The sequence below is a fragment of the Chenopodium album genome, chromosome 9, assembly GCF_948465745.1.
Source record: "Chenopodium album chromosome 9, dcCheAlbu1.1, whole genome shotgun sequence".
Lineage (NCBI taxonomy): Eukaryota > Viridiplantae > Streptophyta > Magnoliopsida > Caryophyllales > Amaranthaceae > Chenopodium > Chenopodium album.
The window spans coordinates 3,202,418-3,273,904 of record NC_137842.1 but is presented as its reverse complement, the minus strand read 5'-3'; the positions used below and the strand labels follow the sequence as shown (position 1 = coordinate 3,273,904).

At 35.0% G+C, this 71,487-nt stretch overlaps 6 protein-coding genes and 1 long non-coding RNA gene across 11 annotated transcripts; 3 read left to right on the top strand and 4 right to left on the bottom strand.

The window, feature by feature from the left end:
* Positions 1–3,661: 3,661 nt before the first annotated feature.
* On the bottom strand, positions 3,662–5,628 carry LOC145558257 (1-aminocyclopropane-1-carboxylate oxidase 4-like). Its single transcript, XM_081619443.1, has 4 exons — positions 5,418–5,628; positions 4,932–5,158; positions 4,408–4,741; positions 3,662–4,205 (listed from the first exon to the last, which is right to left on the bottom strand). The coding sequence occupies exons 1-4, from the start codon at positions 5,520–5,522 to the stop codon at positions 3,903–3,905; spliced, it is 969 nt and encodes a 322-aa protein (XP_081475569.1). The 5' UTR covers positions 5,523–5,628; the 3' UTR covers positions 3,662–3,902.
* Positions 5,629–29,703: 24,075 nt separating this feature from the next.
* LOC145559400 (uncharacterized) lies at positions 29,704–31,091 on the top strand. The gene is made up of 2 exons (XR_014092708.1): positions 29,704–30,103; positions 30,913–31,091. It is a non-coding gene; the product is annotated as an uncharacterized LOC145559400 (long non-coding RNA).
* Positions 31,092–32,597: 1,506 nt separating this feature from the next.
* On the bottom strand, positions 32,598–41,227 carry LOC145559398 (uncharacterized). 3 transcript variants are annotated; one of them, XM_081620820.1, is made up of 11 exons: positions 41,061–41,227; positions 40,814–40,918; positions 37,252–37,313; positions 37,038–37,121; positions 36,914–36,945; positions 36,706–36,787; positions 35,225–35,453; positions 34,148–34,375; positions 33,628–33,920; positions 32,919–33,302; positions 32,598–32,827 (listed from the first exon to the last, which is right to left on the bottom strand). In XM_081620820.1, exons 1-10 carry the CDS (start codon positions 41,082–41,084, stop codon positions 32,930–32,932), a joined length of 1,512 nt encoding a protein of 503 aa, XP_081476946.1. In that variant the 5' UTR covers positions 41,085–41,227; the 3' UTR covers positions 32,598–32,827; positions 32,919–32,929. The 3 variants fall into 3 exon arrangements, with proteins under 3 accessions (XP_081476946.1, XP_081476945.1, XP_081476947.1); XM_081620819.1 differs by having other exon boundaries at positions 32,598–33,302; XM_081620821.1 differs by having other exon boundaries at positions 32,598–33,296.
* Positions 41,228–44,999: 3,772 nt separating this feature from the next.
* Positions 45,000–48,997, bottom strand: LOC145558256 (4-hydroxyphenylpyruvate dioxygenase-like). Its single transcript, XM_081619442.1, has 2 exons — positions 47,652–48,997; positions 45,000–45,375 (listed from the first exon to the last, which is right to left on the bottom strand). The coding sequence occupies exons 1-2, from the start codon at positions 48,959–48,961 to the stop codon at positions 45,189–45,191; spliced, it is 1,497 nt and encodes a 498-aa protein (XP_081475568.1). The 5' UTR covers positions 48,962–48,997; the 3' UTR covers positions 45,000–45,188.
* Positions 48,998–54,839: 5,842 nt separating this feature from the next.
* Positions 54,840–58,481, top strand: LOC145559397 (protein JASON-like). The gene is made up of 6 exons (XM_081620818.1): positions 54,840–55,231; positions 55,327–55,387; positions 55,487–55,578; positions 56,744–57,559; positions 57,641–57,723; positions 58,041–58,481. The coding sequence occupies exons 1-6, from the start codon at positions 55,040–55,042 to the stop codon at positions 58,147–58,149; spliced, it is 1,353 nt and encodes a 450-aa protein (XP_081476944.1). The 5' UTR covers positions 54,840–55,039; the 3' UTR covers positions 58,150–58,481.
* A 3,738-nt stretch (positions 58,482–62,219) lies between these two features.
* LOC145559396 (aspartyl protease family protein 2-like) lies at positions 62,220–64,718 on the top strand. 2 transcript variants are annotated; one of them, XM_081620816.1, is made up of 2 exons: positions 62,220–62,528; positions 62,710–64,718. In XM_081620816.1, the coding sequence occupies exon 2, from the start codon at positions 62,750–62,752 to the stop codon at positions 64,430–64,432; it is 1,683 nt and encodes a 560-aa protein (XP_081476942.1). In that variant the 5' UTR covers positions 62,220–62,528; positions 62,710–62,749; the 3' UTR covers positions 64,433–64,718. The 2 variants fall into 2 exon arrangements, with proteins under 2 accessions (XP_081476942.1, XP_081476943.1); XM_081620817.1 differs by having other exon boundaries at positions 62,694–64,718.
* Positions 64,719–65,872: 1,154 nt separating this feature from the next.
* LOC145558255 (putative nucleoredoxin 1) lies at positions 65,873–68,780 on the bottom strand. Of its 2 annotated transcripts, none has more exons than XM_081619440.1 (2): positions 68,530–68,780; positions 65,873–68,388 (listed from the first exon to the last, which is right to left on the bottom strand). In XM_081619440.1, exon 2 carries the CDS (start codon positions 68,315–68,317, stop codon positions 66,074–66,076), a length of 2,244 nt encoding a protein of 747 aa, XP_081475566.1. In that variant the 5' UTR covers positions 68,318–68,388; positions 68,530–68,780; the 3' UTR covers positions 65,873–66,073. The 2 variants fall into 2 exon arrangements, with proteins under 2 accessions (XP_081475566.1, XP_081475567.1); XM_081619441.1 differs by having other exon boundaries at positions 65,873–67,950; positions 68,530–68,776.
* Positions 68,781–71,487: the final 2,707 nt, after the last annotated feature.

Here is a 71,487-nt window from a genome sequence, read left to right as displayed (position 1 = left end):
AAGTTTTCAAACTTTCTTATGAATATGAGACTATCTCTCCTTATATATTGCAATTACTTTCTCTCTATATATAATGCTAATTTAATAAGTTTTGATTCAAAAAGTTTGACCAACTGTTTATAGTAATGCGATTAGGTCCAATGGTTTGCAACATATACTACCCCTGATTTTCCATCAAATCTAAGCTAGTTTTCCTCCCATTTCACAATGTGTCATCCTCAAGTATGTATTTGTATATGAAAATAATTTCATTATATTAAATCTAGAGATTATAAAGTTAATTTTACAACAAAATTCAATATGAATTAAAGCCAGGGACTATAAAGTTAATTTTACAACAAGCATATTCTTTTTAATCAAATTACTTCATAATCTGATAAAATATATGCCTATATTTATGCCCTGTCTTAGAGTGAGCATGTGTCTTATACTCCCTCCGTTTTTAAATACTTGTCCCACTTTTCTTTTTCGGTCGTTTTTAAATACTTGCTCAATTTCCTTATTCAGAAAATTTGTACAATATTTAACTAATTTCTCTCACCTAGTGGACCCACTACATATTTTCTCTCCTCCAATCCTCTCCACTACTTTTGTTTTTTACAATTTTTTATTCTTCCACTTATCCCACTACCTCCATATATTATTATTTTCTCCTAAAACTCCGCGTATGGAGAAACGGAGCAAGTATTTAAAAACGGAGGGAGTACTTAAGGAATGGAGAATATTTCATATTTTTCTTGTGTAACTGATAAAGAACAAAAAAAATAAATTAATATAAGTCATATATTAAAATATATGCGTATATTAATATATTCTAATTTTAATTTTTTTTTTTTTTGAAAGAATATTCTAATTTTAAATTAGTTACATAAGATAGCCTTTTGATAAAATTTGAGAATAAAAAATTAACGGTTAAAGCTCACTATAAAAAACAGCACGAACGTGAGAACGTCGATTATATACACGAAACATTTAGAGTACAGAGTACTCTATAAGTCTATGACTCTTGACTACTTGAGTATTGAGCTCAATCTTTGATTATAATGATGGTGAATTGTAGCTCCACTTAACGAACATAATTTCCCTACATCTAGGTAGTGGCCTCGTTGAGTGCATCTATTTTGTGCACTTATAATCATGCATATGTTTGTCATTTACATGCATGTTGTATGTCTTCAACTTATTTCCTTGCATTCATGCATGGAAGATTATGATCATCATCTCTTGTGCGTTTGTTTTTGTCTGCTGCTTTTCGATCGAGGTCTATACTGTTCTTGCGTATTGTCACCATACTCACCAATCTTTAATGGAACTCGGCACTTGCAAGGAGAAGCCCAAAATGAAACTTTTCAAAAAGGAATACGCGTCAACTAAAAAAAAAACGAAGGTAGTATAAGCTAATCACCATCGTTGATTAGTATTTGTCCCATTTGACTTTTTAACAGGTATCAGTTCATTTATTTAAATAACATTATGTAATTACACATATCGAGTACTTTAAAATTATAAAAAGTTAATATTTTGAAATCCGAAACAAAACTAACAAATAGTATACTTGTACATGTGCAAAAGAACAAAGTTGATATACAACTTGCACTATGCTATTCCATGTTGGATAATTCTAGAGCATTACTTTAATTGATAGAGTTTTTTACTAATTTAAGCTAGGGACCTCACTCACCTGAGATTTCATGATCACAAGGAAAAACTTAGCTTATCAAGAAAACTTCATATTATTAATGATTTGTAGCTCCATATCCCCAACATAAAATGGCCTACATGTATCTCATTATTCTTGCATTAAGTTAATGTTTGAAGTCTAATTCTAGACTATATCATCATATTGTCGTCTACAATGTCTTCCTTAAGCATTGTTTTATGGTAACTTGAAACTTTAGTATGTTTTTTTGTGTCTCTACTTCTCTTTTAGCTCTTAAGAGTCATAAAAAGCTATAAAGTAAAGTAAGTTATTTTGATGTCCAAAGAAGTGCTTTTTTTACTAGACTTTGGCCTTATGAGCATTGAGAGGACATACGAAGAATGTAGCTTAGAGTCATTGATGTTATATATGGTGTTAGATCCTAAATCGTGTTTAGGGTCTACCTTTTTAGCTATAGTAGCCCTAAGCTTAGATCCTACCTTTGGGAGCATGATTAGCATCCGCTTAATTATGGCCAACTCACTATAGTTACGTAAAAATTAACATGTAGGTATAATGGAAAAACATGTTCAACTTATTACATAGAAAAGTGACCTCTATGTATAATGAAAAAGAACATGTTAGTGTAATGAGTAACATGGATCTAGACTCGAGAGCATAATGTGCAACACACTCCTGAGGTTTGAGATATGTATTACCAAGCCTAGAAAAAGAGAGAAATGGTGTGAGAAAATTAATAACAAAACCTACTTACCAGTGAGAAATAAGAATAATAATTTTGGTACACAAATTTATTGTAACTACAGGTCTACAGTAGTTAATAGTGTCATATACAGTGTTATGGACTTGTGGTACGAGTTCCAAGTTAGTAGGCCCAAACTTTCCCAAAGGCCCAAACTTGTGAAGCACTAAGCATATGGTCAAGTTAATAAATAAATTATAGTGATCATAAATTCATAATGGTTTCATTTTGAACATCTAATAGGTACTAGCTTATATCCCCCCCTCTCAATTTGATACCCGATCCTTCTAAATCTATATTAGTTGAAGTCTAGTAAGCTTTGGACAGGAGATGATCAATACATCAAAACAAAAGGTTTGGTACAATGTTAGGCTGTTAGCTCAACATAAATGTTCCAATTCCTATGTTAGAGTTGGTTACAAACTTATTGTTAAAGGACCAACTCAACTAAAACATTAAGCTGATGGTTGAGCCCCAAGAATATGTTTTATATTCTATCATTTACAGCTAAATCCGGAAATTGAAATTTCAAATGGATACCTGTGTTTGCTCACCCCACTAGGCTCTCAATAGCAGCTGACCCGGCTAACTTAAACATTAAAAACAATAACGCGTGTACTTCTTAGAGTAAAACTGTAGAAGTATAAAATCCCATTCCAATATGCCAAAAATGTGGGTTCTTAGTAGTACATAATCTACTACTACGTATTAATTTAGTGAGATTTGGTTTTTAGCTAAAAAATGGACAAAATTGCAGATAAGCCTGAGAAGATGCAATTAGATTTACATGGGATTTGATTTAAGAATGTAAAATACTTGTCAGATATCAGACTGAAGATTAATTAGTTCTGAGAGGTTTTGCAGATAAATCAGATATAGTGTACTACAAAATATAAAATTCTGTCATGCCCAATTCACAAACTTTTTTTCAAAATAATATCATGTCTAATTTCTACTGCTCGTTCGTGTATATATGTAGTATATAAGTTAAGTAGTTTACCCGTCTCATTCTTGGATTCTGAAGTAATTCTGTAATCATGAAGCGTTGTACTTATTAGGGAGTAAGCATTCAACGCGTTTCATCACAGCAAAAACCAATTTTGTAACGGGTGTCTTTTATGTGATTTGAGATGGCTAATTTGTTGTATAGAATTACACCCATAAGGCCATAAGCTGTTGTATATAAGTCACATTTGTTTATATCAGAAGAGGTTGTTAGCCAAGTTGTTACATAATACAGGACAAGATCAAGATGTCTCTTATAGAAATAATGAATTTGGTCCATTACTAAGTACAGTAATCAGATTTTTTTTTTTCAATATTTAGTCTAAAACAATTTAAAGTACATTACATGTCAACTATTAAATCATTTTTACTAGTGAAAAAACATAATTGAACTTGAACACAACTTTTACATTATTATTAGCAACAATATAAAAAATTTCTTTATACTATCATATGATATGATATGATAATCTATATGTTGATTATATTGGGTTTCTAATAAGCTGCTGCAACAGGACCCAACTCCAACTTGACACCATTTTCCAATTGCTTCATAGTTTCAAACCTTGGCTCCTTAGGCTGGAATTTAAGCCCTGCATACAGCTTCATGTAGTCATCAAAGACAAATTTCGGGTATATCGGTTTTTGCTCCTCTGCATCCTTCTCCACCAACGACGGTGCAGGGTAGATCACTGCATCACTCGCAGGGTTGTAGAATGAAGCAATCGACATTCTAGTCCCGTCTGTTTGCGCTACCACTCGATGCAGCACACTCTTGTACCTCCCATTAGTGATCACCTACATAAAGTAACATAATATTGTAAGGTCTTAGTACTAAAAATATTTGTACCTGTATATAAGGGGTGACTTGTTACGTGTCTCATTTAAGACCAGTTGTTACTAAAGTGTATATGATAGAATATAAAACATATTCTTGAGTTTCAACCATCAGCTGAGTTGGTTCTTTAACGGTGTATGTACAATTTTGGTGGTGACTTACCTCGAGTTGGTCACCAAGGTTGATAACAATGGAGTGACGCATAGGTGGAACATCGATCCATTTATCGCCTTTAAGGAGTTGAAGGCCGCTAACTTTGTCATCCTGGAAGAGGAGGATGATGCCACCAGCATCGGTGTGGGCTCGGAGTCCATTGATCAAGTCGGGTTTAGGGCACGGTGGGTAGTTGCTCACCTTGGTCCCATAGTTTGGTGCACTATTTCCATAGAACACCTTCTTAAGGTAACCTTTTTCAAGGCCTAAGTTCTCACAAAGCAAGTCCAAAAGATCTTCTGCTAGTTTTTCCAACTTCAGAGCAAATTCCTTCATAACCTTCCTGTATGTTCATAAACAATTGACCCGACAATTATTTTCAAACACCAGATAATAGTATATGTGACTATTAATTACAGTATTAAAAAAAAAAAACATTTATTTTCAAACTAAAAAACATTTATTTTCAAACTTGAGATAATAATATATGTGACTATTAATGGCAGTAATGGTTTTATTGTGTCACGTCTCACCTGTATTCATCGTCGAGATCAGGGATTTCGGTGATGTTAGAAGTAGGAAGATGGCGCAGATAGAAGGTGCTTTCCCAATCCAAGTCCTTAATCTCAGTAGACACATTCTCTAGGCCTTTGCTAGCAACTAGCTCTTTGAATCTCTGTTCCATACATTTCTTGTAGTGATCTTTGCTGATCCTCTCAACAGTGTCCAAAAGATCATGTGAAATTCCATGATTCACCAGCTATATCAACAATAATAATACTCATCAATAACAAATTAATTAGCCAAAAAAATAACTTTTACATGCTTGTATGAAAAAAAAAACTATAGTGAATAAAAAAGTCGTCAATGCATTTAGTCAATTAAAGGAGTCTTTTCTCCTAGTGGCGCGGACTCACTTGTATAGTCGTGCCACTAGGTGAATCTATAAAGGTATGTTTAATTGTTTATAACATCGTGAATAATAAGAAAAACGAATTAAAAAGACGTCTAAAATTTACCTCGAAAAAACCCCAGTTTTCACAAGCATCATGGATCTTTGCCATGGTAGCTTGTCTCTCCTCACCATTAAGATTCCCCAAATTGATAACTGGGAAATTCTCCATTGCTTAAAATTAACTCTCTTTTTTTTCTTGGTATAAGCTGAGTTTTTCTCTTATAGAATATTCTTTCTTTCTTGCTTTGCTCTTTGAGTTGTGATAAATGAGCTTTGGTCTGTCCTAAGCTATTTATAGAGGGTGGGAAAATAGGATTAAGAAAAGTAAACAAATTGAGATTTAATGAAATTTATTTAATTAAAAAAAAGTGGGACCCTGTATTTGGAGAATGTTTGGGACCTACCACATGATTTTACTTGTACATGTTTCATTAGTGATGGCTTAAGTGTGGGTCTAGATTTTTGACCAAAACAGGAGAAGAAGCATAAATGTCATTTATCTTAGATTTGAGTAAGAAGTTACCTAGTATTTTCGGGTTTGGAATTAGAGTAACCATAATGTTAGTCGTGGATTCCTTTTTTTTTTTTTTTCCTAATTATTTTATTTATTTATTTTTTAATTAAATTTAGTACTCTAAATAAATTTAATGAAAAATACAATGGAGTCGTCTTAATGTGTAATTTAAAAATTACATATTAAAAAATAATAAAAAAAACTACTCCCTACGTCCCTAATATAACGATCTATTTGACTTAATTTTAGTCCAAAAATATTCATTAACATTTGAATAATATAATAGGTATTGGAAAATATTAACATTTGAATGGCTGCATTTATAATCTACCAAAAATAAATAAATAAACAAAATAAAATAAAAATAAAATGAAAGTGAAACAATTAAACAAAGGGAATAATTTTCTCACAAGAGACTTTAATTATATTGAGGCTAGCTTGACCTAGTTGTGACTTGATAACTCAAAGTTTTGACGGGTATTGTGAAGATAATCCCAACTTTTTCTCTTATATTGTTGGATATATATATGTGGTATTTTAAGATTAAATCTTACTCCGTATTACCTAGTTATTATTTTAGTTTATCTGAAATTATTAGCATTTAAACTATATTATTTAAATTTATTTGAACTTATTAACCCTTATTTATATTATTTGAATTTTTATGAGCTTATCAAACCTAAAATACATAAAAAGTAAGGTGTGGTGAACAGAGTCTCACTTTGTTCTATCCACCTTATTTTTACTTATATCAACGAAAATAAATTTACTTTTTCTTTGTTCTATTCATATCTTATCTTACTTAAAATTCCGTCAAAAAAAAAATCTTTACTTAAAACAAGTTAAGATATAATATAAGCTAGATATATAAGTTCAGAAAAATAAATAATTTAGATGAGATATACAAAGTAGAAGCCCAAGTTTTCTTCACCCTATTTTAGTTAATTAACTCAATTATTTTTACTAAACTCAAATTATTTTTGTTGAACTGAAACTAATTCTACATAATTGAAAAATCAAATGAATAGAAATACACCCTTAACTTTTAAATTAATTTTGAAACATTTTACTCAATTTATTTTTCCCTTGCTAATCTTAATTTGGTGCAAAAAAACACTCTAAGAATTACTCCTTCCGTTTTTAAATACTGGCTCCACTTTTCATTTTTGGCTGTTTTTAAATATTTGCTTTATTTTCTTATTTGAAAAGTTTTACAATAATCAATTTATTTTTCTCAATTAATGAAATCAACATAAATCATATACGAGTAGTATTTTATTAATTTTATATAATTTCTCTTTCAATTCTCTCAACTACTTTAGTTTTTTTTTACAATTTTTTATGTCTCCACCTAAAACTCCGCGCATGGGAAGTGAAGCAAGTATTTTAAAACGGAAGAAGTAGCTTTTACATTGAGGGAACAAATTAAATTGCATTCTCTTAGTCCCCTAGCTACATACTTGGTAGGTGACAAATTGTATATTTGTCGTTCTTTGTTAATCTTTCTTACATCCTTATACTAGCTAGAAGACCCCATAATATTACATTTGCTATTTGATGATACTAGATTAGTAAGAGTAGCTAGAAAGCCTAGAAGATCCCATGCATAGTAATTGGTAGGTGACAAAGTCGTACAAAATGCGCGTTACATCAACTGATATTGTTATGAAGTTGTAAGATTACCAAGCGAATCCTTAAAAAGCTCATGATTAATGTCCATGCACGTGCGATTCTGATAATACGCTTTCAATAATTAAGTGGTTTTGCCGAAAGTAAATATAAGAGTGTGGATAATATATTGATTCCTAGCCTAACCTAATTAATAAATCGGCGATTCATCATTGGTATTCTTATGGATACCTTTTCACATTATACATACAAGTATATTATACTTCCTCCGTTTTCTTTTACTTGCAACACTTCCCTAAAAAGGAAATGTCACAATACTTGCAACACATTATAAAAGGAAAGTTTCTTTAGGCAAAAACTATACTATTTCTCTTATTTAAAGCACATGGCCCACTAAATTACGTTCCTAACAACCACTCATCCCATTTTAAAGTGTATTTTATCATGTGAATCCCACATTTCTTGAGAAAAGTATGTGTTGCAGGTAAAAGAAAACGGAGGAAGTATATATTTGTAAAAATATAAATATTATTTATTCCACATTAATTAATGTGAATATAATTAGATCTAGATTATTAGTGACGTAATTACAAGCTCCATTGTTAATAATATAATGACATTAGTTATTCAGTTTGGATGGAAAGATTAACCAATCATTTATATAAATGCACACTATATGTGCGTAAATGTTTTCAAAATATGCACAAGATATATAACTCGTATTAAATGTTTTAATTTTTTTGTTATATATATATATATATATATATATATATATATATATATATATATATATATATATATATATATATATATATATATATATATATATTTGTGAAGAGAATAGAATTAAAAGGGGTGTTTAGTTAGGAGAAGTTTAGGGCAAAAAGAAAGGTTTGTGGCCAATGATGTTGGAGTTTTCCTCACTAGTAATGCAAATCGGAGTTTCATCAAGTGAGTGTGCAAAGAGTTAGAGAGGGAATGATGGAGAATGCAAGTCTAGGGGATTGATCAAAGCCGAGCTAGCAAGAGAGCTAGAGCTCGGATGCTGGGAATGCCTACGGCATGGCCGAGTTAGAGCTCGTTGCCATCAGTGGTGTCCAGCAGATCCTAGCTATAGCTCTCCTACGCGTGAGCTACTAGCTCGCTTCTTCTTTGGCTAGCTGGAGACCCGAGCTATAGCTCTCCTACGGGAGAGCTACTAGCTCGCCCCCTGTTTTCACTTGCGGCAGTCCGAGCGAAAGCTCCCTGTGAGTGAGCTATAGCTCTCTACTCGCAAGCCCAACCGAGTATATGGGCCTTGCGTGAGGCTCAAGCTGCTTGTCTTTTTTCCTTATTACTCCTATAAATACATCTCCTTGGCCTTTATTAAAAGTGACGTTAATTTCATTGTTGAAATAACCTAAACACAAAAACAAAAACCTACCCTTTGAGATCTGAACAGTTCTTGAGTAATTCCACGCTTCGGGTTCGGGTACACGAATTACGAAGGAGAGTTGCGTTAAACTTGGGGGGCGTGCGTCATCAGGAAACCTGTACCGGTGGTGCCGTATTTCGCTTCTAAGGCAGTGGATTATGTTCCACGGCGCGACTGTGAGTTTGAGATCTTCGATCAAGTTTTTTTTTTTTTTTTTTTCTTTCATCTTCTCTATTTTGTCATTGGAATCAACAGGTATTTTACCAACAATTTAGAAGCGAAATAGTATTAATTTATTATACTGTTGATTCCTGGATTATTCAATTATATAAATCGTTTGATCGGGATGGAAATTAAAATTTGGTTCGGGATCGTCGTATGAAATTCATCCGTATTATTTGCAGTTCAAGAACCCTAATTTTTTGGGGAAATTTTTTATCCGTCAGTGTGCAATATCTGTGTACATTGTTGGAAGGATAAACTCGGTAAAGTGTGTTTGATCATTGCTTAACTGCAGCCTTCTTTATTTAATTTGTGGCTCCTAGTGGACATCATGTCAGCAAGGTTAAGGAAAGTTAATTCCTAACTTTTTTGTTTGTCAAATATGGTTTCATATTGAACCATGTTATTTAAAGAATTTAGAGAAAAGAAAACCTGAAATTTCCATTGAAGAATGTCGGTGGAAGCAGTGCAATTCAGAAGTCTTTAATTTGGAATATTAATTAAAGTGGTAGATTATCAAAAGGTTGCTCCTTCTCTAGCGAAGACTCCAACAGGATTTGCAAGTAATGCAATCTGTTATGGAGTGCGAGGATCGATGGGCAGCAATGGTGTCGACTGTCGAGTTATAACTCAATAAAATCTGTCAAGCGAGTGAGCCGAGATATGCAACAATAGTTGGTCAGACCATTGCTCGTAATCAGATAAGTTATCCTTCTCAATTTATTTAAGTAATTTCTAACTCTACATAATATTTGTGTCTATTATTATGTGCCCCTGTTATATATGCATAATTTAATTATTATGAGCTATTGTTTAGAAAAGTTGGGGTGTTTTGAGTTAGATTTTTGTGACTAACTAGTAAGTTAGTTTGTACTCTTGTTGATGAGTGGTATTGAGGAGGAAGGTCTCCGAAAGTGACGTTTATCTATAGCTTTTGGCTTGTTGTTTGCAAGTAATTTATTTCTGCTAATGTATGTTTCGTCCAATGGTAATTTATTTATGTTCATGGACTTTAATGTGTTTTGTCCTAGTAGATTAGGGATAACATGTGTTCTATCTTATGATAGTGTTTTTATTGTTATTTTTCCTAATCATGGATAATGTTTTGCTGAGCACAGAGTATGTGATAAGCTTGTAAGTGTCCCTTTTTAGATTAAAAAGTGATTTAGAATTATTGTTTCTTTTAATTCTTGTGATCTTAATTAGCTTTGTTCACGAACTTGAAATGTATTTAATTTGCTAGAGGTGTAGCAATTATTTTTCATGTTGATGGTCTAGATGAGACCAAGTTGATTTCCGTGCTTATTAGCAGAACAAAAAGGCTTGACTAAGTAAAGCTAGAATGGTCGTGCAAGTTTGAAGTGTAAGTGCCCCACATGAGGTAAAGATGGGAATTAACATTATATATGTCTTTACAAACTATTAATCTTCTGTGAATGTTAGTATTGTGGGGGTTGCAGATATGTACCAGTTGTTTATTTGTTTAGTAAGTATTTCACCCAAGAATTTGGTTTATACTCCCTTATTTGCTACCTGATTCATGATTATTTTCATGTGGTATATGTGATGTGGGGGTTTCCAATAATAAAGAATTGACTTCTAGATATGCTTCACGTAAAGCATGAAGGCTTGTGGGTCTGTGGGTGATATATGTATGCTGAATATCTGCTACGTTTATTATGTACGAGCTTGATATGTTAAATCCTTGAAATGTCTCAAGTATATGTTTTCCTATGACATGACATGTTAGTTTTTGCTCGTTCATAGGATTTGTTTTTGTTTCCTAAGCTTTATTTTGCCAGTAAAGTTGATGAGTTCATCATCTAAGGTGTATTGGATTAAAGCTTAAACTGGTGTTGATATCATCTTGGTTTTACTTTCTTGATCGAAAGTTGTATGTAGATGTTTGTTGTGTGGTATATATTCATGTAGTGGTGAATGGAAAAATCCTGAACCATATGGATAAACCTGATTGACTAGTTGTGGAAAGAAGCATGTTAACGTGAGTTGTACACTCTCTTTGAGTCTGATATGTTTGAGAAGAGTATATCTTGCCTTGCTATTAGAAATCCATCTGTTGTAAGTATCTTTCAAGGTGAGTTAAAAGGTGGTTGATTGGAAATGGGCTAAAGGTAAGATACTTCGTTGTTAGGATTTATTCTGTAAGTTTGGTGTGACCAGCTCTTATGACTCACCTGGTTCGTTCTAAGCTTGTCTGATTTGCAGTAGGGTTGCTTAAGCTTCCTATCATGATTGATTGTAAATCAAGGGTGTGTATTTTAAAACGCATGCACAGGTGACAACTTAGAAGATGAGGTATTTTTTGCTCATGATGTTATATCCTTTGTGATATGTATGGTGATTGGGGGTTAGATTTGAGTACACTAACTTGTTATGTTAAGTTTTTCTTGGCATGTGATTTGAACTTCTTGATGCATGTGTGATGTTACTATGGTTCTCATTGATATAATTCATTTGCTAGAATGATCATAAGTTGCTAACTTCACATGCATGTTGTTCATTGAGATAAGGATGTATATGTGTCTCTAAGCCAAGAAACAAGTACAAGATAATGTGATAAGCAGAATGGTTCTAGGCAGTATGCCGATGAACTAATAAAGGTATGCATCAATCTCATTATTGTGATGTAGAGAATGTGGTTTGGTAAATTATATTTATCATGTCTAAGCCAGAGTTATTTTCATGATTTGGACTTGATGTTTGATTCAATGTGCTAATGTTTTGCAATCTAAATGATGAACAAACTATTCTTGACATGTAGTGGTTTTGTAGTGAACTATATTGTTCATTCTGTTTGTCAAGAGAGAATTACTCAATTATTGTTTGAGTTTCAGTTAGTACAGGGATGAAGGTTAAAGTGAGAAAGTTTCTCAAGTACCTATCCAGTAAATTATAAGAGACAATGATTGAATAAACAACGATGATTAGTTGAACCTCTCTTCAGTGTATGGTTTTTACATGATGAAGGGTGATGCTCCGTTTCGAGTGCGCTGCAAAACAAATTGTTGTACACTATCCATTATGAAGCAAAGGTTCATTAGATTGGATGACGTGGTCAAGAAGATGATTGTTGCAAGAATCAATCTCTGGAAGTTTGTCCATTGTGGGGGTAAGTTGATCCTCATGTTCTCTACATTATTTTTCACAAGTGTCTATGTATGTTGTAAGGAACTACAGATGTAGTGACAAAGTTAGACAGATCTTGTGGAGGTGATACTCATGTCAGAGTACGTGAAAGAAAAGAAGAATCAAGCAGGTCCTTATACTAGGATGAAGCACATGTAAATGCTTGATTGTCTAAGAGAATATATTTAAGATCCTGTGGGGTATTTTAAATTATTCTAGTGACGAAGTTTAAAATTGAGTCTAAGTCCTGAAGTGATCTGGCTTGATAACCCTCTAATTTATATGGTTATGAGATGCTTTGGTAGACTTGTTGCTTGATTTTGCAGGTTGAGCTTTAAGTGCTCTTAATATGTCCATAACCCAGATTGGGTGGTCAATTGAGACAGCTTACATGGACACACCGAAGTATTTTAATTTATTGAACTTTTGTTCTGAATGGGTCTAGAGACTTGTTTTGGTTGACTCATTATTGGATTTACACCATTTATGTTTATTGAATCTATAACTTTTTCAGTGGTTTGTTGATTAGGTGGATTCAATAAGGTTGAGCGTGGCTCTTAATGTCATTTGTCCAGTTATTCTTTGAGCAGGGATTGATAATGGTTCTTAAGTAGATTTAAGACCATTAGCCCAGTGGATCTTAGAGTAGGATTGAAAATGACACCGAAGGTGGAAGGTTGAGCATTGCTTGCTCTTAATACTACTAGTCCAGTTGCTTGAGAGTAGGGAACAATAGTGATCCTTAAATGAATTAGAATCACTAGCCCAGTTACTACTCGAGTAGGGAACGATGGTGGTACCGAATGACTGAGGTTGGGAGTATCCCTTAATGCATCTAGCCTAAGAGCTCGTTGAGTAGTGGATTGATAGATGCACCGATGAGTTGAAAGGGTTGAACTTTTCATTCTTAATGTTCTTATTCCATTGCACAGAAAATCTTGGGTTTGCAAGGTGCTTGAATGTGTTTTAAGCTTGCAAGGAAAGACCCTAGATGTGCTGGGAATGTGTATTTTTTTACACAAACGGAACACCTACGTGAGTACGAGGGGTGGCCTCCTTCAAGGGAAAATTGTGGTGTAGTTTTCCTGAAGTACTCATGAGATCCCAAGGTGTTGGCCAAGAGTGGCGGAGTTGCTCAAGTTCAAAAGGTGAAGTATGTGATACATGTTCCTTCTTCGCTCCTGGGAGTTCAAACCTTTGGATACTCACCAGAAGAGTGTTGAATACCTGTGTCACTAAGGCATTAGTTCAAACCTTATGGATACTAGTGCTTAAGTACCTAACCTTTCATTTTATTGTTCAGATTTCATGATCTCATGTCCGTTTTGCATTAGTGGGGGATTGTTGGAGTTTTCCTCACTAGTAATGCAAATCGGAGTTTCATCAAGTGAGTGTGCAAAGAGTTAGAGAGGGAATGATGGAGAATGCAAGTCTAGGGGATTGATCAAAGCCGAGCTAGCAAGAGAGCTAGAGCTCGTTGCCATCAGTGGTGTCCAGCAGATCCCAGCTATAGCTCTCCTACGCGTGAGCTACTAGCTCGCTTCTTCTTTGGCTAGCTGGAGACCCGAGCTATAGCTCTCCTACGGGAGAGCTACTAGCTCGCCCCCTGTTTTCACTTGCGGCAGTCCGAGTGAAAGCTCCCTATGAGTGAGCTATAGCTCTCTACTCGCAAGCCCAACCGAGTATATGGGCCTTGCGTGAGGCTCAAGCTGCTTGTCTTTTTTCCTTATTACTCCTATAAATACATCTCCTTGGCCTTTATTAAAAGTGACGTTAATTTCATTGTTGAAATAACCTAAACACAAAAACAAAAACCTACCCTTTGAGATCTGAACAGTTCTTGAGTAATTCCACGCTTCGGGTTCGGGTACACGAATTACGAAGGAGAGTTGCGTTAAACTTGGGGGGCGTGCGTCATCAGGAAACCTGTACCGGTGGTGCCGTATTTCGCTTCTAAGGCAGTGGATTATGTTCCACGGCGCGACTGTGAGTTTGAGATTTTCGATCAAGTTTTTTTTTTTTTTTTTTTTCTTTCATCTTCTCTATTTTGTCATTGGAATCAACAGGTATTTTACCAACAAATGAGGCGTCAACTAACACAAACCTCTAATGTGAGTGCAAGGTTGAGACTTGAGAGGGGATTGAAAGAGAATTTTGAGTCCAAAAAGCTAATTTTGAAAAAACTAATCTTACAAAGAACTTTTTGATGAGAGAGACTTGTGATGCTTGAGGATAAATGACTACTCTCCTATCCTAGATTTGATCAATTAAGTATACTACCTTTAACAAGTTTGTTCTAGCAAGTTATGCATATATATATCCTTAGCTTATTGTTGATCATTATTTTACACAATGAAGAGACTATTTATTAGTTAACAATTATTTACAAAACTGTTATACACAAAAAAAACTAGTATAAACAGGCGGAAGTAGCTAATCAAACAAGCTCATACAAACAACTAAATAGTCCCTCGATGCCAATATAGTATTATACGTGCTTTATTTTAAGCGAACATATATATCAAACTACTCAATAGTAAAATATGAGTAATGATTATTTTAAAAAAAAAAAATCTAGCTAAGGAATAAAAAATCAGTATATATATATGAGTAATATGACAATATTATTTTGTAAGTGGGACTTAAAATTAATTAATGAAAGAGAATAAGGGCAAAACTAGTGTAAATAAAATCCAGTTGTTGGTGCACTTATAGATCGATTCAATACATATTTTGTCTGATACTTCTTCCTTTCTTGTTTCTCTGTTGCTTTAATAGTTTGTAACTATTCACTAAGGGCATGTTCTCATTGACTGAACTCAGCTGAACTGAACTGAACTGAATTGAGCTGAACTGAACTGAACTGAATATTTTATAAGAGAAGGAAATTAGGAGCTGAACTGAACTGAACTGAACTGAACCGAGCTGAGCTGAACTGAACTGAACTGAACTGAATTTCAACGTAAGAGAACATGCCCTAAGTATTCTTTTTTTAACTTTGTTGCTAGATTTAAAGCAAGCTAAATGATGATATGAGGACAAAGTCTTCCATTACATCATTAAACTAAGGTTAGGGATGGAATATAATTAAAGGTATAACAATAACGATGACATATATCATATCATACATGCATATACATATAGACATATTGGACATACATGCACATTATATGACTCATATGTGACAATGTGTGCTCAAGTGTTAGGAATATAGGAAAGTATATTATTGATATATTTTTCATATAGATCTTATGATATTATATTTAGGATAATAATATATCTTAGTGATATTCTAAGATAGATTTATGGAAGTTTATATGATATAATTTATATTGTGTAGGTTATCTTTTGTAGGCTATAAATAATAGCCAAGATCATCAATACAATTCAAGATATTCTCTCTCATAAATAATTTAGCATGGTATCAAGAGCAGGTTAAATCTCGGGACCGTTCACACAAATTCTCCCCCTGCCGGTGGGTTAGAATATTAAACCCACCGGTGGGATTCATAAATTTGCTTCCGCTATGCAATAGTATTGCTCTTTGAAATTTCTATTTTTTTTTATTTAATCTTTTTTTTTTTTGGAATAACCATGTGATACGTGGGTTATTATTGGTGTATGTGATCAATATGAATGATCCTATGTGATTTGGTTAGGTTGTAGTGTTTGAGTGCGCTTCCTCCATTATTGCATCTCCATGGAGATGAAGAAAAGCCACGCTTGGCGTTTTTTTTTATTCAGAAAAAAAAAATTGCAAAAGACCACGGACACCGGCGAAGGGCCTGGCAAAGAAGATCACGGACACCAGCAAAGGGCCGTGGCAAAGAAGATTACGGACACCAGCAAAGGGTCGTGGCAAAGAAGACCACGGACACCAGCAAAGGGCCGTGACAAAAGACCACGGACACCAGCAAAGGGCCGTGACAGAAGACCATGGACACCAGCAAAGGGCCGTGGTAGCAAAAGTTCGTTTTTTTTTAAATTAAAAAAAATTGAAGGCGACATCAACAGAGTAGTGCAACTCGATCAACTTCAACAAAGTGCGAATTTCCAATCGTAACGTTCGTGTTACTGCCGTTACGATTGCGGGAGGGTGTTAGGAATATAGGAAAATATATTATTGATATATTTTTCATATAGATCTTATGATATTATATTTAGGATAATAATATATCTTAGTGATATTCTAAGATAGATTTATGGAAGTTTATATGATATAATTTATATTGTGTAGGTTATCTTTTGTAGGCTATAAATAATAGCCAAGATCATCAATACAATTCAAGCTATTCTCTCTCATAAATAATTTAGCATCAAGTATACGTACATTTGTGTAAGGTTACAAATTTGTCACATATATATGTGACTTGTTGATATAAACGGCAACTAGTTTAGTTTGTTAAAATGTTTGGAGATGGTACTCAAATGTCAAAACTTGAGATCAATTAACTTACACCGACATCATTATACTTTATTATATTACTATTGCTAGTCACTGTATTTAAAAAATATATATATATGACATGATTTTTATGAGGAAAAGGAATTAGACATGACCATCCAAATATCTTATGTATTAATGGTATTATAGGGATAACATTTTCCCAAGTTTTGTTGAATTTAATTTCGTACTAATAGTTAATTAGTTGATTTTTGGTACGACGCTAAGAGTTAGATTTTGTTTTGTGGAATAATGGAAATGATGAGAATTCGAGTGTTCGTGAATTGGTGCTGATTGTATATCATGTGTTTTAAAAAGGGTGGCTTCTACTAAATTCTTTGGATTAAAAATGAATCTTACAGTACTCTGTATTAATTTCAAGTGTTCACACCAAAAAGAAAATAATATTAATGTAATGTTATTGTGCCTAATTAGTAAACATTCATTTTAACATTAATATAATTGAAGATAGATCGTGAATAAGTTTAAATTAAAGAGAATATTAGAAGAATTTAATCTCATAATAGTGACTAAAATTGTGTATTTTCTTACATCAACTAAGGATTTGTTCACATTTACTTAATTTCAGTTCATTTCTGTTGGTAAAATAACTGTTGAAATCAATAACAAACCATAAAAGATTATAACTTTCCTGGATTGAAGATCCCAAACTCACAGCCGCGCCGTGGAACAAAATCCACTGCCTTAGAAGCAAAATACGCCACCACCAGTACAAGTTTCCTAGTGACGCACGCCCCCCAAGTTTAACGCAACTCTCTCCGTAATCCGTGCACCCGAACTCGAAGAGTGGAATTGCTCAAGAACTGTTCAGATCTCAAAAGGTAGGTTTGTGTTTTCGGCTAGAGAGTGAATAATATCATGAAAAAGTAAAACTCGTATTTATATGAGTCCTGAAAAAGAGAAACACGTAAGCAAACCGACCTAGGAAAAAGGCGGGCCCGATCGGGCGAGCTGCCGCCCGATCGGGCGCGAGATCAAGCTTTTCCAGACGCAGTGTCGCGCCCGGTCGGGCGGACACCGCCCGGTCGGGCGATCTGAAATCCCCATTCCGGGCGAGCCATCGGGCGAAGCCGCCCGATCGGGCTCGTAAAAAACTTGAGTCTGCCGCCCAGTCGGGCGAAGCCTGCCCGATCGGGCGCGAGAGTTCTCGTAGAAAATCTCTTGTCCGTCGCCTGGTCGGGCGAAGCCCGCCCGATCGGGCGCGAGAGTTTCCGATTTTTCCTTGACTACCTTCGCCCGATCGGGCGAGAGCCGCCCGATCGGGCGCGAGTCATCCGTTTGCATTACTATTTCCAACAATTTCAGCTCCAATCAGTTCAGTTCGGCTCCTGTCGGTTCATTTCAGTTCAGCTCCTAATTTCCCCCTCTCATAAAATATTCATTTTAACTCAATTCAGTTCAGCTTCAATCAGTTCAGTTCAGTTCAGTTCAACTCCTGTCAGTTCATTTCATTTCAGCTCCTAATTTTCCCCTCTCATAAAATATTCATTTTAGCTCAGTTCAGTTCAGCTCCAATCAGTTCAATTCAGTTCAGTTTAGTTTAGTAAATGTGAACATACCCTAATTCTTCTATTCTTGTTTAAAATCTTGATGACCCAATCTACAATTTGAAGTAATTTTTAATACTATTTACAATACAGTATATAAGATCAAACAAAGTTAAGGGATCATATTCGATTTGTCTCTATAGATGTCATTTATAAGACTTAATTTTTACTGACACCATAATTACCAATGTTAATGTTCAATTATGTGTATAGTCAAAATCGAAATAATTTTCTTGTAAAAAGAAAAAAAAATCGAATTTTTACTGACACGTTATATTGAATTGATGGCATTCAAGTCTAAGGGCATGTTCTCTTCAACTTAATTTCGTTCAGTTCATTTCAACTTCAATCACTACAATTCGGTTCCTAATTTCCTTCTCTCATAAAATATTTAGTTTAGTTCAGCTCCAATCAATTCAGTTCAGCAAATCAAAATAGACCCTAAAAACCTATATTAAAACTTTAGGAACTAATTAATTAATTAATTAAACTGACTCGCACTATATTATGAGTGATTGCAGTATGTGTACCACAATATAAATAGAGTAAATGTAACAGAAGTATATGGACGTCATTTATCCAAACAAAATCATAGACATGAAGACAAAGTTGCATTATTTCATGCCACTTTAAATACATAATTATCACAAAATAGCTTTGGGAGCAATTGCACATGTACACTAGGTATTTATTTGCAAATTGATCATTAGTTCGTTTAAAATAAATAAAAACAAGAAACATATCAAACTTCGATGAATAAAGAAAACCAAAACAAAATGAAAAACTATGAAAAGAAAACAATTTGTTTTGTTTAGATTGGAGAAGCAACCAAAAATGGAGAAGCTAGCAAACAAAAATGGAGCAATGGACAAAGCACTATGAAGCAAAATGGATCACATGGAATGCATTATTGATATTTTGCTAACTTAAAAGATAAATTGCATTGTTATCAACTGCACATAGTTATATACCGGTCAGTGTGTACTTCCTTCATTTTTTAATGTTAAATTTCACAACTGCGTCTAATTTGGTTTGAATTATTCTTTTTTTTTGGTATAATCTGCTATGGCTTGATTTTAACAAAACTAGGAAATAGGTAATTAGATACCTTATACTCCATATGACCTTATTTGCGTAATTGTCAAATTTATAGCAATGGAGTAAGGCTTCAATGCATCACCACCATATTACCCCTTAGGGTCTGTTCTCATTGACTGAACTGAACTGAACTGAACCGAATCGAACTGAACTAAAATGAATATTTTATAAGAGAAGAAAATTAGGAGCTGAGCTGAGCTGAACTGAACTTAGGTTTTGACTTGATGATTGTGAGTTAATGTATGCCCACAATGCTTTTATCAAATATGAGTGTCAATCAAGATCAGATTTTTTTCTTGTGTCTAGGGTCAGACGGTCAGTAATGGTTTATCGTACATCTTGATGATGCATGGCAGGTGCACAATTAGAATTAATAAATATTAGGGTTTTATTCGAGGAAAATTGCTCCGATGTTTAAGTCATCAATAGTATCTAATCGGGGTCTAAAGGGTAATTAATTTGAGTGGTTTAGAGTAACTAAAATTGTACCTTAGAAGCTAAGTCATAATTTATGAGAGGATACTTATAAAATACCAAAAGCAGATGCTACAACATGGGAAGCCAGATGGGATGACTAGTGTCCAAGTGGCCGCAAGCAGCTGCCTACATAGACTTGGTAAATAGGCCAATATGACTATATGTCGATGTGGAAATAGTCTAGAATCAAGGATCCGACTCATTTTATGTGACCCATATCAGTATCCAATAACATCCCATACATTAATAATCAACCATCATATATACACTATCTTAGTACCTTGTCACTTCTACTCCGTAATTTGTATCACGATCTTTGTTTTCATTAATCATGTTTTTTGTTTTGCACAATTTTCAATACACACATGCAAAGGTTAAAAAAAAAAAAAAAAAAAAAAAAAAGTGGTGCATCGAATTTGAAATTTTCATATATAGAAAACAATGCATCTAAAAAAACGAATGAAGTATTACAAGACTTACAATTTTGTGATACCTAAATCTTTAAAAAAAAAAAAAAAAAAAAAAAAAAAAAAAAAAAAAAAAAAACTAGCCTCCTCTTTCTCTTAAACTCTAGCCTCCATTGTCAATTTTAAAGGGACTTTCATCGGATTTCACGGGTGGAAAGCCCCTATCTTTATTTTCTTTTAAGCTTTTTGTTTCTTAAGTTACAATAATAATGTCTCCCTCGAAAGAATGGGTCTATCTCCTTCAAAAGAAAAGGTTTTTTCGATCTCCTTCGAAAAAAAAAAGTTTTTCGAACTCATTCGAACGACAAGGTTTTATTTGTGTTTAATCTGGTCTCCGGTTGTGCGGGACTACGATTGATTATGGCTCAAATTTGGGTTACGAATCAGCACAAGAATTTACTTCCTCACAAAATTCGAAGCGGCAACGGATCCACTAAAGAAGTTTATGAGACAACGAATCGAGAATATGCCGAATTTTATATTATGTATTTGGATTCTTAGCCTTTTCCCGTTTAATTCTTGTTTGATTTTGTTAAATTCGTTTTCATTATCGTTAATTGTCAATTGTAGATGTTGTATGGCTTTATTTACTTAAATTTAGTGTCCTTTAAGACTTCTTAAAAAATAAAATAAAAAAATTGTGTAACTGAACAATGATACAAATCTATTATACAAGATTTCATATGAGTATACTTTCTTTCATGCATTTATGGAGTATTAAATAAAATTTGGATTACAATTGTTTATAAGATTACAAGTAGAAGCACTAAAAAGAAATAGAGGGAATTTACAAGTCAATTACTATGAAGACATTCAGAGATTAAGATGTGTTTTTTCGTCCTTTAAATGTAGTCATGTACGGTGGTCAGGTAATACGTTAGCGCATTTAGTTGCTCGTTATTGTAATAATGAATCAACTTTTGTATTGATTGACAATTTTCTCCAAAATTTTTTTACTTTGGCGGAGATTAATTTGCTTGATTGATAAAATTGCCCGGCTATCGTTTTTTTAAACAAAACGCATTTCGAATTGATTCAAAATTGACAACAACATTTCAAATGCTGTTGAGAATCTAATAGACTTGTCATAAATGGCAAATGTGCAAGAATTTTCAACTTTGTAAAATTGGCGTGTTTAATTTGTTAATTGCTTGACCTCCATGGAAATTTCCAAAACAGTGATATTTTGGTTAAAATATATTTTTTGTGGTTATAACTATTTTTATAAAGGCTGAAAATTTTGTGGTTTCTAATTGTTTATTTGATTGATATCCAAGCCTCCTCTTAACTTGTGACGTGCTTGACTAAAATTCCTAATTCCTCCAGCACTTTGGGATAAAAAATATTAGCATGTTTCTTATGTTTACATTAGGTCATTTTCATTTAATAAGATGCAAATGAAATTTTAAGACAAAAACGTGTTAAAGATTTGAATAATTGAATTTGCATTATTTGGAATAATTATTATTTACCTATTTGGTATTAATCCATTAGGTCTGTTAACAAAATTCATTTGATAAAAATACTACAGTATTATTTTTTACTATAACAAAAGCATGTTAACTCCTTATTGTATAACAATTAACAAGTAAGGGCCTATTCGTTTCAGCTTAATTTCAATTTAGTTCAGCTCCAATTAGTTTAGTTCAGTTTAGCTCCTAATTCCCTTCTTTTATAAAATGTTCATTTCAACTATATTTAGTTCAGTTTAGTTCAGTTCAGCTCCAATCAGTTCAGTTCAGCTCCAATCAGTTTAATTTAATTTAGTTCAGTTCAGCTCAATTCAGTAAATGTGAACAGACTCTAAATCAAATTTAAGGTTGCAGGGTTGGTTAGTTTATAGGGGCAAAATAAGCTAATTTGACTTAAATTATATTTTTCCCTGTAGATTATGACAAATTAGAGAGAAATATAGAATAGAATGGCTTGATTATTATTCATCAATAGGTAGAGTATTTATACAAAACCTACGAACATAAGATAGGAAACAATATTCCTAAAAGATATACGTCTAACCATAAACCTTAAAGATATATTCTCAAAATAATATCTTAACATAAATATCCTAATTAAATATATTATTCTCTTAAATGATATCTACAGAAAATATATCACACATATATTTTCCGATATCTCTAACACCCTCCCGCAATCGTAACGGCAGTAACACGAACGTTGCGATTGGAAATTCTTCACTTTGTTGAAGTCGAGATGCACACTCTTGTGATGCCCCCTTCAAAAAAAAAATCTTCAATGATGAGAACGTTCATCTTTTCGAACTCATCAGTCTTCAATCAAACAGGAACATCATTCTTTTCGAACCTGTAAATATAACAATTTTTGGTTTTTCTAGAGCAAAACCGAGCTCCAATCAAATATTGGTTTTTCAAGAGTAAACCACCCTCAAATCTTTTATTGGTTTTTCAGAGTAAACCACACTCAAATCTTTTATTGGTTTTTCGGAGTAAACCACACTCAAATCTTGGTTTTTCAGAGTAAACCACACTCAAATTTTTTATTGGTCTTTCAGAGTAAACCACACTCAATTCTCTTATTGGTCTTTTAGAGTAAAACCAAACTCATATCCAAAAGAGCAAAATCATGCTCGAATCAACTCACAAAAAAATAAATTTGCACAGCGGAATTTTTTCGGTAAAATTTATGAATCCCGCCGGTGAGTATAATTTTCTAACCCACCGGCAGGGGGGAAATTTTTTTTTGAGCGGTATCAAGATTTAACTTGGCTCTGATACCATGACAAATTAGAGAGAAATATAGAATAGAATGGCTTGATTATTATTCATCAATAGGTAGAGTATTTATACAAAACCTACGAACATAAGATAGGAAACAATATTCCTAAAAGATATACGTCTAACCATAAACCTTAAAGATATATTCTCAAAATAATATCTTAACATAAATATCCTAATTAAATATATTATTCTCTTAAATGATATCTACAGAAAATATATCACACATATATTTTCCGATATCTCTAACAGATTAACATACATATAAAGGTTATAATTTAGTCAAATAAGATAATTAGATCTATCAGAAAAAATAAGTTCGAATCAGATAAGCAAAATAAGGCCGACTAAACATAGTCAAATCCATTAGTCAACTTCAACTATCATGATCAATTTCACCTTTTAGCTATTCACTATTCACTAGACACAACTAAGGCAAAAAAGAGGAGAATTAAGATGTTAATTCGAGTCCCATCTCAAAATAATTAGGTGGAAATTATTCTAGTTATCTATCTAAATGCTAAATCATCTTTATTATTAAATTATAAATTTCATAACAGTAATTTTAGCGACCTAAAAAAAAACCTTCTACCAAACTTCTTCTTTTTTTTTTTTTTTTTTTTTTAACATTTGATGCAATCAAATATCTTACTAGTAATTTCAACACCTTATCATTTTTTGTTATTACCTTATTATTAACTCTAATTAACTTATCAGTGACAATGTCACCATCTTTTAATGTATCATTGTCAAAAATATAGCTTATATCTAATTATTGAATGTAACGAATATACTTAGTATAGACAGTATAGTCTCCCCAAATTAATTAGGCAATTAGGTAAAACCCTAGCCTCCTTTTCTCTCTTCTCTCTCCTAAACCTAGTCTCCATTGTCAATTTTAAAGGGACTTCCATCGGATTTCACCGGTGGAAAGCCCTGTGGGGAATAGTCTCAAGCCTTTAAAATCCCACTAGCTTGAACCCTACTGTGATCATGCACTAAAGTACGGTGGCGTCCAAAAGGGAAGAAGATAGAGCAAAAGAGTCGCCAACAAGTTTTTAAGGAACTTGTAAACCGTTCACGAGGTGAAGGTTACACCCCTTAACGATCCAAGAGATCGTCAACTCCATAAGGTCATGAACCAAAATAGGGTTCGGGGATGAAGGTACAAATCCAACCTAAAAGAGATTGAACATGCCCTAATAATAGGCCTCTACTTTATTCTGCTCGTATTCATGTGCGCTGTCTGACTAACATACAATCAATAAGATTAACCCTAAACCTGTTTAATCTATGTTGGTTGAATTTAATGCAAAAATAAATCTATTATTGGCGATCACTTGAAATTATAATCACAATTAACCCTAAACAAGATTATTAATTATCTTATTAAGCGTGATTGCAAATACCAATTCCCTTTAACATGCAATAAAGGTGATCAAGCAATAAATAAATATCAAGCAACATAATAAATAATCATCATCAATCATAATCATAAATGTTAGAAAGAACATAGGAAGCATCATACTTTTAATCATACTTGGTATTAAAAACACCCTAGACATGATACTAGGAATATCATAATAACAATCTAAGCATGATATCTACATCATAATATCAATAAAGTATTAAAGTACTTACTTGGATGCCTCGTACCTCTTTCTAATAACAAAATACACACGTTAGTAACTTCAAGGAAAATAATAAACAAAGCAACTAAATTAAATAATTGAAATAGAGAGATTTGGGACCAAACCCTCAGAAATTAAAACCTTTCACGTCTAGGGCGAAGGCAACTTCGAATATGGCTAGGTGTTTCTAGATCTTGTGAATGCGGAATTTTGTATGAAAAAACAAGAAAGAAAGAATGCTAAAAGATTAATGTTATTGAGAATTGATGAAAGAAAGATGATGAATAAAGAGAATTGGATGAATTAGATGAATGATAAAGAATAAGGAGAATTGGTGAATGTTGGTGATTGTTGATTGTAGATGAATAAAAACGGAGTTTTTGATACGATATTTATAAAGAAAATCGGCCAAAAAAAGATAATTTATCAAAACAGAGTCTGAAGATCACAGAACCACCTTGGCGCCAGCCCTGGCTCATTGGCGCCAGGACCAGTGGCTAGCGCCAGGCGCTAATTGCTGGCGTCTGGCGCCAATCCTGGTTCCAGGCGCCAAGGCCTGGGGTTGGACGCCAAATCGGCTTTTAACACATTTTCGAAAATCTGATAGCTTTACCGTACTGGAAGATAAAATAATATAATTTCAATCGAAAATACTATTTGATCTAATTAAAACTCTAAAGAATCCTAATTGAATTAAGAATGATAAGACCTTCTAGAATGTTCTAGAAGACCAAAACCATTCCTAATTACATTAGGAATGATAAATCATATTAGGCCCTCCCCTAGATCATTGGGCCGTACTTAAAACTCAAACCGGGCCCAGTTTAGTAAATTGGCCATAACTTCCTCAATATTCATCGGAATTGGGCTTATAATATATCGTTGGAAAGGTCTTTGCAAGCCCCATCCAACTACACCACTATTGGACCCATATCATGGACCAACCAAACTGGATTGGCTGTTTTCTTAAAATAAAGTTTTCAAAAACAGAGAGAAGAGAAAAGAAAAGAAATAAAACTTTCCGCAACACTAGACCTTTCCACACTTTCGTTTCATTCGATTATGATCCGACGTGAAAGACATTCATCACTGGGTTTGGTTTTGGGGAGACGCAAATGGGTGTCTACAAGCCCCAATCTTTATGTTTCTTTTAAGCTTTTTGTTTAGGTTACAATAATGTCTCCCTCGAAAGAAAGGGTTTATCTCCTTCGAAAGACAAGGTTTTTTCGATCTCCTTCGAAAGACAAGGTTTTATTTGCGCTTAATTTGGTCTCCGGTTGTGCGGGGCTACCATTGATTATGGCTCGGATTCGGGTTACGGAATCAGCACAAGAATTTACTTTCTCACAAAATTGTGAAGCGATGACGGATCCACTCAAAAAGTTGTATGAGACAACGAATCGAGAGTATGCCAAATTGTTATATTTATGTATTTGGCTTCTTAGCACTTCCCCGATTAATTCTTGTTTGATTTTGTTAAATTCGTTTTCATTATCGTTCATTGTCAATTGTAGATGCCGTATGGCTTATATTAATGAAATTTAGCATCCTTTAATTAGGTCTTCTTTCAAAAACAAAAAAATAGGCAATTAGGTAACATATATACTAAGGGTCTGTTCTCATACGATTATTTTTAGTTCAGTATAGTCTCCCCAAATTAATTAGGCAATTAGGTAACATATATACTAAGGGTCTGTTCTCATACGATTATTTTTAGTTCAGTTCAGTTCAGTTAAGCTCTTAATTTCCTTCTCTTATAAAATATTCATTTCAGTTCATTTCAACTCTAATAAGTTCAGTTCAGTTCAGCTCTAATAAGTTCAGTTCAGTTCAATTCAGTTCAGCTCAATTCAGTCAATGAGAACAGGCCCTAAGTATATACTAAGGGCTTGTTCACATACGATTATTTTCAGTTCAATTTAGTTCAGCTTTAATAAGTTCAGTTCAGCTCCTAATTTCCTTCTCTTATAAAGTATTCATTTCAGTTCAGTTCGGTTCATTCAATGAGAACGGGTCTTAAGTATGTTTTGAAAAAAAAAAAAAAAAGAATATACGAAAGGAAAAATTGCCATCATTAATCCCAACTTTGCTTTGTCTGTTGTTATTAATCCCAACTTCAACTTGTTTTCTATCACCCCCAACTTTTTTATCACCCCCAATCGGTCATCCAACCTAATATTACAGGTTATAAGACACGTGCGTGTCAGCGTATGATTGGATTAAACCCATGCCCAGCCCGCTGCCACCACGGCCAGCCCAACCCCCCCCCCCCGAGTGTCGATAGCCTTTAGACTCCTTCCTTTCCCCCGGTGCCGGTGCTTCCCCGACCATCTCCCCTTTCCCCTTCGATCACCACGAAATCCAACAAAAATCCCTCAAATCCCAACCCCCGAATCTCAAACCCTAACATACATAGCCTTTGATATGATCTCCGACAGCAAAAGGCTAGGGCGGAGATAGAGAAAAGGAAAAGGAGCACGTCCGTGGCAGTGAGGGGGATGCTGTTGGACGTTTCCAGTGGTCCGGGAGGATATTTAATGGTTTTTAGAGGGGGGGGGGGGGGGGGGAGGGGTTACAAGAGGTTTTAAGGGGAAAAGGGAAGGTGGTCGGGCAGCGCTAGCACCAGGGGAGGGGAAGGAGGATTGAGCGGCAGCTGGCGCTTGAGGGGAAGGGTGTTGGGTTGGATGTGGGTTGCTGCGGGGTGGCTGTTGGTGGCAGCGGGCTGCTGTGGGTGGCTGGGTTGGTGGGTTACTGGTTTTGAGTTTTTTTTTTATCCTTTTATTTTTCGACCTATCACATGCTGTCATGTGTATATTAATTTTTTTTTAAAATATTACCTACTCGACATGTCACCAGTCACCTAGGAGTATTATTGGCCAAAAGGGTGCAGAGTTCGGATTAATAGAAAATAAACTAAAGTTGGGATTAATGTTGGCGGATGAAGCAAAGTTGGGATTAATCGCTACAGTTTTTCCTATACGAAATACTTCCTCTATTACACATTATGTGCAACAAACCTTGCTGCAAGTTTCCCAAGACAAAATTTGTTAATGGTTGATTAACAAAGTGAAGGGTGTGTGATTAAGGGTAGGAGAGAGAAAGGAGGATAATTAATTAATGGCCACCACTACCAACTGCCATGGCCACCCTGACACCACGTACCAGCAACAACATCCACCACCACCATAACACTCGCAGCTACCTTGTAACCACCACCACCACCATAACACTGAAACCCCAACGACCACCACCTGAAACATACAAGCCAACGAAATCCTGAAACTCCCAACACCAGCAAATTGAAACCTCGAAACCCCACCTTGCATTCACCCTCTTAGCAGCAAATCGGAAGTCACCCCGCGAAAGGAACCCAACCTACCTCACTCACCGTCCTTGTAGAGCTCAACGAATCGAATTCCACCACGAACAACAACCCTTCGATTTAGATCTAATTTATGTCGCTTTTCTAGCATCGCACACCATTTCTCTCTCTTTCGATTCGATCTGAGATCCTTATATTGAGACGAAGAAGAATGTGACTGGTTGTGGTTTCGGCTGTGATAAAGAAGATGAAACCTAGAAGATTAAGAAGATGATGTTGGTGGTTGTAATGGTGGCCTTGGTTTCGGTGGTGTGGTGTTGAAGGTGTTCGTGGTGTTGGTGGTTTGGTGCGATGGTTTTCATGGTGGTCGGTGATGATGGTGGTGGTGGCACCGTGGCAGTAGTAGACAGGAGAGAGGAGTTGTTTAATTATTATTGTTAATTAATTTAAATTAGTAACTTAAATTATGCTAGTAGTTCTTAAACAGGGGTATTATAGAAATTTCATTTTAAAAAATTTACCATAAAAGGAAAGAAAATATTTGTTGCACATAATGTGAAACATCTATTTATGACAAATGTTGTACATAATGTGTAACAGAAAAAGTACATTATTTTCTTTAAATAATAAAAAAAAAAAGGGATTTTAAATTATTTTGGATCAAATTTCCCAAGGCCGAGATTGCTATTATTCAATAGAGGGCCCATTAGCAATTAAGTTGAATGGATTGATCCGTAAGAAAAAGCCAAATGAGCTAGTAAAACTATCCTTTCATGTGCTTTGCAACTTGGGCTTGTTTTTAATGGCTTTGTGCCTTTGTCTATAAATTATTACTCCCTCTATTACTAGATTTTTTTTTTTTTTGAGAAATATTACTAGATAATTTTATTTATCTTATTATGCACAAATATTTAAGAGACAAATATGAAAAGATACCTTATCACTATAATGTACTCCATGTACAAATACACGGGTTGTTATGTATTTATTATAATAGCTTCAAGGAATTTATTGAAAGAATTTATGTTTATCAATGTTTTCATTTGCATTTCATCATATTAATATTTCTTATAATTTTTTTTAATTATTATTAGTTTTATTAGTGGTTAAAGTTATAGTATATATCAATATTAAACATAAAAGTCAAATTATTACAAGTAAAATAAACGGGGCGAGTAAGATCGCTTGCTTGTTAGTCTTATATCCATCCTTTAAATTCAATGGACAAAAATTCGTTAAAGAATAGAAGCTGATCAGTAATCAGTCAAAGTCGTCCATGGACGTTGGTCAACTAATTTGAGATGGGCCAATATGACAATGACTTCAACGTCTGCCAATTGCCGACTCTATAAATGGGCCCTTTCCCTACTAAAGTTGGAATATTACGTCCTTAATTACATCACCTAAAAATTAAATAATGTAGTATTAGCAGTAAAACTAGTAATATGTCACTTCTAACTTTCTAAGTACAAGACAATAAGAAACAAACACAATAGTAGTCTCCTTGCCTACTAGGGGTGAGCAAAAACTGTGGGTACCCGGTGTTGGAATTGGAACCGGTTAGGACCCGGTGGGTCTGGACCCGGACCCGGTTATACAGGTTCCAATTCTGGGTCCAAAATATAGGACCCGGTTATATCCGGTTCCAATTCCGGGTCCTATAATTTTGGACCCGGTACCCACTGGGTACCCGGTTATACCAGTTCCATTACCGGGTACCCGGTCTTGGAATTGGATTTTTTAGTGCAAAATATGCTATTTCGAAAATTCGAATGCTTGGATTTTTTTTTTACAGCCCAAATTTGTGTAAGCCCAACATATTAATGTACTCATATATCTTTTCTCAACACTAACCCTAAAATCTCACAGCCTCCATCACTCTTTCAGATCTCACATTCTCATGGTCTCACCCCTTGTCCCCTTCACTGCTCAGTGCTCCATCAGCACGGCGGCTCCGTTCAAGCTTCACCACTCCATCAGCACGGCGGCTCCGTTCAAGCTTCACCACTCGGATTCTCCATTGAAGCTCTCACCGTGACTGTGTTGTTGCTCATATTGTTAAAGGTTCTTCTCCTTTCAAGCTCTTTTTATAATTTTACTAAAAATTTTAACTTATTTTAGTAATTTATAATTTTATATACCGTAAATTTTCTGAAATTTGTATTAGTTTTGCATGTTTATGATAATTTTAGTTAGTTTCTCATGTTTATGAAATTTGTATTAGTTGTGCTATTTTTTTGGATTAGCTTCGCATGTTTGGGTAATTTTCTGGGTTTGTGAAGTTCTGGTATTTTCTTTCAATTGTGTTGAGTTCAAATTTATATGTGGGGTTTATTTAATTCGTGTTATTTTTGCTGAATTTTGTAAAATTTGTTTGTTTTTAACAGAATTTGGGAGTATTCAATTGGTCAAATTGATGAATTTTATCTGGGATGTTGATTATTCATTGAACCCAATTGATGAACTTACAGCATTATGCTAAATTGCGTAGCTTTAGTCGTTAATTGTAGTATTTGATCAAGTGGGTCAATGCTTGATTATGCTCTAATAATATTTTTCTTTTTGATGTTGAATTATGAAGAACTAGGAGGGTTTAAATCTGATAGTTGAAAATGGGATGCATTCATTTTACTGCAAGTTTGGCGTGCTTAGAGAATTGATACTCTAAAAATGAAGAAGTGATATTGTGCTATTTTTTTATTACTGCAAGTTTGTATAGCAATTTTCTCTAATTTTGGTTGTGATTTAATATATATATAATTTATATATATGTATATATATATATATATATATATATATATATATATATATATATATATATATATATATATATATACTCTTATGATTTTAATAAATGTGCTTTTTTTTTACAGGTTATTTGTGAAGTGTGCTTCATGCTTGGAATCAAGAGATTTTACCTTGTAATAAAGTAGGATGTTTTATGATTTTATGGACTTTATGTCATTTTGTAAACTTGTCATTTTGATGAAGTTTGTATGGACTTTGTGGAACTTATTATCAAGACATTTTTAATTATGTAAACATTTTTCAATGTTTTTTTTTTCTAAGTTCAGAGATTACAGGAAGCAGGTAGGTAGTAGGTTACAAGAAGCAGGTTAAAATTTCAATAAAAATAGCTTGCAAAAAAAAAAAAAAAAAAAATCAGTAAAAATAGCAAGTAAAATAAGGAAAATAGAAACCGGGTACCCGGATTTGGAACTGGTACCCACCGGTTCCAATACCGGGTCCAAAATTTGAGGACCCGGTATAACCGGTTCCAAGACCAGTTCCAAGTATCCAGGACCCGGTACAACCAGTTCCAATACCGGGTCCGTCAAAATCAACCGGGTACCCGGTTGTGCTCACCCCTATTGCCTACAAATTAAAATTAAAATTAAAAAAAAAAAAAAAAAAAAAATACTGAGTATAAAGAATATATATATTAACAAAAGATCTGCAAAAATATTATTGTGTATAATAGGTTGTAAGTTTGAATCATATTCCTGTTTGTAATTTGTAATATGCTTTTAGATTTTAAAAGTGAAAAATAACCTTAAAAACCCGTGATATTTTAAGACTATAAAGAGATTAATTTTCATGTTGATTAGGACTTTTACTCGAATGTGACGGTTGACTTCATTTTTTGACAAATTACTGACAATAAAAAGTTATTTATAACAAATGACGATATCACGACCTTACTAGATCGTACCTTTGTATCCTTGAGTACAAAATAACAAATGACGATATTACTAGTACTAGAAGCACGCGAGGCTGTTCAAGAGCTCTTGATTTCCAACTAAGATGATGTAGATTTATGCATGTAATAACGATGGTCAAACTTGTAATCAACTTGGTTACTAATATGCCAAACGTAACATTCTAGGATGTATCCTATTTTTCTTCACAATGACATTATATTATGACATTTGCTATTGTCATTTAGCTTATTTGCTAAGAGTCTTTGCTATGCAGTCCTTTGGGACCTAAATTACAAATATATTTACTTAATTCTGTCTAATGAGGCGTCTTGAATCCACAGGCTTCTTCTCTCAATTGACCCTCATTAATCTCGTGATTCAAATAATTGCGACGAGGTCTCGTTGCCTGGCTAGTTAGCCAAAAGTTCGAGGGCAGCGTAGTTCCGGTGGGGGTATTAGGGCAGCACCATCAAAGAACCAGTAATTAGTCGATGTAATGAAAACTATTTTTGTAAGGTCTTTCTTATGAGCCCGTTCAATTTAGTAGATTATAGGACCATTCTACCAGATGTCCTAAAAACATAGCTCAGTCATTATTAGATTTAGTAGATTATAGGACCATTGTACCAAATGTCCCAAAAACTTAGCTCATGCATTATCACATTTAGTAGATTATGGGACCATTCTACCAACTGTCATAAAAACGTAGTAATGCAGTATTATTAGTGAACCATATACAACTACGTTTAATTTTCTTGGATTTTATTTGTTGATACCTTAATTAAATACTACCCTTCATAGTTGGGAGAAAAGGGAGGAAGGGGAGGGGAGGTAGATAATTTCATCAACACCACGACTTCGAATAAACCACGCATAAGATTATAAGATTTATCCTATTGAAAACTTTGTAATAAAATGATTAATGAGATGAGTTGTACAAATTTCTCATCTTGGGGCAAGGTTTCACAAAGTTTCATCCATCTCAACAAGATGTAAACCATATCAAATCTTGTTCTACCCCAGGAAAACTCGCTATATTCAGCACTACGCATTTCTACAAGAATTACAATCGTTAATTCCAGAGTTCCTGCAATGGAAGGAGCTCCTGTCATCGCTTTCATGTACATCACAAACTGCTTTCAAATAATTCAAACAGCTAGTAAATTACTATCTTTTACCCTTGGATGTTTCATTGTCGATCTTGAGGATAGGAGCCTCCTTGCTCTTGCTGGTCATTCAACGGCGAGCTGACTACAGAAATGTCCAAGCTTCTTCCCTCTGAATCAGAGGCAACTTCTCTTACATCGGCTATTCTTGAGTCTGTAGCTTCGATATCATTCCATTGGCCATCACCAATTGGGTGCTCATTACCTTGGTCTGCTTCTAATAAGCGATCAGCACCATCCTCGGCGACAGGAACTGTTTTTGAGACACTTAAACATGCTTTGTCAACATTCTCATCAGATGAGTCCACATGCTTAGTCAGCGGACGTGTGTCTTCCATGTCAGAACGAGTCTCAGACTTCTCAAAGACTTGCTTTGTGTCGATTTGCTGCCTGTCACTTTAAAAAAAGAAGAAAAGAAGAAAAAAAACCAATCAGGTACTGCATATGATTATATATGGTGATCATTCGACCACTATTCCAAAAACAAAAACAATACAAATAAATGAAAACCTATCTGAACTAATCTCTTCTGAAAATAGCATATTAACAATAGTCTAAGACACAGATGGTAACACCCAAACTAAGTTTTCGTCCAGCAAATACGCATAATTAGTTTGGATGGAGTAAAATTTGTGGGATATATGGAGTAGTACATAGTGAAGCATCCAGTTATACTAAGCACACACACTAATAAGGAAGTTAGGAAGGTTTGTTCATTGACCTCTGAAGCTGCATTTGTAGTGCATTAACATAATTCAGAAGCTCTTGCTTCTCTTGCAAAGCTGCTGATTCCTTCTGTGCAGCTTCTTTTATTCTGGTTTCAGAATCCGTTTCTGTAATCCTGACCTTCTCCTCTGCTCTAACAACAGCTGCTTCTAATATCACATTACGTTCTCTAGCCTTCCCAAGCTCGCTTCTCCATAAATGTGCCTCTTGAAGAGCTGAATCTCGCTGTTTAATCAGTTGATCTATTTCTTTACTCAGAGCCACAACCTTCTCTTCAGATTCTCTCAACTGCGCATTCAAGCAGAGCATGCCTCAGTCAAAAACATATATTATGTAGTGAATGATGGTGTGTGTTACAAAAGAGTAAGCACACATAGACAATTAGATCCAGGACATGAAGTATACAAAAAGTAATTAGCACAAAGAAAGTGATGCTGGAAATGTTTAAATCATCTAGCTCTACCACCATTATATACAAGATTATATTTGTCACAACATACACACAAACAAAGTACCTTAACTGCAGTAGACTCCAACTGTTTCTCATAACCCTCTTTGAGCTGCTCCTTTTCAGCATAAGCAATTCTCCTTTGGTCATCCATTCTATGAGCTGCAGATGCCGCAGCCTCTGCAGCTTGAGCAGTATCAGATAGCTTTTCAGTTAATTCCTTTATTGCAGAATCCCTTGCACGCAGCTCACGAGATAAATTCTGTAGCTCTTCATCTTTCACCCGTAAAGTCTCCTGAAAGACAATAAAAAATTAGATCATCATGGGAACTTCAGTTAATATCTCGTCTATGCTCAGAGAACAGACACGGATCCTTAATCTACAGAGTTCAATAACTCCAAGACAGTCAATTTGCCCTTTGACAAAGAACAAGGCTACAATTCATAAAAGTGCAATTACTGCCCCATACCTATTCAGGATTGACAAGAACTGTAAGATCGTTTTTATATGCAATCCACATTTTATACTATTGTAAACACAAATTTTGAATCTGCTACAACTATTTACACAAAATAAATCAGGGAGGTGTGTGTATGTTTGTGTGTGTTGGGAAGAGGGGGGGCGGGGGGTTAGTATAAAAGAAATAGCATCAAAGTTTAGCAGTCATCATTGTCTCAACATCCCTACAAAAAGCTTGTCAGCCCTATCCAGGAATTTAAAGACAAACACATAAAATGGGAGTGACATCATGGTTGTAGACTTGTAGTTGTCTAATTTGATTTAAGACTGTTGTTTCTGCTTTTTCTTGGTAATGAAAGATTTTAGTTAAAGAGGTAAGAAGATTTGAAAGGGGGACAATGAGTCCTAAGTATTCACAGAAAACAGAAGTCAGCAAGATGATAGATCCTTCCAGTCACTCTGGATATAGTGAAAGATGATACTAGTCTGAAGTCTTGCAAGTGAAGACCTTGAGACAAAGAAACCAATAATAATTCATCCCCGCATCAGAGTCTTACTGTTTTATTATAATAAAGATAAAATAACACATCCAAAGCTACTACAAATGCCGGTCGAACAGCCTAAGTTACAAATGCCAGGAAAAGCTATTCATTTGTAAAAAAAATAGATTGATCATCACCATACCTTCATGATTGTTGTATCATCCATTTGGCCTTCGGGAGGTTTGCTCAACATTGATCCCAGAGCATTTCTCAAAGAAACCTTCATTGCTGCCTCTATTTCTTTTGTGGATTCTAGTGCAGTTGAGTTTGCAGCAGCAACAACAGTAGCGACCGTACCAAGTTGAGAAGAGCCACTTCCACTTAATGAATTCACAGCCTCTTTATGGGCCTTTAGGACCAACTGAGCCGCACTTTAATCATGCAAATGATCAAAGTTAGAGACATAAGCTATAAAATAATAAAGCCACTCCACAACAGTTCAGGCATTCACAGAGCAGACAATCATCACCAGAACATACATCTAGCAATCAACCAGGAGCGCAAATCAACATGATCCCAATTTATTAAGCTATTAAACCTCACATAAAGAAAGGAATCGAACAAAGAATAACTGAGAATCAAGTGTTTATTAAGCTATGAGCCTATGAAGTACTTAATAACAGTTCACGTGTTTACTTCTTCCACCGACAAGATGAAAGCAAAGGACTGAAAATCATCCAACGTATGGAAGCATACCATGACAACAAGAAAGAAGCAGGATAGTAGGCAGAGCCGTAAATGCCCAATTTCTTGTTCAGGAAAAGATAATTATTAACAATACTGGCCATTTTAGAAAGTGTCATTTGAATTGCATTGTTTTTGCATTGATTAGTTGTTGGGGCTTTTGGAAAGATAATAATTTTGAATTAAAAAAAAACTTTTTAAAAAACACTAACATTTTGATAAAAGTGAGTCAAGTTAACATTAATTGTGCCAGGAGGAGTAATTTTCAATTATTGTTATTTTCTAGAAAGTTGGGTTAAAAATCCTCTGGTGGGACTGACTTCTCAAATCTTAGCACCAAAGTATCCTTATTTACAGTTTTAAATTCACAAAATAAATCAACACCTAAACTGCAAAGAAAATCCAACAGATTTCTGCCATATACAAACAAAAGGAAGTTCTTCCTTTGAGAATGGCCACGGAAGCAGCCTACACTTCCTCCAGTAGCAACTAAGCAAAGATGATAATATAGCTACTAAGAATTCTCTATCTCAGACAGTGTTAATGGTTAGCTACGTTACAGAACAAGCATTTTTCATGGACAGATTGGTACAAAAGATGTTGAATGTGGAAAAATTGCAGATAGCTGATACTGAAGCAGAAACTGCAAAATGGTAGAGCACAATGACTCTGTGTGTGGTAGGTGATGATCCCTCACAGAATTTTATGAATATATAAATTGTTTAGGTGTGAAATTTTATATCTTCCCTGATTTGTATTATCATGATGAAAGTATCTCCTGATAATAAGCCATAAGCTGCTAATTTTGATTAATCTTTGCAAATATTACCAGCACTGAAGCCCTTTCAGTTATAGAAAGGTAATTCATGAACTTATAGAGAGAAGTAACCAAGCCTTCTTCATAAAGAAATTAACATAGAAAGCAGCACAGGAGCTTACTGTAATGTTGACACCCAAGCTTTTGCAGCACCAGGAGTTTCTGCACAAAGGAAATAATCTTTCTTCTGCGGGGTTCCGATATCTGTATGTTCTGTTAAGTATAATATAATTTATTTCTCATCCCCCTCCCCCAAATTGAGATGTATACTTCCAATTACAGAATTTAGGAACTGCATATGACTTTAACATCAAATAAATCAATGGATACAGATGCAGCATCCATCATACTTTGGTAGTCCACTGAAAATATGAAACCACAAATCAACATCTCATCTCCACAGAAGACAAAGAAAATAGCTTAATAAAGCAAAAGTTGAACTAACAAATCATACTGGAAATTCACAGGAGACAGGGTTATTGCGCTGCTAGCATCAAATAAAATGGTCCCTTTGACATTTGGCTCATTTCGCTTTAACCTGAAGTCAATTGAAAATTTAATGAAGAGATACACATATGGAAAGAGGTCAAAGAAATCATTTGAAAGTTACTATATACTTCGTATTAGCAATTATCAAAATAAAGAATATGGCCTAAGATACTACTTACTTGTATTCCATTTTCCCAGTGCTAGGATCTAAAATCATCCATCTCTCGTTCCATTTCCTCAACTACAAAATATAGAGATAATGATGAGAAACAAACTTTAGTTAACATAAGCATATATATTGAAAGTTTTTGGCAACTAAGAAGTTAACTGGATAATGTAAATAATCTACAGATATCCATAATCAATACTCAATAACTACTTTAATGCACGAGAATGCTAACCATGGTCACGGAACTGACAGAAGGCCTAACGTCTTGTGCAGAAACAAAAAAATAAGGACCTTTAACAATAGGGCGCTCCAATTCTAGGCATAGAAGGCTCGCCAAACCAATATAAAACTTCATTGGACCAAATCTTATATCTAGATCAGATCATCTGTAACTATGAGATATGATAATGTCAGTTCTTGTAAGCCTTTTTGCTACTCTTGTGGGATTACCAGATGGACTAATGGCCTAATTTAAGGATAGTTCCATGAACATTATTACAAATTACTTAAGGAACATAAAAGTTCAGTTTCACCATCAAGACGTACACAATTCAATTTTTTATACCTTAATGCTATTGAACTGAATCATTTACAAAGGTGACATAAAAGATTAAGGCAGTGCGGCTTTCCCAAGGGACTCTATTGGAGATACAAAGAACTTGTGGTAGCTATCAGTTCTTTTTCTTTCTTTCTTTTTTTTTTGGGTGTGTGTGTGTGTGTGTCTTTGTGAGTACCCTTTTGATGTACATTTACTTTGGCAAATTTAATAATAATTAAGAGTTAGTTTCATCCTACATTTAACTGTGAAGACCCAAAGCTCACTGTGCTTGATGAAATTGATAGCTGCTGCCCAGTGTGTAGTAAAACTGTCAAGAGGTAGACTGGTTAGGCTCTCTTGCATGGAATGAAAAGGGGGGGACCCTAACAAGCATTCAGGTTGATAGGAGCTGTGTCTGTCTCCCATACGGGATTATGAAGTATTCATTGGACTGTCGTAAAAGCAACAATACCCAACAGTCCATAGATATGCCGGACAAATAAGAATGGAAGACACGAGCATTATTAGTTTCCATATAATAGTAAAAATCGCAGGTGACTGCAAAGGGGCATAAGAACTGAAATCTAGCAACGGATATCTAGTATGAACAGATAACATCTTATTGATGGCAGCTCTCTCTCTCTCTCTCTCTCTCTCTCTCGAAAAGATTCCTTGTCAGACCCAACGTAGGCTCAACGTGTCCCTTTTGGGCCTTCAAATCAAAATAAGATTTGGATCACTATTCTATAGGGTTCATAAGAGGTGCACCACAGACAACAGCAATAGTGAAATGAACCAATACTTGGCAAATTCAACAAACAATGATGAAGAATGCTTAACCTTTTACAAATGCAAATGGTATACTGCTCAGGAAATTTCTACTCCTGAAAGTGGCCTATAGTACCAGCCCCCAAAAAATACTGTGAAATTTTCCAGTAGAGGCTTGAACTAGCCTCGTCCATTTGTTACCCATTATGATTCAAGGGTTACCGTCAATGCTTAATAACTGAGAGACAAAATAAATGACAGGTATCTTCAACCAGAGGATGATTACCAAAACTTATAGTATAAATACCCTTGAGTGCTACAAAGCTCTTCTTTCACATGGTGCTTGAAAATTCAAAAACACATGGTTTGCATGACCTATGTGTGGCCTTCCAGCTAAGCACAGACTATTTTATATCAATTCCAGAACCCAGCCCCAAAAGAGCCTTCACTGAGTTGAACGATCAGCTCCTTCAAGGATGCTGGCCAGACAACCACAAAGGATGAGGGTACAATATTTAACCCAGCAAAGGGATGGCAATTCACTATGCTACATCTTAGCTCCTTACCATAAGTGGAATAGCAGCTAGTGTCAAATAGACACAATAGGATGAAATATAGACTCATAGCAAACATCCTCCTTTTACTAGGTGAGATACTGAGACCTCAAAAGTCAAAAGTAGTTGGTAACATATCATGTACCAGGCTACTTTTAGGATTCTACGATACAACTTCTCCCAAACAATGTCATCATTACCACCCAAATATATCACTTCAATTACCACAAATCGTGCTCTAATGATTGACACACCACTGTCACTACATGATTATCACTCGGTACACTTAACACCATCATTTTCTCTCCCTGCACTTATTTAATCTTTTCTAAACATCTTTTCTGTTCTTCACCCAACTCATTGATGAAAAGAGAAAATTACCATCCACCCTATGAGGGTAGATTACAGGTGTGCACTAGTCATCCATTAGAAGATTACTTAATAAGCCTTTTAGTGATCTGCAAATATTTAATAATGATATTCATCTTATTTTGTGAAATGTGAGCTACTAGCTTTTTTTTATCAATATAATATAATGCTGATACACGAGATTTTTACAAAAAAATGTGTACCTCACACGATGTGCACGCCTTTGCTTCCCTTGGGTGGTTGAATCTAAACCCTAGTGTAGTGTACCTCAAACTTTTTACAATCAAGCTTCAGCTTATCAACTATATTTAAATACTATGATGGTAAAGTTTGTCTCAAATACAACCATTCCATTCAAGCTATATGCTCAAAAAGATTGCTGTCACAGAATTTTTTCCATAACATCTCCTCAGACTTCCCAAACCCCGTACTCTGAACTAGCAACACTTTATAATATTCTAAGGACAAAACCCAAGACTCAGTCTGCAACTAAAAGAGCCTGTTCCTGGTCCTATAGATAAGTAACCACTTTATAGTGAAGGAAAATGTGAAGAAGAAACGCAGCTTGCCAGGCATAACATGCATATGTCTGGTGTGATATCCGCTCTTTTTTCAAGGACAAGCACTATGATCTCCAAGAAACCTAAACCAATAATCACATCCGTCCAATAATCTTTCTCTATGATCTCTTTCAGAATGTAGTCTAACATCATCTACACAAAAACTCATTACCTTGGTTTCCTAACAGAGAGGTGATTCCTAGCTGTTGGTAGACTCTTCAAAAAGCATTACATAGACCACTTCCTACAGACTCAGCTCTTATACCAGAATCAGATACTTGTATACTATCGCTGAGGATCGTAATGTACCACAGATTGTATATCACAGCTTCATCAAGAGGCAATAACTCAACAACCTCAACAAGCCTCCATGCATAATTGAGGAGATTCTAAAGCACTCACCTTTAGTTTGCACCTCATAAAAGTTCCCTAATTTATCCTCCCTAATCTCTTATAACAACACAACTTTCCATCCAAATCACATAAAGACCACTCATCTACCCAACTCCTTCCCCCGGCCGAGCTCCCACATAAAATAACTCCATCAAATCAGCAATTTCCAATTTTCCACCACCTCTCATTGACTTAGGATCACTAAATTTGAGGAATTAACATTGATTTTGCATTCTAGCTTTCACATACTTTTACACAAAAAATCAATTTAAAGGTTCTCTAATCCCTAATTCAATGATCAGCTAAAACTCATATTATATGAACTTCAGAAACAAATGATTATGAAATTAATTGAAAAAAAAAAAATAACAAAATAGAAGAAGAGATTACAGTTTCAGATCGTTTATAAAGAGGGCCTTGTAACAGATTTCGACCAGAATTCGAAGCTAATTGGCGTTTGATCTTCTCAAGACTAGCTTCAGTATCCTCCATTTTCTGCAAAATCACCAAAAAAAAAGCAATTCAATTCGATTGCAATTCGCAAACTACAATAATCAATTTGTAAAAAGCTGATCAAATGATTAACATAGAATCAAAGAGGAAGGAGGAAGGATGAGAGAGAAAGAGAGAGACGAACCGAAGAAGCTCCATTTGACGCCATTGATGAAGTTGATTGAGCTCAAATGGTTGAAAATGGAGGTTCTTGGTGATTTAGGTTTTTGGTAATTCTGGGTTGTGGGAAGATGTCGTTGGAGCTCGGGAATACTGGTAGACTGGTAGTTTTCGTTAGACTTTGGTACTACTCTCTTTCCTCACCAAACTACTTTCCCTTTTTAAAAAAAATAAAAATAAATAATAAAAATTATGTTATATTCTCATTAATTGAACTGAAGTGAATTGAATATTAAGGGTCTGTTCAATTGAGCTGAACTGAACTGAACTGATTGGAGCTGAACTGAACTGAACTGAAATGAATATTTTATGAGAGAGGGAAATTAAGAGCTGAACTGAACTGAACTGATTGGAGCTGAACTGAACTGAACTGTATTGATTGGAGCTGAACTGAACTGAACTGAAATTAAGTAAATGTGAACAGGCCCTAAGAGAAGGAAATTAGGAGCTGAACTGAATTGAACTGAACTGAATTTCAACGTATGAGAACAGGCCCTTACTTGTAGTCAAAATAAAATTAAGGAAATTTTGTGTATAATTTACTTGTTTTTTTAAACTCTTTTGTGAACGACTATTGTTTTTAAGGAATTGGTTAAGAACTACTCATTTTAAGCAAAAGTTTGTGAACAACTACTCAAAATGAATTTCGTCTAATTTCACCGTTTGTGGAACCTCCTTTCCACTTGGGGTATTATTTAGAGTTTAGGGTTTCATTTAGGGTTTAGGGTGACAAAGGAGTTTGGGGGTTAATTAGGTTGGGAAGGGGGTTAATGGGGTTGGAATGGGAGTTAATTGGGGTGAGAATGGAGTTAATTAGGGTAGGAATGGCGTTATGAAAAATGCGGGCCTCATAAGCGGCGAAATAAGACGAAATCCGTTTGTGGATAGTGGTTCACAAACTTTTGTAAAAAATGGGTAGTTGTTAACAAATTTCTTTAAAAGGGTAATTATTCACAACAGAGCTATAAAACGGGTACACAAATTTTCCTAAAAATTAATATTTATATATAAAAAAAATTAATGTTATGAATATATAAATCATGATAAATGAACAAATTAAAAACTCTTATAAGTTACAACTACTCCATATAGTTTTTCTTAAGTATTAACATCAAAGGTAGTCAAGGTATCTTATATGTAAGTGAGTGAAAAACTCCGTATTTCATAGTCCTAAAATTAAAATATTTCTTGGTTAAAAAATAAATAAAATAATTAGAGAAGCATTTCTGTAAAATAATTGAGGAAATATTTCTGAAATGAAAGAATGTTAGGAAGTAATTGATTTTCAAATTTTGCATATCTGTCTCACCTTTTTTTAGGCACTTCTTTCCTAGCTTTATATATGCTTCTAACAAGTTCAAAAAAAAAAAAAATGTATGACGGGTTAATAAGAGCTAATATAATTTAGATAAGATAAGCTAAGGGTTAGTAAGGTTCGATAAGATTATATTAGATAATTGGAGTATAAGATAAATAAATTCTTGTGAAGCACGAGCAACTCTAATGGTTGTTGCTAGGAATTTGCTTGCAATTTCTAAAATTCTCTAACTACTAACTTGACCATTGGAGCTAAAAACTAAAATGAACTTGCAATTGGCTTGGGCAAGCAGCAAACTAATTTGCTTGAGAAAAAGTTTTCAAAATATGGGTGATTGATACAAAATAAATAAATAAATAAATAAAATTAAATAAAAAATTAAAGCTTATTGACATGTAAATAAAATTACACCAATCGAGTGGTTGACGCATGATTTTGTCATGGATTCCAAATTAATACTACCTCCGTTTTTTATTATTTGACACGTTTGAACTTTAGCTCTATTTACACACGTCCCTTTGATCATGTTTTGTGATTTATATATGATGAAAAATATAGTCAAGTACGAGTGGGATCTTGTTAGATTCATCACACTGTATATTTTCAAAATATCGATAATTAAAAATATTAATGATTGAATTTGTGTATTGACAAACGTGACTAGAGAAACGTGTCAACTAAAAAGAAATTAAGGTAATACAATTTTAGAAATTATTTTAATTTTTATTCAACAGCGCGGGAGCGTTCGTTAGCAAAATTCAATTTTATGAAATTATAGGTTTTTATAATATTCTCCTTTCTCTTTTAAAAAATAAATAAGAATAGTCCAATTCCTCTTTGAAAAAAAATAAAAGTAGCCCAATTCCAATTGTTTCCAATTAATGAACCAACAATAAATGTCATGTACAACTCAAAGGGTCACTCATAATAAATATTAGGGAAATTCTCACCGGTAACACCCAACTTTTGTTTTTTCTCAATGGTAGAATGCAAAATTTTGGATTATCATTGGTAATCACCAATTAGCAATACTAAGTTACTAGTAACATTAATGAAAGTTTTACTTAAAACCTTAACCATGGTTAAAATGTTAAGTGGGAAATAAACTGCAAAATGACTAAATTGACCCTATTTATTTCCCTTAACCACTTCTGTCTAATCAAATGAATTCAACACTTCTCGTTTCATCATTATGTAGTTTGGATTCCCTTTTTTTTCTTTGAAAACCCCCTTTCTAAGAGATTATATAAATTAATTATTTTCAGATGTTGTCACGACCACTATTAGTCCTCTCCATAGCAACAACTTTCTCTGACTAATCAGATCAGGTGAGCTCTACGGATGATCACCATGATTCTCATGTACCTTCTGTACAGCCCCATGTTGATGTAAGGTAAACCAATAGCAATATAGCATTCACTTTACAATATTGGTTGTATAAGGTCAGATAAATGACTTTGTTGCAATATGATGATAGTGTGTTATTGAAATTAGCCGAAGCCTGCCCACGGTGCTTCAGATGATCAAATTCTCACATAAACTAAAATTAATCAATAAACCCAGTAGTTCATCCCCAAATTAGATCGAAACCCACCAAATTAAACTCAAAACCAGATCGAAAATTGGAAGAACAAGTGATGATTGGGTCAAGTGAACCTAAATTAATCGAACCCAGAAAAATTGAACCTTGAATTACCCACGATTGATAAAATACAGATAAATTGGTAACTCAATCTATAATCATCCGACTAAAACTTCAATCAAGATGATCATTTTATTGGATTGGATACTTTCGCTGACCTCCTGTCTCATTCCCTATGCTATCTTATATTTCGCATTTTGTTTAGCCATGGAAGTATTAAGAGAAATTGAGAAGAAGAAGAACAGAGAATACGAATAGAATTGGTGGTTTAGGGTTTATATAAAGGGGTAATTGATTAAGGAGGGAAAGCAGCATATAACTTTGGAGGGAAGTGATTTTTTAAAAGGATAGGTTTGTAATTGTGTTATTAGTAAACCATGGTTAGTCAATAATTAGGTAAAGGTTTAGTTAATGTTACCAGTAAATTATTATTACTAATTGGTGATTACCAATGATAATCCAAAATTTTGCATTCTACCATTGAGAAAAAACAAAAGTTGGGTGTTACCGGTGAGAATTTCCCTAAACATTTTAATCGAAACTTTTATCAATGCTTGAACATATAAAATCCATGATAAAGAATTAAGATAGATAAAACTTGGTAAATGAGTATTAAAATCACTATACACGTAGTATTTCCTCAGTTGCATCATTTTGACTAGATGAATATACTCTTGGTTATTAGCTAAAAACTATTATGAGGGATTATTTACTTGTATAGTTGTATACTTATATGTATAAGTGTGTAAAAATGCAACTAAATTGGTTATATACGTTGACAAGTATAAACTTCATTTGCACCAACATTGCTTCCTCATACTTGTAAAAAAAAAAAAAAACATTGCTTCCTCATAAAACAAGCATATGCTCCAGATTCACCTTATATTTCTCATTTGTGTACGCGTCAAATGACTTCATAGTTGATAAGTTATTCACCATATCCATTATAATAATCAATATATGTGATACATACTTTAGTAAAGATCAGTTGATCTCTATACACAGTGCATGATTCATTCTGCATAATTACACTGGGTTAATAAGTTCTTAATTACAAGATCGTTGGAGCCAACAGACCGCCAATTCAGTAATATTACCATTCATGGCTGCACAACAGCAACGTAGTTTGTAACTCATGCAACATTTGTATCTGCAACGGGCTTGCGTTCAAGTGTCTTCTCATACTCTTCAATTGATTTGAAAAGCTCTGAAAAGTTTCCCTTCCCAAATCCTCCACAGCCTCCCTTTTGGTACAACTTGCCTTCTTCATCTTTCATCATGCAACCAATTCTTTGGATAATCTCAATGAACATAGTTGGCCTGATCACATTAACACAGACGAAAATTGAGGCATTTATGGATTCACATGTAAATAAATGGGTAAGGAAACAACCCTTGCTTAGGATAAAAGCTAAAAACATCCTAGGCACTTAGTGCCTCGGAACCTATCTGACTATAAGAGCCCATAGTAGGCTAATGCTGGTGAGTCGTACAGCCTTAGGCAACATGAACACATCTTAAAGCCATTTTAAGTTTTAAATTCAATTAGTATTTTGCTACCAAACTGTCAATTTCCAGAGCATGCTACAGCCTTCAAATGTAATCCCCTCCGTCCCAGTTGTACCTTTACCTAAAAAATGGTGTCCTGTTCTGCTGTTCCTAAGTTAACATTCTACTTTTAATAAGTTTTTCCACGCTACTTTCTCCCAAAGTTCGGACCCACCCTCTCCTTAAACTCCGTATCCTAATGCATACTTGTATCAACTTACAGCTGAGGCATAAGATATCAATTCATTTGAATTCCAAACCATAATGTCAATCCTAACATGAAAAAAAGAAACATTCCAAATTCCAATAAACAACTTATGTAGATTCAAGGATATTGTCAAAGGTGTTGGCTGGAATTGACAAAGAAGTATAGCATTTCTGCTCTGAAGCACACAAAAGTGATCTGGAAAAAACAATCTATTAGCACATATATTTCTGTGTGCCAATTTTACTTAGAATGAGGCATCAGCCATCAGGCAATTTTTTTTGTATAATTTGATGTTTTTTCTATAACCAGAACATAAAAAGGTCTCTCCCATCTTAAATTAACGGGTTTGGGCTAATAGTTTCGAAAAAAAGATTGGTCATTGAGAAACGTCAGTCCAGCACCTATCAAAAAGGTCCATTGGCTTTGCACTTCCACCAGATACTACATATAAAGTCATCTTTGGATAATAGTAAGATAGTTTGAAAATAAAATCTCATAAAGGTTCCTACAGGCCTTTCCTGGGACTAGCTATACCCTAAAGCTATATATGCCAATAATGAGGTTCGGGGGAAGATGTGATTCCCAAAGAAAGACAGGAAAGGTGAATAAGCAGAGGGAAAAGAAAACGCGACTGGAACTACCAATATGATTGGCAATTGAAAGACATAAGGATCAAAATGAAGACTAAAGATCTAGTCTGGAAAATATATTGCAGCTGTCTATACGAACTGAACACTGAAGAAACTACTCAACTAGAATAATGTCCTTGATACTAAAGATCTAGTCTGGAAAATATATTGCAGCTGTCTAAACGAACTGAACACCGAAGAAACTACTCAACTAGAATAATGTCCTTGATCTCTATAGTTGTGTTTCAATCAACATCAAAATTCTTTGTTTCGGTGAGGCATTTGTGCTCAACAACTAAGAACATTAACCACACTAACTCTCGTGATATGTCCACATTTAAGTGCAGTCCCACTGTACACAAATGACTGAAAGTGTGTTCTCCACCTAATCAAACTATCAAAATCTTCATTGTGGCATCAGAATTTCTAATTTTTTAACAAATGTGTATATTGACAAAGAAAGCACAAAAGCAACAAATTACTAACATTAAAAAAAAGCTTTCCACTTTAGCCCCACACTTTTGCTCAAAATAGCTAAAGAAAAGGCTTACCAATGCAGCCAACTCAATTCCATAATAATACTCCATATGCCATATTTACACTCTTTTGGACAATTACTAATGATAGTAAGTAAACACTTCAAGCCACAATTATACTGGAAAACTATGCAATTTGAGCATCTTTTGTGACATTTTGGGAATTTGGCATCGTAATTCTAATAAAATTACAGCTTGAAATGTGTAAATATGCAAGCTTGATTGAGGATTCGCTGGCATTGCATAAACTAAAGTGACAAAATGCATATCATTAGTACATTAAAACGAAAAAGACGCCACAACAATGATCAACAAGGTATAGCTTAAATGATCCCAAGGTTTACTCTTTAAACAATTCCTAGTATAAATAAACTCCGAATAAGAGTAACGCTAAATAGCTAACTGTTAGTCTGTTAGCAACCTAATACTCCATATAAAAAATTAAATAACATCGAATTTTTTCTCTCATTAACTACCTACTTCCACAGTTCAACCTTAAGACATCTTTGTAAATTTGTTAGCTATCACACAACTTTAATTAAAAACAATATAAGCAATCATAAGCCAAACAACAAAATCAAATCAACATAACAAACCAATCAATCAAAGATAATCAAATAAATAAAGCAAACAAAACATAAAACCAAAGGTAGAGTAGTGTAATAGAAATACTACCTGTCCCCAATTGGCCTAGTAAAAATCTGAAGCAAAGTACCCTGATCATCCTTATCAACCAAAATCCCCAACTCTTCACATTCCTTCATCTGTTGTTCACTCAAAACATCACCAACTCGATTCCTTAAGTTCCGATAATACGTCGGTGGTGGTGCCGGCATAAACTCGAACCCGCCGAGCCCGCTCCGCTTCCTCATTTCCCTAAGAGTCCAAAATATATCCTCACTCATCAATGCCAAATGCTGAACCCCAGCACCTTCATTATGCTCCAAGTAAGTCTGAATTTGACTCTTCCTCTTTGTCCCGTAAACCGGCTCGTTCATCGGAATCAGAACTGTCTCTGAATTGTTCGCCAGCACGGCCGAGTTCAGCCCGCTCTCACTCGTCCCAACATCATCGGCGGTGAACTCGGCGAACTCGTGAAACCCAGTAAACTTTTTAACATACTCGATAGCTTTAGCTAGCTCCGGGACATTCCCCACAGCATGGTCTAATCTCCGGAGCCCGAAATCGAGCCCTCGAAACGACGATTCCTCCGGCATTTCCTCGAACCCGGGAAGAAACCATTCACTAGGAGGACCAACAGTCTCAGAATTCTTCTTATTCTTAATCCCACCTTCATAACTTATGTAGCGGAGTACGACGTCGCCGTAGAGGCTGACCTCGGACAGAACGACGCCGTTTCCGAGCTGAATCGGGGGAGAAGCCGGGATTGCGCCGTGAGAGACGCTAATATTGAAGGCAGCATCGGCATCGTCGACTTCAACGGCAACGGCGCGAACCCCGATGCCGTGGGAAGTGAGGAAAGAGGTGAAGAGAGAGAAATCGAAGGTGGGTATTGCGGCGGAAGACGGCGAGGAGAGAGAAGGGGAGTACGGCGAGGTGAAGAGGAAGTTAAGGTCGCCGGAACGAAGGAGATAAGAAGCGTGGACAGAGTTTCCGGTGGAGAGGTCTGATTTAGCGACGGCGGGCATACCGAGGCCCCAGGAGAAGCGACGGCTGACGTTGGTGGCGTCGCCGCACCAGAACTCGATGTGGTGGAATTTGTTGACGGAGAAGCGGTCGGACATGGGGTTGACGCGGACGAAGTTGGAGTAGCCGACGAGTTTGAACTCGGGTGTGGTGGTGGTGGTGATGGGTTGAGCTTGGGAATCGAGGGTGCCCATTGATGAGGATGAGGAGAGAGAAAGTGGGGTGCAATTGAGGGGGGTGAAGTGGCGGTGGAAGGGAGGGAGTGACGGCGGAGGTTGTGGTGGAGAGAGAAAATGGTGGGTTGGAAATGGGTGGTGGAGGTGAAGAGTGGTGGACATAGAAAGTGTGTCCAAGTTTGGAGGGAGAGAATTAGAGTAATGGAGTTTATATAGTAATCCACTCATCAGTAATATTTGTATGATTATTTATGGTAATCTTACGTGTTGTTTAATTCCACTTATTTTTACTACGGAGTACTCGTATTATTTCGCGAAAAATAAATTTATATCAGACAATCATTCTGCATTTTTTTATGGCTAAATATTTTTTACTTCGATCATATTTTGTAACGAAAAAATCATGAAAATTACATACTCGAGTAAATATTTATTACGACGAAATTAACAAAACTTCACTTGACATATTTTTTCTTTATAAAATTATACGGTATATTATTTTACACTTAAAGTCAAAGTTTGATCAAATTTAACAATTAGTTTAGACTATACTAAATCAAATCAGATAAGCAGGTGAATTTTTTATTTACTACCTCCGTTAACGGTTATTTGCAACATATACTATAAATGAATGCCAACTATTATGTGCAACAAATGTTTTTTTTTTTTCCTTTTTAGGTAATCATTTCTCTCTATCTCTGTCCTCATCACATGCACGGTGCACCTAACTTTTTCTCTCTCCATTTTACTCTCACAAACAAATTTTGCCTAAGAGTCCCCAAACACCCCCTTTGTTGCAAATAATAGTTAACGGAGGAAGTATTTTTTTTAACAAGAATAAGGTGAATTAGGGTCTGTTCTCATTGACTGAACTCAGCTAAACTGAACTGAGCTGAGCTGAACTGAACTGAACTGAATATTTATAAGAGAAGGAAATTAAGAGCTGAACTGAACTGAACTGAGCTGAGCTGAGCTGAACTGAACTAAACTGAATTTCAACGTATGAGAACAGCCCTTAGACAAGTTCTAATTATTACTCCGTATTAATTAAAGATATATGGAGTATTAGTTAGCTTAAATTATGACAAATGTACTAATCAAAATGAAATGTTAATCAAATGGAGAGAGTACAATGGCTAATGACAAATTAATTACTCCACTGTTTTTGGATTAGATTGGATTGGAGTTAAAAAGAATAATTTTGATAAGATAAAAATGAAATTATTTGTAAGATATGAATTTGTATATGTGAGTGTGAGGTGGAAGAATTATCGATCCTTGAAGAAGAAGGTTGACCGTGACATTTGGTGTTCAACGTCAACGTAAACGATTGCCATAGACCGTTTATGTTGAGGAAAAGAAATTGGAGGAGAATTAATGAAAGTTGAAGTTTGAGGATTGAATTACGTGATCCATGGGTTCTACTTGTGACTTACGTGGAAGAAATTTCCTCTTCTTTATCCCAATTTTCAAGTTTTATTAATTTCAAGTTTTACGTTAATTAAACATGATATATCCTCCACTTCTAGATAATGTACGAAGTCTTTTCATATCGTAGAGTTCACATATATGTGATTTTTTTTTTTTTTTTTATTAAAATGTAAGAGAAATTATAGTAATGTGAGATTTTATTAAAATCGGCTCGATAAGTAATGAAATGATACTTTTTATAAAACAAAAATGAAGACATTGATCAGCGATTAAACAAGTGCATCAAAAGTTTGAAAAAACAACTCTATACTAAGTTAAAAACACACATCACGTCACCTACTCAACCTCTCAATATGCCACATCACCACTCGATTTTTACGTAGTAATATGATTATTTAACCATCTAAATCAATTAACAACCATGTTATAAATATGAAAGTAAATGTATATAATTGCAAATCACAAGGACTAATTTCAAAAGGAAAAGAAAGAAACACCAAAAAGTAAATACATATAACCACAAAAAGGTTAATTAAATATAGCAACTCAGTGCAACGTCCGGACCACACAGTAGTTGGTCAATTAAGAGAAAGCAGATTGAATATTTAATGCGAATAATACGGGAGTTTTAGATATAAGTGAGCATCATCTTGTCGAAATTCTCGTAACATGTTACAACAGTTTCTTAAAATAGAAAGTAAAATATATTATTTGACGCTCTTAAATAAAGCAAGATTGAGCAATAGCAACCGTATTCATTTCTTCGTAGCCTCTCTATGGGCATTACATTTACCTATGAATGGTGATCCATATTAGATCGAAACTAGTTAAACTCAATAATCTAAAATTTGTATCCAATTTGCACCCAGCCTAAACAACACTTCAATCATGACATACCCGACTTTGACTCACAAGAGACTCATACATTAACAAGTCGTATCTGATTTAACCTGACAAACAACCAATCTAACTCATCTAGTAATTCACAATTTGCAATATGGTGTCAACTCAACCCTGATTGATAATAATTTTGGTGTGTTGACTTTACCCAACTTGTGACTTGACTTAAAATAACCTCCAAATCACTTTGTTTGTAAATTATTTTTCACCAGATTTTTGTTCTAATATGTAATTATTAAACATTTTTATAGATTAAAAGAGTTCCATTTAACGACAAATGTTATGATTTTCAAATTTAAATTGTTGTAAGAATAATAAATAGGAAAAAAAAAATTAATAATCTCAACTTAAATACTTTAGGGGTAATTTCTTATTAAGTGTTGGTGACCAATAACTTATTACGCAAATAACTTTTTCATCTAATTCTCCCCTTTACTCCTATCAATAACCCCATGTGCGTCCATGTTAGCCACCTTCCCACCCGTCATTGTAATACCTAAATATTTTATAAATTTATACGTATAAATTAAGTTATTTTAATTATTAAGTAACCTTCCTTATCTACGTAGTTTATTTTTGGAAAGTTTGAAACTTTATTTTATATCTTATAAAAGTCTTGTTTATAAACTATAAATACTTCTTATACCCTAATTATATTAGGTTTGCCTCGCCTTACCCCAACGCTGTACTCTGTAAAAATTGAGTTTACTACTTTTGCCTTTAACATGATGATGCAAATTATCATCAATTGATTTGCTAAATCAAAGTCAACTCTTGGGTGTTGGTGCGCATGAATAAGCATCTTATATTCATGAGATGTGCGCATGAATAAGCATCTTATATTCATGAGATTTTAATTATACGATGTGAAAGAAAGTGTGATGTTCTCCTCGTCAGATCAAGCAAAACGAAGATTGTATGTATGTGACGGTAATCACACGTATCTATTTTGGAGTTTTTTTATATTATTATTGAATGATTAATTGTTCATATGCTTTAATTTATATGTATGATTAATGTATACAATTTCATGATTTGATCAGATTTAATGTCTAGCTTGTTATTATTGTTGTACGTATATGATGAATCGTATAAATATGTTAGGGTTTTTAATGTTGTTGTTATAGGGAGTATTGTTTTATCGAGGTTTTAGGGTTGTTAATGCAGAGTATTATTTTTGGGTGGAGATTTGATTAATTTTGGGTACTAGTATTAGTTCTATAAGAGTCGAGATATTTTATGAACCGAATATGTCGTCATATATGAATTGGGAACCTGTGCCAATATTGAGATATTATTTATTATCATGTGAATGGTTATTTAATTTGATCGATGTATGAGATCAAATGGTTGAGAATTATTGTTTTGTTCTTGGTTTGAGGCTCGGCTTATATAACTCAGTCCTTGGCTTGTTGGTAAGAGGGTAATAATCATGAGTTAAGAATGAGGTACAATCTTTATTTATTTTTCTATGGTCCCCTACAGTGGGAATGTATGTGGTCTGGTTCAAGGTGTTTTCTAATTATTGGGAGTATTCAAGTTTTTATACTTGTTGGTTTTATTCGAATTACCCATGTCCAAAGCTAGGTATTGAACAAAGAGCATGGCACACTATTGGTTATGAGTTGAGTAAAGGATTATTATTATTCGAGGTTGAGTTGATAAAGGTTATTTTCAGAGTACAATGTGTTATGTAGTTTTGAACTACATTATTTAATTGAGCTAGCTAGTAATGTTGATTATCCTATTATACTCTATATTCTGATATGTGGTGATTACTCAGCTTTTTGCTGACGTGTGTGTTATTTTGTTGTGCTACTTGTGTTTGCGGCCATGTCTTTTCTTATGGTGACCCTGCAACGATCTATTTTGGAATTTGTACTTAATGGTGAGCAGTCAAGATTGTTTAAACAGGTTAATCAAGTGATCGTAGCTAAAGGAGCTCAAGTGATCAATTAGTTTGTTTATAAAAAGTTTGTAAAGTTGTATAAATAGCTCATCTAGTTTATTGGGTTGTAATTATTGGGATTTTGTAAGCCTTAACACTTGACAGGTTGTCGAGTGTGGCAGTAATACCTCCGATTTAAGAGTATGCTTCCGCAATTTTATTTAAAGGTTGTTTATTTTTCCTTTAATTCTTATTTATTTTTAGTTAGTAAATCGGGGGTGTTACAGTCATCCTCTTTATACCACCACCTCCCCTTACCCCTTCCCTTACCTTTTTCGACCACCAAAACAACCTCTCCCTTTCCCCATCATCGACCTCCCTTCCCCCCACACCAAAAAAGATGGAGGAGAGGAGAGGAGAGAGAGTGTGTGCAAAAGGGCAATGGATGTACATCAAGGTCGTCCCACCTTTTTTGGAGGCCCTATGCAAATATGGAGTACATAGTATAAAATTTGCCCTATTAATTTTATCATTATAATGAAATAAATATATAAATTCATGTATAGTAACTAAAAACATCAAACCACTAAGCCACATTGAATATGCATGCCACATATTGTAGCTGATAATGTATATACTTTTCTCATAATGTGAGGCCTAGGCTGCACATGGTATGGGTCGGCCATGATTTGTTGTGAAGGTAGTTTTGGGCTAGGGTTAGGGAAGTCCCACAGATGAGATGGGAGAGGGGGTTGTTTTGCAACTAGGAAAGCGTGTGGTCAGTGGAGGTTGTTTTGGGATGGGGTAGGAAGAGGGATTGTTTTTGAGGTGGGGGTTAAGGGTGGGATGTTTTGAGTTAGGGGTTACAACAAGGGCGTTTTATGTGGTGATGAAGGGCCTGTTCTCATACGTTTATTTTCAGTTCAGTTTAGTTTAGTTTAGTTCAGCTCAGCCCCTAATTTCCTTCTCTTATAAAATATTCAGCTCAGTTCAATTGAGTTCAGTCTATGAGAACATGCCCGAAGTATCTATAAGTTTAATACTTTAATGCAATACTTGTATACTTATTAAGTAATATAATTAACTCGATATCACTTAATATCGAGGGATTAAACTTATAGATACTTTGGCTTAGTATTTATATTACACCATAATACTTAATTACATTGAGATTTTATTTAAGTCTTGATAAGTAAAAAAGTAAAACTAGTCAAATTGAGGCATTTAGTATGAACATAGGGAGAATGAGAAAATGGAACATGTGGGGATGAGGAAATAGAACCTTGTTCTTTTAGCCTTATTTTTGAGCCCCCCCCCCCCCCCCACAAAAAAAAAAAAAAAAAAAAAAAAAAACATAGTTAATTAAGCTATTTTAGTTCAGCTCATATACTTCCTATATGATTAAAGTTTTAAGGATTATATAGCAAAAAAGAGAAAATAGTGGAGCTAAGCATGGGTTGGGTTTTCTCAAGGCCAATCAAGCACAACACAAAAATGGCTTGATTTGCCACGAACTTAACACTGTATGAGAGACACGTCAGTGGGCCATGAGTTGTGTATGAACATCATTTTCAAAAATTGACACAAACACAATGGGCCAGTGCCCCAAACCAATTTCTTAACCACTTTACTAGCCATAATTCATTCATTATAAACATGATCTAGCACACGCTAACACAACACATGGGTCCACGCAACCCGACCCATGTCCATGTCTAGAGAATGAAGAAGAGAGAGGAAGAGTTTCCCTCCTAAATAGTTTAAATTTCAAAATCAGTGAGCAGAAACGTCTCACTCTCTGTCCCAACGCAAAATCAGCAATTTCGGATTTCAAGTGTAATTGCACAAAATCGCAGATTCTCAGACACACTTTCTTCACTTTCTCTCTCCTCACCTCACAGACAGTCACACTCGATTATCAGCTTAACCTAACCTAATCAATCATCATCATCTTCTTCATCATTACATTTCCCCCAAATCAATCTTCTATAAGAAACCCTAATTTCCCATCATCTTATGACATGCCAGTGACTTACTGCGACGTTTTCGGATTTCTTTGGCGATCTGTTCAAGCAATGGCTTGCTTCTTCGATTGCTTTGGAGTTCGAAACAATAATCATCATCATCATCGTCGTCGTCATCAACATCATCACATTCATAATAATCCTCGCCCTCAACTTGTTCCTCATGATTCTCCAACTTCTAATGCAAGAGTAAGTTTCTTGATTCTTGAATTTGTTCATTTTTAAATTTGATTTGTTTTTAGGGTTTAGGGTTTAGTAATTTGATTGATTATGTTCTTGATTAGGTTGGTGATCAAGAAGAGGTGCGACAAAAGATTCGTCTATCGAGTCTTTTTACAGCTGAAGGTGAATTGATTTTGATTTTCGGCTTAATTTGATGTATTATGTTTGAATTTTGCAAAGTATTTGCTCATTCTAAACTGGCATTATCTGAAATTGGTGCAGAAAATGATGAAACTGCTGCGAAAGCGCCGGAGAATGAAGTGCTTGTGCGTCGGGCGGGGCGATCCGATGTCCATGAAGAACTCGTGGAAGAAGTAAGTTTTCGTCGCTTTTACTAAATGAGTGTAACTGGTGAGATATGTGTATGGTAGAATGTTTAATTGGATTATGAAATTATTACTAATCAGCTGAAAGGAAGCTGTTGAATTTATGAAAAAAAAGGGGAGCTTTAATTATGGGGTGATTGTGAAATTACAAGTACAGGAATCACTATTGTAATGGTCTTTTTCATTGAATTTAGGATGAGCTTACTGTAGTGATGATAGATGATTGGAATAACTCTGATTCTAGATTGTTTCATGGCATTATCATTAGTCATTTCAATAATCTGTCTTTGTCTGATCATAAAATGCTTCTGTTTTTTTATATCTGGATTTAAATTTTAGAGCTAAACAAGTAGAACAACTCTGTGGAGAACATTGATGCTTATCATGATTCGTCATTGTGCATGGGCTTAAATTGTTCGTGATATGCATCTATGTGCTGACATGTTGCCCAGATCTATGAGCAATAATTAGCTTTCCTATGTTGGACACTTGCATTCAATCACCGAGTCAATCTAATTTCTGTAATAAGGTAGTAGCCATTCAATATGGGTAGATGAATCAACCAACTATCAGATTCCAGACAGTATAACAATTCTGGTATTATCAGTACGTATAATGAACTAGGTTAGCTTGAGAAATTTGCATCTTATCTCACATTCTATTGGTTAAGGTAAATGGGGTCAATGTCGAAACTTGAAAGTGTTCTAGCATTTATATCAACAGCTTTATCCCTTGCTCTTTAGTGGAATCATACCTTTTGTCCAATTAAATGTGCTTTAATTTCTCATGGAGATGTTTGTTGTCTAGTCTAAATATTAGCTGGTTTGAGGAGCCTTTGTCCACTAGTATTCCCTGCACTGGGAAATGTTGGTGGTCTAACAGTCAACTGATCTGCAATCCTTATGTCTATAATGTGCTCGACAGAAGAAATATTTTCTTGTAGGATTGACAGTACGGCAATCTAGAAATACTTGACAACTATGACTTATCCATGATTTTATGTTTAAGGGGTGATAATTTAGGCCAAGGAGTTGCTCATTCAATTATGCTCTTTTCTGTTCAATGTGTCAAGTCAGATCTTTCATTTGGGAGGGTGGGTGTACAGATGTCTATTCCCTAAAGATGTTTATTGTTATCTATGTGTTGATACCAGGCCAAGTTCCTTAAAGCATGTGGTACACTGCCAGAGACTCCGGCTGAAATCCGGAAAAGAGTTACTATTGTGGAGAACTTTGACAATTCGGACATACAAAGACCATGCAGTATGCAAGAATTTTCACCAGACACTCCAGTTGAAATCCAAAAAGCAGAAACTTTGGAGAGACCTGACTTGCAAAATTCTCCTAATGTTCTGGAGTCTTCACCAGAGACACCTGATGAGGTCCAAAGAGTGGGAACATTTGCTGAAAATTCAGTGAAATTAGATGCTCAAAGACCTCAGAGTGTGCTAAAATCTTCACCTTATCCAACTCCCGTAAAAATAAGTGATGACATGCAAACACCAGGAACCGTGTTTGCGACAAATATGAAAAGTCTAACAAAAGGGAATGGTCGAATACGGTCCCAGTATGTCTATACAGTCTTAAATCCAATTGAGAATCTTTGTCAGTTGGATGAGTTGAAGGAAGAGGATACTACCCTAAATGCATCAGATCATGAAGGAGGATCAAAGCAAGGAAATGCTACTCCTTCTGCAGTGGGTTCAAGTAAATGTTCAGTCAATGAAGAGAAACTTGGAGATGTCAGTTTATCTGCATGGTTGAAGCCCCCAGCATCTAAGTATGATGATGATCACCATAACCTTGGAGCTGCCAGCTATAGAAAGCCTAAAATTGGAAGAACTCCTGGAGATAGGCCTATTATCGGGCTGGTTGCTACTCACTGGAATGATCAAGAGGAAGCTTCTCATATTTCACCAAAGGGATGGGATGGTAATGGCATTCCAAATTCAACAACTAAATATAAAGAGGTTTTTGTCTTCACTCTCAAGCCAGCTTGTATGCTTTAGTCTGCTTATGGAACTTTGCTAATTCATTGGCATCTTTTTCAGGATCAGAAGGTTTGTTGGCATGCTACTCCGTTTGAGGAAAGGCTGGAAAAGGCGCTGTCTGAAGAGACTGTTGCTCCCCAAAGGTAAGCTTTGTCTCTTCTTTCTTTAACTTGAGTTTTTGAGTTTGGTGCACTGTATGAAACTCATTCGGGCCTGAAATATGTTGAAGACTTGAAGCTAGCTCTGAATGGCTAGGACACCTACAAGTCTGCAACAGTATTTTTGCTAAGCCCCTTTGCATAGCTTATTTTAGGGTGCAGCTTGAGGAGTGCTGCAATTGTGAATAAGCAATGATTTCATATTATGATTTTTTATAATTATTTAAACAGGTCAAATTCTATGTTAGTACTTGTGGGCCGTTGTTTCATTGTCTCTTACATGCTTCATTTTCAATTTGTAGGAAGCCCATTACAGGGGCGCCAATATCCTTTGAAGACATTGAAGGCCAGGATACTGCTTCATCACAACTGCAGTCAATAAGTTGTCCAAAATCTGTGGTTTCTTTTTGAACTCCTACCATCAGGAATTTTATAAAAGTATGAAAACGATTGTTTTCATTGACAACAATTTGACATTAGTTGTCCTTTCAGTGAATATAAAGATTTCCCTGCGAGTGAATATCACTACGAATATGCTCGATTTGAGTAGCCACATGTTTTGGGAAGGGGTGGGGTGGAGGGTTCAGAGAAGGTATATGATTGGATCAATTCATGAATTCAAATGATATATGCAACTTTTCAGCAGAATGAAATTTTAGTGTATATATAGAACCAAGAAAGTAATATGGAGTATTTGCTGTATTTCGACGTTCATTATCTGATGAATTGGTGATGATCCTCTAGTAATATCATTGATTATGGAGTGCATGTGATAATGTTAATGTTGCCATGACAGGCAAGATATTGCAACCTTACTTTTTTCTCACCTGTAATGATATTTACTGTATTTCGAGGTTCATTATCTGATGAACCAGTGATGATCCTCTCGTATTATCTAGTATAATAATGGATGGCATGTGCTATGTTACTATGCTTGATAATGTTAATGTTGCCAAGACAGGCAAAATATTGCAACCTAGATTTTTATTACTCACATTACTGGAATAAAGTAATTATATAATTGATGACAGGAAGGTTTCATTTCTGAGTTGAAGAATCTAATGCATAAAAGCAGCATTTAATGTTTAAGCTTTGATTCTTAAAGCTCCACCATTTTATATAAGCTCTTGGAAGAAGTCTGGTTTACTGTTATCTTGAGCTTAATTCATTACTCCTACTGTACTGCCATATCTGTAGTCTGAAGATTTATCTGTCGGTTTCAGATTCTTGATTTCGATACTTGTCCTTCAAAATAGGTAAACATCTTATGTACTCTGTACTCCGTACTTCATAGATTTTACTCCATTTGGAATTAAGTCATATTGTCCTTACATTTGGTAAATGAATTTTTTTCAAAATCAATACAAATCTCTAATTCCCACCTACCAAACATCTAGATAGGAGAAATAAATTGTTCCTCCTAAAATAAAAGGACTGACATTGTAATCAACTCTGACGAATTTGTAAGCAAAAGACAAGCTGTTTTTGACGGTAGTTACCGTTATCGTACATGTAATTTAATTAAATTTGTTTTAGGTCACATTTTCCAAATCGACTGTTTTACTAAACAGCAGACAAGTATTCTACTGACTTTTGTTAATGGTATACTATCCTAATAGGAATCCATTGTTGTGTACTCGTATTGGAAATGGCATTGGTAAATCACGGTTGAGCATCGGAATGAAGAAGGACCACTTGCTTTTAGATGAACTTCATTTATCCTAATTCCACGCAAGAAGTCTTCCTAATTCATAATATAGTTCATGTTACAAATAATATGCAATGGAGGTAGTAAATACAGAATTGTTAAAAACAAACACAATATTGCGGAACATAAAAAAAAATGCAGTTATTATATTATGAGACAAAGAGAGTGTTAATTAGAGCCATTCAAATATATCTAGACCTCCAATAATGACACATTTGGATAACATTTTTAAGAAAACAATTTTGAGCATCAAATGTATGGCTGTTCAGCTCAAAATCTGTTCTAGCTCGATTTAGCTCAAAAGATGATAGAGTATAAAACATATTCCTGGACCTCAACCATCAGCTTAAGCTTTTGGTTGAGATGGTCTTTTAACATGGTATCGGAGCCAGCGTGACACAAAGGTCACGGGTTCGAATCTCATCCACCCCCACTTTCAAGTGGAATATTACGCGCTGGGTATGAGGAGGGCCCATGCTGCATCCACACTTCTAGCCCAAACGGGCTCTCGTGTGAGGGGGAGTGATAGAGTATAAAACATATTCCTGGGCCTCAACCATCGGCTTAAGCTTTTAGTTGAGGCTCAATTTTAGTAGGTTTTGGCTTGTTTGTCAATGGAGCTTAAATGACCTTGCTTTTTAGTCAAAGCCCAACTCAACTCCTTATCGCCTCTAGTCCTAAACAAAGGGTTTTGTATCCCTTTAAAGTGTATCGTGTTTGAGATAAAGCTATTAGGCCACTCCAACCCATGTTAGGGTAGAGAAGCATGTGAATTGAGTCAATGGACTAAGGGTATGTTCTCATTTACTAAATTGAGCTGAACTGAACTAAACAGAACTAAACTGAAATGAATTATTTATGAGAAAAGGAAATTAAAAATTGAACTGAACAGATTGGAGCAGAACTGAACTGAATTGAAGTGAAGTGAAGTGAAATTAAGCTGAAGCGAACAGGCCCTAAGATGGGAAGTTGTCACAAGTAAAGTTGGGAGATGATTGGGTCGTGTATTGAATTGCTTTAGGTAGTCCACAAATTGGGATATATTTATTTATTTTTCTAAAATAGAAATGGTTTCTTTTGAAGCATATTCAAAGTGTTTTAATGGTTAGCCTCTAGACCTTGACTCGCTAGTAGAACAACTAGACTCTCATAGTTAGGGGTGGATAGATCTTAGTTATGACGGGTAAGGGCTCTATCCCCTAAGTTTTCTAAATACGTAGTATATGGTTATTAGTTATGTGAAGCATAATAAATTTATATAAAAAGTAGGACGTATAATGATTAAGTATTGTTATTTTTGAGTAAATGTTGATCCGTCACTGACCCATTGCCCATGTTAATCCATTGGTCTAAGCATATATACTAACACTTTCCCTTTCCAGAAAGAAAAGCTTTTTAAGCAAAAGTATGAAATATAAGTAACTTTTGACAACAACTATCATTCCATCAATTCATTATCATCTTTATTATTATTATTATTATTATTATTATTATTATTATTATTATTATTATTATTATTATTATTATTATTATTATTATTATTATAATTATTATTATTATTATAATTATTATTATTATTATTATTATTATTATTATTATTAATTCATTATCATCTTTGATTATGCCTAATTAAGAGATTATCTGGAAGTAGGTAGCAACATACCAACATTTAAACTCAAGGAGGCCAAAAAAATGAGGGCAAAGTGGGCCCATCTGACGGCTAATTCCTCCCTTGCCACGGTCTTCATACCCTTGCGTGTTTGGCGGGGAAAACTGCGTACTTTGAGCAAATATAATACACTTTTTCTACTTTTTCCAATTAATTTTTGAAAGCTAGTTTTTACAATTAATTAACTTGTCTTCTACTCCTTTTTTTTTTTTTTTTTTTTTTTTTTTTTTTTTTTTTATAATTTTTTTTTTTATTCCATAAATGCAACTTTTAAGTCAATTTGTCAAAAAGATAAAAAATAAAATTAAGTCAAACATTTTACCATTATATACTAACACTGCTTAATTAAACCTGTCAAAATAAATTTTTTGTGAGCGGTCCCAAGATTTAACCTGCTCTTGATACCATGACAAATTAGGGAGAAGAGAGAATGAATAGCTTTTGTATTGCTTGATTATTATTCATCAATAGGTTGAGTATTGATATATTCACTAAATCATATCTTAACATAAAATAAACCTAAATATATTATTCCTTTAATGATATCTACAGAAAATATATCACACATATATTTTCCGATAACACATATCTCTAACAAAACCACACCATTTATTCTCACTGAAAAACTTGTAAATAAAGTTAGATTTTCAACCATTTTTAGTATTTAGTCTTTTTAATATGGTGTGAAATTGTGAAACCTTATTTCAGTCATCAATAGAGGACGAAAAAGATTCACCCAATAAAATTTCCACAAGGTAATTTTAAAGTTATTAGTGCCATACTTTTAATTTAGCATTGGCATTTGACTAATGAACTAACTTTGATAAGTCCATGTTAATATTCGAGATCAATTAACACGACTCTGATATTGATTAATCTTACACACATAAATCATCGTACTTGTAACAATAGGTGAATTAGGGAACATAGTCATTTATATACTACAAGTAGCAAATCTCCAAAACGCGTTTATAAAAATAATAATATTGTTATTACTTTTATCTATGTGGTGTTCTTCATTTTGACCAAGAAATTGGAAATTTCAACGGTTTGAATAACCCACCTTATTCTTATTAATTGAATACTGAAATCATATGTTTGGACTAACCCTTTTTCCTTTTCTTACTACTACTTCTTTCTTTCCTATATCTTTCGTACTCATATTTTTTAATTTAAGTTCAATCTTTTTATAGTTTCTTTCTCATTTCCCACTTTTCTCTTTCCTCAACTTTCAGCTTCAAAGAGCTGAAATCTCATAAATTATTTAATTTTTTTCATTTTTTGATTGGAAGTTTAATTCTTTTGGAGTTGGGTTTTTGTTGATTCTTGTTTCCCACTAAACAAATCAAGGGATTTTAATTTCTGGGATTTTTTTTTTTTTTTTTTCTCAAAGTTCTGTCCTTTTTTCCCCAGGTTAGTTCAATTTCTGCTAATTTTATGCTACTGTGTTACATTTATTAAAATTTTATGGAAGTTTTATTGTTGGTTTGTTTCTGTTTTTGCTATTGTTATTGATTTCTTATGTTTTTTTGGGTGAATTTGTGTTTTTATATTGAGAATTGCTTCTAAATCTTGCAGCAATTTGTTGATGCAGGGGGATTTTCTCTCTTGTCAGAGAAAAAAAGATCATCCTTATGGTTTCCAAAGCAATATATACCGCGATTTTAGTCCTAATTTCATATTTGATTCTAGCATCAAGCTCTAGTATTCATGATCACAACCCTTTTAATTCGAATGGCTCGTTGCTCGAAATGCCTGAACACAACTTCAATACAAATGTCAATGTCAATACTGTAATCTCTTCAGGTTCGGGTTCGGGTTCGGGTTCAGGCTGCAGCAGCAGTCTGTCTGCTTCTCAGAATCACAGCAATGCAGAATCAGAAGAAAGGGTAGTTGTCAGTCATGAGAATGATGAGGGAAAGCTAGAGAAATTGGAGAAACAACCACATTTAGTGAAACTCCCTTTAAGACACAGGACAGTTGGGGAGGAGGGTAGGAAGCAGTCTGTTATTGAGTCTACATTCAGGGACTTTAACAGAATTCAGACTTTTCGACGAAGGATTACTGAGAATAAGAATCAGAAAGCGAATTCGAGGCTTCAGAATCACAGGCAGTTACTTGAAGAACAGCCTGCAAAAGAGCCTGATGTAAGTGTGTTGCAAGGGCATCTTGTGGGCAGTTTGAAATCCGGGGTTAGTCTTGGTTCAGGAGAATACTTTATGGATGTATATGTAGGTACTCCTCCTAAGCATTTTTCGCTGATTGTTGATACAGGAAGTGATCTCAATTGGATACAATGTGTACCTTGCTATGATTGTTTCGAGCAGAACGGGCCTCATTATGATCCAAAGGATTCGTTGTCGTTTAAGAATATTAGCTGCCAAGACCCTAGGTGTGATCTTGTTAGTTCACCTGATCCTCCAGTGCCTTGTAAAGGTCGAAACCAAAGCTGTCCGTATTTTTATTGGTATGGTGACAGTTCGAACACCACAGGGGATTTTGCCCTTGAGACTTTTACAGTGAACTTGACATCTCCAAATGGGGATTCAGAGTTTAAGAAGGTGGATAATGTAATGTTCGGTTGTGGACATTGGAACCGCGGTCTCTTCCATGGAGCTGCAGGGTTGTTAGGACTTGGAAAGGGGCCGCTGTCATTCTCCTCTCAGTTGCAATCAATATATGGACATTCGTTTTCATATTGTTTGGTGGACAGAAATAGTGATCCTAGTGTTAGTAGCAAGCTGATCTTCGGGGAGGATAAGGATCTCTTGAACCACCCGGAATTGAAATTCACTAAGCTAGTAAATGGTAAAGATAATCCAGTTGATACCTTTTACTATGTGGAGATAAAATCGGTCTCAGTTGGAGGTGAAATGTTGAACATACCAAAGGAAATGTGGGATTTCATGGAGGATGGTGGTGGTGGAACTATTGTTGATTCAGGAACCACTCTCAGCTATTTTGTAGAACCAGCTTATGATGTCATTAAATCCGCGTTCATGAAGAAGATCAAGAAGTATCCATTGGTTTCAGACTTCCCTATCCTAAGTCCTTGCTATAATGTATCTGGGGTGGAGAATAATGATCTTGAGATGCCTAGTTTCAGAATTCAGTTCAGTGACGGCGCTGAGTGGAACTTTCCTGTTCAGAATTATTTCATAAGGATTGATCAGGAGGTGGTGTGTTTGGCAATGATGGGCACGAAAAGGTCAGCCTTTTCTATAATTGGAAACTATCAGCAGCAGAATTTTCACATGTTGTACGACACTAAACGATCTAGGATAGGATATGCACCTACAAGCTGTGCTGATGTCTGACAGAACATTGCAGAAGAGCATATAAATTTGGTCAGTTAGAGAAGGAATTTTTTCACACATTTTGGGTTAGAAAGGGGCAGTAACTCTTTATTCCTTTTCTCTAGTTTGTTGTATTTTCATCTTCTTTTTGTAGATTTGGGTGGTTGTTCTCTTTTATTCCAGGTTAGATACTTGAAAATAGGTCCCTTGCAAAGTTCATTTAATTTATATACTGGAGAACAGGGAATATCACCTGTCCCATGAAATGTACACATCTCTTTATATGTTTTTCGGCGACTTATGTACAGCATCTATCTCCCATTCTCCCCCTCCCTGATTTCAGATTAACTACCGAAACAAATCTATATAAGAAGAATTTGTGTTCATGAAATTTGAGTAACCTATTGTACCTTCATGTGCTTATTATCAAATTTGATTCCATGTTTTACATAGATGTAAACCAAATACTTCAATAAGGGGTTTAGAAAGTTCTTTAAGAGACTCCGAAAGCCAAATTTACCCGTCTTTGTCCCTTTGTACCCATGAAAAATGAAGAGACTCTCGTTAAGTAACATAATGGTTAGATTTGTAGAAATTTTTTGTTACTGTTGCAAAATGTTTGACCAACGTCCCTTGAAAAACCAGCACATTATCTGCTCTCCACGGGCAAAGTCAGCAACCTGCGGAGCAGCAGTAGCAAAACTAGCAACCACAGCAGCAACATCACCAGCAATGGCTCAGAACGCAGATTTCTTCAAGTAATGGAGTGACCAGTGTAAATAGGGGGACACTTGACTCATGGTATTTTGGGTTTCATGAGGACTGACTGCAATCTATGAGTTACATTGAGAGTCCAATTGAGGATGATAATAAGCAAATGATTGTCTTTGAAGTTGTCATTTAATTTTTTTTATTTCTCACAATTCTTGCACATAATTTGAAACAGAAAAAGGGATGTAGTATACTGATGATATAATACCAGATTCTAAAAAAAACGAAGGGGTATTTATTTTGAACTTGAGTATTGTATTAATACAATTAGATTTGTATTAACAAGCATCCTTCCTATGTTGCTGTCAGAAAATAACCTGTTGGTATGCAAAATCTCTACCAGTACTCTGCTAGTCTGCTGCTGTCAGAACACACCCCAACATGCAATTCCATCGTTTTTCATCAAAAATAAATGTATGAACAAACATCCTAGAGAGCAGTGGATTTAGAGCTAAAGACGGAGAATAATGATCAAACAGAAGGATAGAGAAAGACTATGTTACTTGGACTCGGATGAAGTGTCAAATTAGACATGGGTGTCCAAGCATCGGACTCGCCCATTTTCTTGAAAAAAGTTGTGTTTTTAGTTAAAAATGAAGTGTCCAAGTGTCGGTGTCGACACGGACACGTAAGGTAAAATAAAAGAGTCCGAGTAACATAGGAAAAAGAATAGAGTTCATCTGTAAAGTGTGACTTGAATCCTCTGTTTTATCTAACTGAAATCATATGTTTTAACAACAAACATGAACAATCTTAAAGAGACGTGAGTTCACCAAACCTTAACATTTGACATTACCCAAATTACAAGTCTTGTTGAAAGGAAATCGAACTAAGGAGCTACATTAACATTTGACATTATCCAAATTAAAAGAAAGGAAGAGTTGTAACTAGTTAAAACCTCATGAAATCTTCACGAAACTGGCACGTGACAAAATCACGTAAATTGAATCCAGTAAACGGAAAATCATTGGTACCAAAAGTGAACGAGGGTAGATCTTCTAGAGTAGGAAAAGCAGAAATCTGACCATTTTGTCCGAATTGAACCAGGGTATCATGAGATTCATACTGAGTGAATAATTTCTTATTTACGGAAGCCGAGTGGTCAAACTCAAACGGGCATACCAACCAAGGCATTACTAAATCATCAAAACCTACTTCTATACCACTAATATCATCATCATCATCCACCCGGCGTAAAAACACCACTTCAAAATCAAATCTCAGTTCCTTCATCTTGTAATACCAGAACAACATATTTTCATAGTGCTTAAAATCATAAAGGCAGTCAAGGTAAATCAGTATATACCTTCCTTGGAGTTGAGCCACAGGAATTCTATTATCACCTTGAAGGACAAAATCGCGTGACCCATGGACCAGCAAAGACTCTAAGGTGACTTCTTTGAGCTTTTTCAGTTCTCTGTGCACAAGCCCCTCCCTGGTGAAAGGATATCCATCAATTCCATAATAGCTCATGACCTCTTCTCCATATAGATCCACAAATTCACCTCGGGGTCCCATGATTATCAGCTTATCCATAGAAGCGTTGGCTAGCCGTTTGATTCCAAGGCTTACAGAGTTGTCAAAAGACAAACGCCACCAATATATCTTCTTCCTCTTTAACTTAGTATCTATATTCAGCTTGTAAGCCTGTGGATCAAGACAATCCCCAAAGGGCATGTAGACTACCACAATCTCAATCTCCAGATGCTTAGTTATGCATTGTTGATAAACCTCATCAAGCGTGGGAATGAAATTTCCTTTGGCGCACAAGTACAACCCAACAAGCTTTGTGCTAAGTTCTGAGATAGTCTTCACCTCCCGGACACCTGCTGAATTAATTCTGTCAACAACATCAGAGGGCTTGCACTGCAAAAGTAGCTCAAGATTGGATGTAGAGAGACTTTTCAACAATGCCAAGTCTTTTAAGCGAAGCTTATGCCGATGCTCTTGCGTAAAAGGAAAGCCATCAGCTCCATACGACCTCACAAAACTAGGATGTTCATGGAGCAAAACACTTCCATTATCATCCAGAATGAGACAATTACAACCATGATCCAGGTCAAGGTACTTGCATATAAAGTCACGACGTTTTGAGTCGCTGAATGGTACTACGAGACATGAAGCAGGAAATCCTGACAAAAAGTGGTTGAAAACCGCCTCATAATTGACCATTTTATTCATCTTTGCAACCACTACCAGCTCAAAATCCTGTCTCGAGGAATACAAATCGAAACACGTAGTTACTAGACCCTGCACATAGAGTGAAATAGACTCTTCACGGAATATAGGCACGTGATAACAACAAACCATGACGTATTTCCCTTTGAATGTCTCCTCTATCACTTGGACAGATTGGTTACCACCATTTCGATGCAGATAATTCAACTCACCCTTGCCTGATGACAACAAAGATACAACATCAAATGAGTGGCCAATCTGAATGGGACAGGTTTTTTTTGATTCATAAACCACCATATTTATATCATCAGAATACTCAGGTTTGACCAATTTATATTGTGCGGCTATAGAACAACTATTTTCACATAGGCTGGGATGTTTCGCCAATTCGGGGATGACAGGCCACATTGCTTTTATAAGCCTGCTAATTTTACATGGTTGTTCTGGGAGAAGCGACTGCAGATGCTCTATTGCAAGATCACCATGGAGCATAATGTCTTTCTCGACATTGACGAGTAGACATTTAAAACCGGGGCGATCAAGGTGAAGGAAGTCGCACAGCAACTTACGATACTTAGACTCAAACGGTACTGCAAGAGACTGAGGTGGGAAGTCGTACAAAAAATTGAGAAAAGCAACGGGTGAATGGCTTCTTTTCAAAACAACCACCAACTCAAAATCGTCTCTCACGTAATACAATTCCAAACATATTTTTATGAGATCATACGGAAAATATAAATCTTGGTCCTTGCACAATGGAGGCATTTCAAAACAAAAAACCAAAACATATTTTCCACGAAGCGTCTCGTCAAATTCAACAAGTTCACCATTCCTTCGTTCAAGGTTATTCAACTCACGAATACAGGACAACAAACCTTCAACATTAATCTCATCATCACCTAATTTCAATTTTTTTGCTGAAGGACTAGGAAAATCAAGAGTGATACTCGAATCCATATTAATCCCTGATTTATGAATTAAACATCAATTTGCCCCCAATCTCAAACAGTCATCTCCAGAAAATAAACCTGTTTTACAGGATTTTAACATCAATCACAGAATTGAAAAAGTATTCAACAAGAAATTATATATATAGTATCTATTATTGTGTTGCCAAACAAAATCAAATCGCTTGAAACCGAAACCGAAACCGAAACCGAAACCCTAACCTGTGATCCAAGGCTTCTGATGACCTGATTGATATTGAAACCCTAAGCTTTGCTTCAGATTAAAATTGAAACCCTAACCTCAACAACAGAGACGTCGCTGATCAAAATCCCTAATCATTTCGAACAATTCAGGAGTAACCTTCTCGCTGACAAAACACTTGCGATTTTGCGACCTGATTTTGTGGGACGGAAAGGAGAAAGGCGGTGTCCGCGATGATTCTATACGAAGTACTACTTGTATAGTAGAGGATTAGAGAAGTGGTAGAAGTGTCAAAATCGACCCGATACTTGAGAAAACCATCCGTCTCGATTTTGAATTTGACCCGATCTAAATTTAACCCAACAATGATTCCACCTGAGTTGAACTCTAATCAAACCAATTTGCACCGACCTAAACCCAACACGACCATAAATTGACACGACAAATAACCAATTTGATCTGATATGTTTTTTACCCAAACTGATATTAACCCGACCTGATTTTAACTTGACATCATTTCAAACCAACCATGCATAATTCTAACCCTAACCTATGATTTCAAAGACTAGTCTTCTCAAAATAGTCTTAGTTTTATACTACCTCCGTTAATTATTACTTGCAACTTTTGCCATTTTAGGATGCTTCCAATTACTTGCAACTTTCCAATTTCTTTCCTTTTTTGGTAATTTTTTTTAAATAAGATTACAAAAATACCCTTACCAATAATGTTAAAAACACACTTAGATAATTTAATTACAACTCATTAAATTAATAATTTCACTTATTTAACATAACTATTCTCACCCAATTCCAATTTACCCATAATAATACAATCAAAAATCCAACCCAACAAATCATTCCACCATCAGATTCATCTTCCAATAACTCATTCGAACACCACCTTCAATATCGATGTCGCCGCCGCCATTTCTAACCACCACCTACAACATCGCCGCCTCTAAACACCGCTAGAACGTCGCCTCATCCACCTGTTGTTTAGATCTAATGGTTTGAGAGCTGGGTGGTTTGATTTCCGATGATTTCGGGTTGAGTGGGGATTTCTGGTTTCGAGATGAGTGGGGGGTTTAGGGGAGGTTTCAAAATGGGCTAAGGCTTTTGTGGTTCTAGGATGGGTACGGTGGTTTAATTTTTGGTGGTTTTGGTTGAGTGGGGGTTTGATTCCCGGTGGTTTTTCGAGTTCAGTGGGTGGTTTCGGGTTGTTTGGGGGTTTTTGGTTTCGGGTTGAGTGGGTGGTTTTTGTTTAGGGGGTGCGGTCGTGGTGAGGTTGGAATTAGGGGGTGTCGGCAGTGGTAGGTTTGGGTTTTTGGGGGTCTCGGCGATGGTGAGCTTCGATCTGGGGTTCGGCGATGGTGGGTTTGGGTTTGTGAGGGTGTCGTGCCGATCTGGGTATAGGGGATGTCAGCGAAGGGTGGTGGTGGTGGTGGCGACGGCAGGTCTTGGTTTAGGAGTGAGTCAGTGGTGGTGGACTGGTGGGTGGTTATTTAATCATTTTTAATTTTTTCTCTCTCATACTTAATCACATACCCTTACAATTATGAAATTTTGACTTGGGAACCGTGTCCACCCCCAAAGTTGCAAGTAATAATTAACGGAGGTAGTATTTACCTGCTTAACAAGTAATTAGAGCGGCGTGTCAACTTCAAATTGGTTAATTTTCTTTTTAGTTTAGTAATCATCCCCTGTTAAATACGAGTTTGGGCTGGCTGCACCCGTCACGGAGGAGTGCAAGTCCACGACTTTTACAAGACCAAGGGGGTTTCACCTCAAAGCCATATGGCAATGATGGGAGTAGCCCTTGAGCCTTATATAGTGGTGGTAACTCGCGAGCTGCTACGCATACACTAGGTGTATGTGTAGCCCTCATACACTTCCCAAAAAAACACAACACCTCACCATCTACCAAATAAAAGAGAGGGAAATTATGGGGGGGGGGGGATTTCAGCCATTTACCGCCAAACTGGTTTATTAGGGGGGAGAAATGCTTTGGCGCTAATGCTAAAAGATCGTGGGTCTCACCTTTCCCACCCACTTTCATCTTCAATTTTTTTTTTAAAAAAAAAAAAATCTTAAAGGAAGCCATTAACATGGCAGCTTTTCCGGCCAAGTATTTTTAAATTTTTTTTTTGTTGTTTAATAAAATCACTGGTGTTCAACAATGTATTTCATATTTTTGATGTTCAAGATCCTATTGTTCAATATTTCATTCTCCACACTCCATCTATAGTAAAACATGTTTTATGTAATGTTATAAAATCAATGAACTACACTGTTGTAATTTCAATTTTTATTATTGTTATCGTTTTTTATAGTCCGACAATAATCTTCGTGGTTGTTTAATTTGAATCTTACAAATATTTTGTGTTATTTAAATTTAATTATTTGGTTTTGACAAACTTCTGGAATTGTACAATTCTGGTTAAAATTCACTATTTGGTTCGACGAAGAAGAAGAATCGAAATCTACGTGATGTTAAAATGTTTATATTAATTTAATAACAAATACAATTTGAAAGTATCTTGAACACTATATATTAGTAACTTGATAATGAAACCTATATTATATGTAGTATAATATCTAGAGTTACTAAACAAATGATGGAAATACTATTAAAAAAATGGCACTTATAAATAACAAAGATAAGATTCGAACTCGGGACCTAAATGCATGGAATACGGTTTATACATTGCAGTTGTAACCAAGATTACGAGATATTACCATGTTAACAAATTGATGCTTTAAATACTTATAGAACACATCGATGTTATTTGCAAACTATAATACATGTTTCCAATACTGTTTAAATTCATACTGTTACCAAATCACAAACAAATTTATAACCATTTCGTTAATAAGATAATTGAAAATTATAGCCCATTATATGTTTTAATTTCAATTTGAATTATCATAGTTATGGACTACAAATGTTTCAAAGATTGAAAAACATGATATCTTAATTT

Bases quoted from the DNA above. Each gene is read 5' to 3' on its own strand.
- LOC145559398 (XM_081620819.1), bottom strand. From the start codon at position 41,084: ATGGCGTCAAATGGAGCTTCTTCG. The intron at 36,946-37,037 runs GTATGATTTGTT...TCATATTTTCAG, and splicing joins CTGTCTCCTGTGAATTTCCA to TGGACTACCAAAGTATGATG. The intron at 35,454-36,705 runs GTAAGCTCCTGT...GCATGATTAAAG, and splicing joins GCTTGGGTGTCAACATTACA to TGCGGCTCAGTTGGTCCTAA.
- LOC145559397 (XM_081620818.1), top strand. From the start codon at position 55,040: ATGCCAGTGACTTACTGCGACGTTTTCGGATTTCTTTGGCGATCTGTT. The intron at 55,388-55,486 runs GTGAATTGATTT...AAATTGGTGCAG, and splicing joins GAGTCTTTTTACAGCTGAAG to AAAATGATGAAACTGCTGCG. The intron at 55,579-56,743 runs GTAAGTTTTCGT...TGTTGATACCAG, and splicing joins ATGAAGAACTCGTGGAAGAA to GCCAAGTTCCTTAAAGCATG.
- LOC145558255 (XM_081619440.1), bottom strand. From the start codon at position 68,317: ATGGATTCGAGTATCACTCTTGATTTTCCTAGTCCTTCAGCAAAAAAA.
- LOC145558256 (XM_081619442.1), bottom strand. From the start codon at position 48,961: ATGTCCACCACTCTTCACCTCCACCACCCATTTCCAACCCACCATTTT. The intron at 45,376-47,651 runs GTAGTATTTCTA...TAATGTGATCAG, and splicing joins ACTAGGCCAATTGGGGACAG to GCCAACTATGTTCATTGAGA.
- LOC145558257 (XM_081619443.1), bottom strand. From the start codon at position 5,522: ATGGAGAATTTCCCAGTTATCAATTTGGGGAATCTTAATGGTGAGGAG. The intron at 4,742-4,931 runs GTGAGACGTGAC...ATGAACATACAG, and splicing joins GATCTCGACGATGAATACAG to GAAGGTTATGAAGGAATTTG. The intron at 4,206-4,407 runs GTAAGTCACCAC...TACTTTATGTAG, and splicing joins ACCTTGGTGACCAACTCGAG to GTGATCACTAATGGGAGGTA.
- LOC145559396 (XM_081620816.1), top strand. From the start codon at position 62,750: ATGGTTTCCAAAGCAATATATACCGCGATTTTAGTCCTAATTTCATAT.